Source organism: Onychomys torridus, chromosome 23 (genome assembly GCF_903995425.1).
Source record: "Onychomys torridus chromosome 23, mOncTor1.1, whole genome shotgun sequence".
Classification (NCBI taxonomy): Eukaryota; Metazoa; Chordata; class Mammalia; order Rodentia; family Cricetidae; genus Onychomys; species Onychomys torridus.
In genome coordinates, this window is record NC_050465.1 from 24329894 (window position 1) to 24391700 (window position 61807).

Genomic DNA, 61807 nt, shown 5'->3' on the forward strand with positions numbered 1-61807 from the left:
CTCAGTTTCATTTCTGAGTTTAGCCATTTGCATATCCTCTACTTTTTCCTTTATCTAGCCAAATTTTTTCAATCTTGATAATTTTTTCCCCTAGGAACAAACATTTTATTTCATTGCTTCTATTTTTTAATGTTTTATTTTACTTATCTCTTCCATGATGTTCTTTCCTTTTTATAGCACATATGTACTCCAACATTAATTGTTTTTCTAGCTACTTAACTATTAATTTGTACTCTTTTAACCTCATAGTCATACTTTAAAGCTCTAAACCCCAGTCTGACTCTGTTTGAAGAGAGGTTCATTAGGTAGATAATTAAGGTTGACTGAGGTCATAGGGTAGGGTCCTACATGTAGGGTTGGTGTCCTGATTAGGAGAGGAGATGCTACAGAGCTCTCTTTGTCTGTGGCTGTGCACAGAGGGAGGGGCAAGTGAGCACAGGGTGAGAAAGCCGCATGACAGGAAGACAAGCCACCACTTCAGACCCCAGCCCTAGTGGTCCTTGGTCTTGGACTCCAGGATTGCAGGAAATGACTTTCTGCTGTTTCTCACCCAGTCTGTGATGTTTTTGTCAGGGTAGCCTGTAACATGAATCTTAAAGCGTTCTTATTAATAAGAACAAAAACCCGAGGCCAGTTATTGGGGTGAATGCTGGATGATCAGAGAAGCAGAACAAGCCATAGCTATCTCACCTTGTTAGTTCCTCAGCTGATCCTGTTTCCTCAGGCTGGAAGCTTCTGAGTCCTCATCCCAATGGCTCTCAGCTGAACTGTGCTGCTCCAAAGCCTGAATACTTCTCCAGTTATGCTTAACTACATGCTTTACTCTTTAGTTCCTGGTCCTCACGCCTTATTTACATTTTTCTTTCTGACCCCACTCCCTGGGATTAAAGGCGTGGGTCACCATGCTTAGCTGTTTCTAAAGTGGCCTTGAACTCCAGATCCACCTGGCTCTGCCTCCCAAGTGCTGGGATTAAAGGTGTGTACCATCACCACCCAACTTCTGTTATGGCTTACTCTTCCCATTTTCTAGCCACCAATTTTGGCTTCGTTCTAGTGGCTGTCTGTTCTCTGACCCCAGGTATGTTTATTTCAGGGAACACACAATATTTCAGGGAACACAGTACCCACTACAGTAGCCTTAGTACACAAACACAATGTGTGGATTCAGGTATGGAGATTTTTTTTCTTTTGTAACATGGCCATTTTCTGTCCTACATTTTACTCCAAGCACCATTTCATTGCATCACACAAGGTTTAACATAGATACTGCCTTTGTTTAGAGTTGTTTCTGTGAAGAGGCAGAGGAAAGCATTTACAGAGGAAAGGGGACTTGCTTGGTGGCATGCAGGAATGCATGGTGCTGGAGAAGTTGCTGAGAGCTTCATCCTGATCTGCAGGTAGAGAGCAAGAGACTGGGCCTGGCATGGGCTTTTGAACCCTCAAAGCTCACTTCTAGTGACACACCTCCTTGAACAAGGCCACACCCACTCCAGCAAGGCCACACCTTCTTCCAAACAGTTCATCAAGTGAGGACTAAGCATGCAAATATATACGCCTATGGGGGCGTTCTCATTCTTTCATTCATTTTGAAAACAAGGAAGGAAAGACTATGTGCACTTAGGGCTTAATTTGAAGTTGGCAATGGGAGGAGAGGACCTTGCCATCAGAGGCCTTAGTTGCCAAAAGGGAGGTAAAAATACTGAGTGAGGAAGGTGTTGGGGCTTTAGGCATTTCTAGCAGTGAGAAAGCCACTAAGGAAATGCTGATGAGGTCACCTTTGAGGCTGGCCATCAGGACCATAACTAGACACTTCTTAAGTTACCTAGGAGGCTGGGTGGTAGTAGTGGTGCCTTTAATCCCAGTGCTACAGAATGAATTCCAGGATAGGCTCCAAAGCTACACAGAGAAACCCTGTCTCCAAAAGCAAAAACAAAAACAAAAAAAGTTACCTAGGAAAGAAAAGCCTTTCTATAATCCAATGAAGTCACTCACTGAGGGAAAAGCTTTAGAGGTATATAATAGTATGAACATAATTGGTTCCCATAGGTTCATAGGGAGTGGCACTATTAAGAGGTATGACTTTGTTGGAGTGGATATGGCATTGTTGAAGGAAGTATGTCACTGTAGGAGTAGGCTTTGAGGTTTCCTTTGCTCAACATACCCCCTAAGTGTCTGAGACCATTTTCTGTTGCCTTCTGATCAAGATGTAGCCAATACCATGTCTGCTTGCACACTGCCATGCTCCCTGCCATGATGATAATGAGTCCATTATCATCTGAACCTCTGAACTGTAAGCCACCACCTCAATTAAATGTTTTCCTTTATAAGAGTTGCTATAGTCATGGTGTCTCTTCACAGCAATAGAAACCATAACTAAGACAGAAATTGGTACCAGGGACTGGGGTATTGTTGTGATAGGTCTGGCCATGTTTTTGTTTGGAGGAATTTGGACTTTGGTACTTTGGGTTAATGGGCCATACTAATATGATAGGGAAGCTTAGAGTTATTTGAACTGAGGGGACTGGGTCAAGAGGTTACAGAGGAGAAGAATGTAAGTATGTGTTGGAATACCTGGTCACTCCTCCAGCTACATGACCGCACATGCACAGTTCAGTAGCCAAGGAAGGGGCCTTACATCCTACTTAATCCATGTGCTGCATGATTGCGTAATTTGCACGCAGCATGATCATGCAATTTATGTGCATGTATGGCATAGCTCTGTAAGCCCATATGTGCATTTGCAGGGGAATCCATAAGAAGCGAGACACAAATTCCTCCCCCCCACACACACACGTCTTCCACAGGCCTGATCACATTCTCTTCTGTCTCTCTCGTCTCCTAATAAAAATCTGATAGTGGGTTTTGTTGTGCCTCGTGGCTCTTCTTGCATGGTAACAGTGCTGTTTAATGAATAACATTGCGCTGACACATTAAAACCTACAGTAGGGGTTGGGGATTTAGCTCAGTGGTAGAGCACTTGCCTAGCAAGCACAAGTCCCTGGGTTCGGTCCTCAGCTCTAGAAAAGAAAAAAAGAAAAGAAAAGAAAACCTACAGTATGTTGCTTAGAGATTGTTCTTGCGATATTTTGGTGAAGAAAGTAGCTGTCTTTTGCCTTTGTTCAAAGAGTCTGTGAGGCTAAAGTGAAAAGTTTTGGATTAATTCAGTTGGCAGAGGAAATCTCAAAACAGCCTACTATAGACTGTCATGTGGTCATTAGTAGTAACTAATGAAGATTTATAATGAAAAGGAACAAGAAAATGTAAATTTTCAGAAGAAAAGTAATGGAGTTAAGTGCTGTGTTCAAGGAGATAAGCAGAGTAAGAAATGGAATAAAGGGAGTGGTGACCTCAGGGCAAGATCTCTCCAGCTAAATTTCCAACTTGTGAAAAGGAACTAAAGAAAAGCTTACAACCAGGTGTGGTAGTGCATGCCTTTAATCCCAGCACTCTCGAGGAAGAGGCAGGTGAATCTCTATGAGTTTGAGGAAAGCATAGTCTACAGAGCAAGTTTCAGGACAGCCAAGCTTAAGCCGTGAAAGATAGAAAGCTGGTGAAGATGTAATTGAATAAGGGGGTCATGTTCCAGCCTCAGCAAGCAGTAGAACTTGGCAGGTTTGACCACATGGTTCTGGCTTTAGAGCTAAGGATAGAAGAAAGAGGTTATGGAATCTGCCTCGATGACTAAGGAAAGCTGCTGAGTCCAGGAATGTGTCAGAAGTGTCCTAAAAATGGAGTTCCAGAGAGGCCATTGTGTAAAGCTGTGAAGGTGAAGCCTGGATTACCTTAGAGACCCCAAGATTTTGGAGATGCCAGAGCTGTGGGATACCTGCCAAGGAGAGCTGCTAATGGGGAGTGGAACCCGCCCAAGAGAAATGTGTTGCAGTCAGCAAAGCTGAAAGGATTTGGAGATCTGACGAGCACTTTGCTGTCAGACATGGAGATGCAGAGTTTGGAATTAGGGTCTTGTTTGGTCCAGTATTTCCTCACTATGCTCCCTTCTCTACATTTTGGAATGGTAATGTATATCCTGTGCCATTATATATTGGAAGTATTTGATCTGTTTTTTTATTTTATAGGGGATTACAGTTAAGATATTGCATGAATCTCAGGAAAGACTTTGAACTTTGGACTTTTAAACATTGTTGAGACTGTGATAGACTATGGGGACTTTTGAAGTTGAACTAAATGCATTTTGCATTATGATATTGTTAGAAACTTATGGGGGTATGGAGTATAATGTGGCAGTTTGAATGTAACTGGCCCTTATAAGCTCAGCGAGTAGCACTGTTAGGAGGTGTGGCTTTGTTGGAGTAGATGTGACGTTGGAGGAAGTGTGTCACTATAAGGGGTGGCTTTTGAGGTTTCCTATGCTCAACATACTCCCCAGTGTCTGAGACCCATTTCCTGTTTCCTTCTGATCAAGATGTAGCCAACACCATGTCTGCTTGCACACTCCCATGCTCCCTGCTGTGATAATCATCTGAACCTCTGAAACTGTAGGCTGCTACCTCAATTAAATATTTTCCTGACCTGAGCTAATAGGAACTCATGGACTCTAGACCAACAGCTAGGGATCCTGCATGAAACTGACCTAAGCCCTCTGCATGTGAATGGAAGTTGTGTGGCTTGGTCTGTTTGTGGGACCCCTAGCATTGGGATCCGGACCTGTCCCTGGGCACATGAGCCAGCTTTCTGGAGCCTATTCCCCATGGAGGGATGCCTCACTCAGCCTTGATGCAGGGGAAGGAGCTTGGTCCTGCCTCAACATGATAGGACATACTTTGTTGACTCCCATGAGAGGCCTGCCCCTTTCTGAATGGTGAAGGAGTGGATAGGGGGATAAATGGGGGAGGGGGAAGGGGAATAGAAGAGGGAGGGGAAACTGGTCAGTATGTAAAATAAATGAAAAAACTGATTAAAAAAAAAAGCTGCCATGGTCAACATGTCTTTTCACAGCAATAGAAACCACAAGACAAGGTGGTATCATTAGGTGAGCAAATATACACACACACATACACACTTATCATGATATATGTATATCATGAGTTAAGGTGTGTATGTAGAATGATGGGAGGGTTTGGGGAAAAGACTTCTGGAAGATAGTTGACTATTCCATTTTGTCTCCTCAGGAATAACCGAGGCAGAATGAATGTGAGGTTTTGTTGAGAACTACAATCCTCCATGGGTTGGGTGGGAGTCAAGAGACTCAACCTACAGTGCTTCTGCTACTGCCAGGTTCATGCTTGGATTTCAGTTTTCCCCTTAAATCGCTCTTGATACATGATCAAAATTTCCTCCCTTTTCTAAAACCTCCATCTTGGCTTCCACATTGTAGGCAGGCTTGCAAATGCTACATGTCTGAAATGTACTTTAGAATATTAGGTTCTGAAGGGACCCATGAACTTGGTTCTTGTTGCCCAGAACTTTGAGACAATTAGGAGATAAGGTGAAGGAGTCAGGCAGACATAATAGAACATTCCTGTTATTATGGTAAATCTATCAGAAAACATGGCTTCGAGCTGTGGATAAATTAGCTGTGACACTGAATTCCAGAATGAGACAGAATTACTCACCAGTTTCCAGAAGCACAGAAAATTGCTGGCCGCCTCTCATTGTCTCTGGGAACATTCCATAGAGGCCAGCAGAGTGGAGCACAGACTTTATTATGACAGCCTGCTCTCTACAGACAGTGAAGAGGGAATGGAACCGTTTATTATCATGTTATCTTTAAAATTTATTGATAAATAAGTTACTCCTTCTTAGGGGAAAATAAAGAAGAGGCAGAGGAAACCCAGTATAAATGACCCCAGTGGCTGCTGCTGGTTAGAATCCCTGGCTGGCTACTTAATGTTCTGATTTCTAAATATTGGAAAGCTTCAGACCTTTTGTCCCTTACTCTCCTTTGTTCTCCAGCCTCATGGCCCTCTGCTCCTCACTGTCCACCTCTACTTTTCTGTAGCAAACACCACTTTCTGTGAAAATAAACCCTTAGTAATTTTGTTTATTGTCCACAGGTCTTGTCTACACATGAACCAGCAATTAAGACAGCATGCACAAGTCCTGTGCACACTCAAGCCAGAGCAAATCCTGTCCTGAAGACAGGAAGAGGTCACGAAGCCCTCTCTATAGGCAAGGAGATATTGGCTGTTGAAAGCTTCAGGGAGAGGAAGTCAGTTTTCTTTAAGAGTTGCTCCTGTAGATGGAGAGACGGCTCAGCAGAGGACCCAGGTTCCATTCCCAGCACCCACTTGGCAGTTCACAACAATCTATAACTCCAGTTTAGGGGATCTGATGCTCTCTTCTGGCTTCCATGACACCAGGCGGGCCTATGGTACACAGACATATGTGCAGGCAAAACACTTACACACATAGCATTAAAAAAAAAAGTGTTACCCTGGTAGTGTTGTGATGGTAGGTTGACCACACTCCAGTGCAAGGCCATAGAGTGAAGAATATATGAGCAGCAGAAGTTGAACTTGATGGATAAAAAGGGAGGGCACCAAGTTGGGTGGGTAGGGAATGGGGTTGATCTTCAAGGAGTTGGGAGAGGGGTGAATATGATCAAAACATGTTGTATGAGATTCTCAAGTAATAATAAAAACAGTTCTGGGATGAAAGAGAATTGGTGAAACATGTCTTAATTCCCTGGAATCAAGAAAGATGTAGTGTGCAGAGATGTCATACATAGAGGTGTAGTGTGCAGAGATGTAGTATGCAGAGATGTAGTACATCACAGAGTCAACATGCATCTTCGTACCCAGTATGGAGCTGGAACCAGCCTCACATGCATCTCAGTGCTGGTTTCTAAGCTGGAGCGGATCTGAAGGCTTCTTGAAGATGAGTATTGTAGTGGTTTACATGTGAACTTCAGGCCATCACTGTTTCTAACTGACGTTACAGTAACAGTTTGGTCATAATACGGAAACTGCCATCTAATACATGTGTTATGTATGTGTTACATTCATAATTCAGCAACTCTTATTTTATTAAAACATAAATACATACCAGGTGGTGGCGGTTCACAGATTTAATCCCAGCACTCAGGAGGCAGAGGCAGGCGGATCTCTTGAGTTCAAGGCCAGCCTGGTCTACAGAGCTAGTTCTAGGACAGCCAGGGCTACACAGAGAAACCCTGTCTCAAAACACACACACACACCAAAAATAAAAAAAAACAAAACAATACAATAACAACAAAACCTTACAAAAACAAAAGCAACAACAAAAAACCCTCCAAAAATATAAGTACATGAGAACACTGACGATTTATTTATTTATTTATTTGTACATTCATTCATTCATTCATTTATTTAGTGTGTGTGTGTGTGTGTGTGTGTGTGTGTGTGTGTGTGTGTGTGTGTGTATGTATGTATGTATTGGGTTGTTGCACATCTAAACTCTCAACTCTTGGGACCAGTGTCAAATGTGTAATTTTCTATAGAGTGCAAGTATCTGAAGAGCTTTGTCTATGGAGCTGATTTCTGTATAGTTTTTACCTGCAATTCTCAAATTTTAACCTACATAAACATAAAAATCATTCCCGGGGTTGGGGATTTAGCTCAGTGGTAGAGTGCTTGCCTACCAAATGTAAGGCCCTGGTTCGATCCTCAGCTCCACAAAAAACAAACACACAAATAAATAAATAAAATAAAATAAATCATTCCCATAAAATTGCATTTTTTATACTGTTACATGTCATTTAATCTCATTTGCCTTGTAACTATTTGTGTGTCTTTTTTTGCTTTCTTTTCTTTTCCTTTTGTTTTTTGAGACAGTCTCACTGTGTATTCCTGGTTGGCCTGGAACAAATTATGTAGACCAGGTTGGCATTGAACTCGCAGAGATTGGACTGCCTGTGCCTCCCAAGTGCTGGGACTCAAGGTGTGTGCCACCATGCCCAGTTGTCTCTCTTCATTATCATAACTTACTTGAGGGTAGAGATCATATTATGGTATTTTTGTATCTCACATAGCAGCTAGCCTCTGCCATGCATATTAAAGTTATTAACCAAATGTTTCAAATGAACATTTAATGAACAATAGTCTTAAATTGTCATTTACATATACCATTTTAAGGTAATTTCCCATTTATTTTCAATCATTTCTGGAAGGTGCAGAGGGTGCAGCTGTGTTCAGAGGAAAACACTACATAGTAGTATTGTCTGCTTAAACCTAATCATTAAACTTGAATAACAACTAATAAATGATAATGATGAGGATGATGATGATGGAACAAAAAATAGTTGTTTATAGAAAAGAGCTGTGTTTTTTCATTTGTTATATTACTCTTTCCCCAAACCCAAGTGATGTTATTTTATTCCTTCATTCCTTCAAAAATGCAGGCTTATCTCTATCCCTGCATTCTCTCAGTGAGATGCTCAAAGCCAAACCTGCTTTACTCGAAACCTCCCAGTCTCCTATGTAGTCTTCCTTTAGTTTGCAATATAAATTCAAATTTCAGTTTTTCTATGCATGTCTACAGTGTAATAAATGGAAATAATGATATTATACTAAAGGTAAGTTAAAGTCCAGGTGACGGATAGTGCTTTTATTAAATATAAAATCTCATAAGGAGAGCAATGAAATAGAAATGTATTTATAAAGGTAGTATGAATTACTTAGGTTTGACATTTAAATGCTCGATGAAAACCTCATCTTTGGAATAAATTATGTTTATTTAAGAGTAAACATCCACAGTGACGAGAATGTTCTTGGATCCATAGCTTATGAGGGAGAAGAAATAAATTCCAATGCAAGAGAGTCTGGAATAAAAGCCACAGTGAATTGAGTGTGGACATGGGGAGCCTCTGGTCCTACCCACAGCCCACCTGCAACATTCCTCCTGGAGTGCAGGCTTGGAATGTCCTCAGTTGTCAAAATATGGTTATAAAAGCAAGCATTCACATCCAGACTCCACAATCTGAAACTGTTCAGGACACTGACATGGTGTTACAAATGAAAAACTCATCACCTCAAGTGATTGATCAATTCAGATAAGCTAACTGAAAATTGTATAAAATTACAATAAACTGTGTATAACTTATACATGAAACAATGAATTTTGTGCTTTGACTGGGGTTTGATCTAAAGATATCTTGTTAGGTGTATGGAGATACACCCAAATCTGGGAAAAAAAAAAAAAACAACCAAACAACAACCTTAAATATGAAACACCTCTGCTCCTAAGCATTTCTGATGAGGGATGCTGCCAACTTTATAGGAATGACTTTTATATTTATATAGTTTAAAATTCAAGAACTACAGGTTCACACATGCATGTGTGTGGGTATAAGACAAATATGTATGTATATTCACTGCTATGTATTCACTGATCTCTTTATATAGACTCACTATTTTTGTGAATTTGTTTAAACATTTTTGTTTTTGTTTTCTTGAGACAGGGTTTCACTGTGTAGCTTTGCGCCTTTCCTGGAACTCACTTGGTAGACCAGGCTGGCCTCGAACTCACAGAGATCCACCTGGCTCTGCCTCCTGAGTGCTGGGATTAAAGGCATGCACCACCACTGCCAGGCTTAAACATTTTTATTCAATAATTATCTAGACTTTTTCATATTAGCAAATGAGGCTTGCAAAAATGAGTAAGGCATAGCAAACAAAACCTTCTATGAGGGACTCAGGGTTCAGCAATGGAGAAAGCAGAAAGCAGTAATCTAGTGTAGGTCAAACATCAACAAACAATAATTCTTGCAAGACAGGGAAGGCCTACCTAATCTTATGTAGATCACAAAAGCTTCTGGAAGGAGGCTGGGTCAGGCCTGGAAGAATAGCAGGAATTAGCCAAGTGAAAAACTGTGCATGGAGTATACTAGGCAAGATGAAGACATGGATGTAAATGCCAGACTAGGAACATCAGGCTGTGTAGAAACATTAGCATTGTAGGTATGTGAAGTGCCAGGCATGGCATGGTGATATTTAAAGCCACCCAGTAGGCAAGGGATTGCAAAAACTTGTAGGATTTTTTAAAAGTAGATCTTTGTCAACCGACCCCAGCCAGCAAGGGTAAGTCTTTGCAGATTGAAGGAAATGCCAAAGATCTGCATGGGTTAACCAGGAGACTCCAGGCATTTGATCTCAAGAGTATTGCAAACAAAGGGCTTCTCATTTTTGTTATTAAAGCAAGTAAAACAGGAGGTGATGTTTACAGTTAGCTGTATGGCATTATCAGAAGTCTAACATTTCTCAAATGGTGACATTGTTACATGGTTTGTGTTGTATTGTCTACAGACAACTCTTGTCATCTGTGCTCAAGTGGGTTTAGTTGGACCCTTCACCTTTGTTGTAAATACATTTTTATTGGAACACCATCATGACTATTACTTTCCACATTGTCTCTGAGGGCTTCTGTGGCAAGGTCAAGTGAGAATACCACTAAATCAATGAGCCCTTAGTCGAGGAGGAAAGGTTAGAAAGGAATGAAGAAATTAAAAAGTCATTCTGTTAGCTATAATAAAAAACACTGAAGACAGCTCATGTTAGAGAGGATGTGGAGCAAGGGGGACACTCCTCCACTGTTGGTGGGAATGTAAGCTTGTACAGCCACTTTGGAAATCAGTATGCTTTCTCAGAAAATTGGGAATCAATCTACCTTAAGACCAAGCTATACCACTTTTGGTATACCCAAAGAATGCTCAATCATATCACAAGGGCATTTGCTCAACTATGTTCATAGCAGCATTATTTGTAATAGCCAGAACCTGGAAACAACCTAGATGCCCCTCAACTGAAGAATGTATAAATAAAATGTGGCACATATACACAATGGAGTACTACTCAGCAGTAAAAAAAAAAAAAAAAAAAAGATACCATGGAATTTGCAGGCAAATGGATAAAACCAGAAAATATCATCCTGAGTGAGGTAACCCAGACTCAGAAGGACAAACATGTTATGCACTCACTCATAAGTGGATTCTAGATGTAAAACAAAGGATAACCAGACTACAACACACAGCTCCAGAGAAGCTAGCTAAGAAGGAGAACCCTAAGAGGGATGCATAGATCACCCAGTGAAGGAGAAATAGATGAGATCTACCTGAGCAAACTGGAGGTGAGTGGGGTAGTGGAGGGTAAGGAATGGGGGATAAGAACATAAGGGAATGGGAGGTTTGAGCTGGAACAGGGACAGAGTGGGAGAGCAAGGAAAGAGATACCATGATAAATGAAGACATCATGGGAATAGGGAGAAACAGGGTTCTAGGGAAGTTCCCAGGAATCCACATGGATGACCCCACCTTAGACTACTAGCAATAGTCAAGAGGGTGCCGGAACTGGCCTACTTTGGTGATAGATGGATGAATATCCTAACTGTCATCATAGAGCCTTCATCCAGTAACTGATAGAAACAGATGCAGAGATCCATGGCTGGGTGCCAAGCCGAGCTCCAGGAGTCTGACTGATGAAAGAGAGGGGGGATTCTATGAGCATGGGACATGGAGATCATGATGGGAAAATGTACAGAGATGACCAGCCAAACTAGTGAAAACACATGAACCAATAGCGGTGGAGCTCCCACAGGACTGGACTAGGCCCTCTGGATAGGCAAGACAGTTGTTTATCTTGAATTGTTTAGGGGGCCCCCAGGTAGTGGGATCAGGATCTGTCCCTGGTGCATGAGCAGACTTTTTGCAGCCCAGTGCCTATAGTGGGACACCTTGAGCAGCCTTGGTGCAGGGGGGAGGGGCTTAGACCTGCCTTAACTGAATGTACCAGGCTCTGCTAACTCCCCATGGGAGACCTTGCCTTGGAGGAGGTGGGAAAGGGGTGGGGGTTGGGGGGTGGGGAGGCTGGGGGGCAGGAGGAGGGAGGAGAGGGGGAATCTGTGGTTGGTATGTAAAATGAATATTTCTGCACTGGATGTAACAAGGTCAAAACTTTAACTCCCCGAGGACAAAGAAGAAAGCTAACAGGGCTAGATGAGGGACTTGGTGTTCAAAGTTTGATATGTTTGGTTTCAGTTTGGATAACAAGATCTTGACAGTGGCCTGTGCATGACTGCTGAACAGGCAGAGACAAGAAAACTCATTAGAGTGAAGTGTTGAGCTGCTGAGTCATTGTGGATGACAAGTGGACGCAGAGGCAGAGGAAGGCAGCCTTTCCCATAGCACCTTCAGTACTTACCCAATCTCAGTTATACAGCAGTCAGTCAACCCACACTGAATGACTATGTCAAATTCTATGCTCATTTCTTGGCCTGGATTTACCTTATTTAACTCTCACAATTGTGTGGTGTGTCTGTTATTGTTTTTATTTGAAAGGCAAGCATACTGAGGCACAGAAAGACTAAATACTTTTGTAAAGGCTATATAGGCAGTCTGTGGTAAAGCCAGAATTTAAATACAAGTAAAAGTTGGGGGGTGGGGCACAAAGCTAAGTATGATTGATAAAACCACTTGCTCTCCTGTATCTTACATAGCATCTCCTGCACAAGTGCAAAGACAGTGGTGTGGACCTCTAGCCATCCATGTGACACATGGAACATCACATGACAGAGGAACATGGCTGAGGAAACCACCCTCTGGTGGACACTGTTATGTGGGAGAAAAACCATTTTCTCCAGCATTTCTGGAAACTTAACGCATTATGGGCTATTTGGACCCAATGATATAGAGAGTTTCCTTGATAACAAAATATTCTAATGTTGCCTTATGTACTGGTTAGTTTTTTTTGACACTTTGATACAAAATAAGGTCATCTGGGATAAGAAAACCTCAATTAAGAAAATGCATCCATCAGATTAGTCTGTCGGCAAGTCTGTGGGGAAATTTCTTTCTTTCTTTCTTTTTTTGTTTTTTAAGATTTATTTATTTATTATGTATACAGTGTTCTGCCTGCAGGCCAGAAGAGGGCACTGGATCTCATTACAGATGGTTGTGAGTCATCATGTGGGTGCTGACAATTGAACTCAGGACCTCTGGAAGAACAACCAGTACTCTTAACCTCTGAGCCATCTCTCCAGCCCCGGGGAAATTTTCTTGATCAGTGTTTGATATAAGAGGAACCAGCTCAGTGTTCTCTCCGCCTGCCCCCTCCACTCCCCCACCCCATTTCCTTGGCTACATAGTCAGTTCAAGGCCAGCCTGGAATACCTGTGATATTTAGTCTTGTCAAAGAAGCCAACACAAAACAAAATCTTGCCGGGCGGTGGTGGCGCATGCCTTTAATCCTAGCACTTGTGGGGCAGAGGCAGGCGGATCTCTGTGAGTTTGAAGCCAGCCTGGTCTACAGAGTAAGATCCAGGAAAGACTCCAAAATTACACCAAGAAACCCTGTCTTGAAACAACAACAACAACAACAACAACAACAACAAACCCCTTAAAAGCACTGGGTGCGATAGCACACTCCTTTAATCCCAACATACAGGAGACAGAGGTGGGTGGATCTCTGTGAGTTTGAAGCCAGTCTTGTCTACATAGTCAGCTCCAGGATATACCAGGCTACATAGTGAGAGCCTGTCTCAAGAAACAAACATAAAGTCCAAGAAAATAAAAAGATCATCATTTTACTTTGCCCCAATTTTCTCCTTTTGTTTAAAAACAGTGTTTCTTGCATTTGTTGTTTTCATCTTTTCTCTTCCTTGCCTTTCTATTCTTTTCTCTTTATCTCCCTCCATTTCCCTTTGATATCTTCTCTGCTGTCCTTTTAAAAATGGCTGATGGGAGAAGCTATTTATAAATAGATTCATATGCTCAGAATTTCTTGAAAAAAATGTGAGGCCAACTCAATTTTTGAAGAGTTGAATGTTGTAAGTTGGGAGCTTCATGCTGGTAATCAAGTGGCTTGGGATCTGAATATTGTTTTCCTTTCATTTTCCACTTATGCTGTCCATGCAATCTCATCTTCCGCCCATGCCATCCATGCTATCTAGTAGAATCACAGTTTTACTTGACAACTTGGGAGTACTTTACTACAGAAATGAATATGGACACATAGGTCACTGATAGGGGGAAAGGGTTTCCAATGGAGTTGATGTTCTTCGGGAAGTTATTCATTTTCCAAGAGCACTATGTAACATTTTAACTGTTCCAATATAATTTCTCCAATGTGGTTTTGCTGTTGTCCCCCTTCCAGAAAATATGGCTATTTCACATTTTAAAGTGTCCCACAGGACTCATACACTGCCTCAGAAATGTAAGCCTGCAAAGGCATTCATTGCCCTCATTCTTCAAGCCTGAAAAATGCCTTACTATTTCCTACTTTTCCATAGTAACATCATGTCAGTATTTTCCTTTATTCCATCTTCTATCCTCCCCTTTACTGTCCACTGACACTGTTTTTCTTCTTGTTGTGTGTTTTTATGTTAGTTTTCTTGTTTTTACAGACCAGAATGTACAATTAGTTCTCTGTGCTGTCTTCAGTTTTTAGTTCTGTGTCTCAGTATCACACACTCATTCCCTTTCATTACACCTTTCATCACTCCCTGTCCTTCCTTAGAGCCAGATCAACAGCTTCAAGTGGCTTTTAGAAGAGGAAGAATTTTCTTCATTTCCAGCATTTTATTTCTATAATCATTTCAAAATGCATATGCTCAGACATTTTGGAAAGAATTATGGTTTAATTTCTAATAATGAAAATGCCCCTTTTTTCAGTCTACTCTAACAGTTCCCACAGGTGAAAATTTATTTTAAAGTCTAGTTGATAGGATAATGTATTTAAAATGAGTATTGAGTGAGAAGAATCAGGGTTTGTCTGGGACCACATTGCTTCACATACATTGGGGGCCTGAGTGAGCTCCACAAAGGGCTTGCAGAATTGTCTACTTGCCATAGCTGTAATACAGAGTAGAAAAGCATGGTAAAGGAAGGCTTGGAGAAGCCCAAGAGGTACAGCTCTAAGTTGCCTGTACTGGATTTTGTTTTCAGAATATATTATTTAGCATTTGTGTGCTGCAAGAATTCTTCTTACCTTGTAATGTTTCCATGTGCATTATAAGCCAAAAATTCTCCCAAGTCCCCAACAGCTTTGGTGAGGTGATCATTTTCTACATGTGCTTTCTAACCCATTCAAAGCCTTGACAAGCACCCGTTGACAGCAGAGTGCCCCGTTTGACAGGCTCAGTTCTGGAATTGGAAGTTGGGCATCTATTATTGCTTGTTTACTGTCCTACTGTTTATTGCTGCTTCCATTACTGAGCAGAACTGACTGTGAAGTCAGAGTTTGGTAGACAGTAGCAATGGCTCCCTCACTGTAGAATGGCTGTCTGAATTTCAAGCTGTTTGAGTAGAGTGAGCTGTCATGCATGGAGGTGTTCCAAGATAGAAGAAAACATACCAAGAGCTGGGAGGTCATGGCACACGCCTTTAATCCCAGCACTCGGGAGGCAGAGGCAGGAGGATCTCTGTGAGTTTGAGACTAGCCTAGGCTACAGAGTGAGTTCCGGGAAAACCTCCAAAGCTACACAGAGAAACCCTGTCTCAAGCAAAACAAAACAAACAAACAAAGAAAAGAAAACACACCAAGAACTAAAACTGAGAATTTGTGTTTAGCATTGATCTGTTCCTGTTTCTGTTAGATCATATTCCATCTATTGCTGCTTTAGACTCATGAAAAAGTTGAAGAACCCATGGGTCCATCTTCGAGCATGTTTCTATTATTTATTGATTTATTACTTATTTATCTATTTTGATTTAAATTCTCCTACTATTTTGGTTACTGTCTATCCTAGCATTCTGTGGGACTTTGGGTTTCTTTTCTGTTTAATGCTTGGAAAGGTAAGTTATTTGTTTGGGGGAGGTGTAATTACTTTTTTAAAAAAATGCTGATATGTCTGCTATCTGGCTACTAAAGGACAGTACAAGGCCCTGCAAAATGAACATTACCTGGAGCTGGTTAGAAATGAAGTATCTCAGGATCTGCTGTAGCCTACTGACTCACAGCCTACAGTTTAACATGGTCCCTGTGGGGCTCATGGGCACAATAATATCCATGAGGCACTGATCTTCTAATTTGTTTTCCCATAGAGCATAACATTCTCCCAGGGTGTCAGTGATTTCAGGAATAACTTTAAATGGGTCATGCTTTATTCTTCTCTTCCTTCCTTCCTTCCTTCCTTCCTTCCTTCCTTCCTTCCTTCCTTTCTTTGATTTGGAATCACTATGTAGACCTGGCTGTCCTTGAACTCACAGAGATCTGCCTGACTCTGCCTCCAGAGTGCTTGGATTAAAGGTGTGCACCACCATAGCTGGCCCCTTACTCTTTCTAAACTCACTCACAATCCATATTTCAGAGAGTCCTCACAGCAAGGCTTCCAGATGCCTCAGTCCTTATAGCACAGATGAGATGAGACAAATCAGGTGATGTATCCAAGGTTATACAGTGAATAAATGGTGAAGGTGTCGTATCTAAGTTTGGATCTGATTGATCCTTAAACATTTTTAAGTGTTCTTACATTATATTTTTCTTGAATCGAGTTATGGATATTTATTTATGCTTTAGGAGAATACGAGGCATTAGAAATAAAGTTGATAAAAAATAAAGGTGGTAAAGGAGTGTTTAAAGACAGTTGGCCTGTCATTCAAGCATACCTCAAACAGTGCATCATGAATCCCATGGTGCTGAAACAAGAGAGGTCAAGAATCTTTGGTCCCAGAGGTTTGAGTGTAACTTTGGGATATGAGAGGACTCCCTCCCTTTGTGCATATCATTTATCTTGCCCATCAGCTGACTTGCATCTTGAGACAGTCCCCATCTGTTTCACCTTGTATGACACCAGGTGCTAAGAGCAGTTCTGATTGTATTACATTGAAGCTGCCCATATGCCTCCACGAAAACTGTAGTTCAAGAGCTGTGAAACTATTTGTATTTTCAACCTATTGTGACTTTGAACAAACCCAATGCCAGCCTGGCCGTTTGACTGCTTATATCTGCCAAAGCAGATCAGAGCTCATGGCCTCCAATCAAACTGTTAATATTGTGTTTTCAGAATACCTAGATTGTTTTGGGGAAAAGATGAAGAATGCCCAAAGAACTACGGAGAATGCTCTACTGTCTTTGTTCTTGGGCAACCTCATTTAGCTGCAGAAATGGAGGATAAAAGCCAAGGAAAGTGGCTCCTTATGTGGTTTTGACTCTGGCATCAGAACCCACGTGCACCTGTTGCAAGCTAGTGTCATCTAATGTGGGTTGCCCACTTTGCACAAACATTATTTGGAGACTAGATATATTCTAGTGAGCAATGGATTAGGAGCCTGCAGTGTTCATCCAGCAGGTCCTGGTGTCTTTAGGATAGAGTCAGGTGTGATGAAGGGGAGCAGATACCAGCTGAGCCAGGTTTGGGAAAGCTTAGGGGGTTTGTCATCAATCTCAGGAATATGTTGACTCTGCATAGGTTTGAGTTTGTTCCAGACCTGTCTCATCGGGACTTTCCTTTGCCCTGGCTAATGTGGTTTCCTCCGAGGCTATGACCTTGAGAACCTGCAATTATGGGAGTCGACCGAGCTGTCACGAGGGAGCAGGGCTCCTTAGCGGCGCCCTCCTCTTGCACTCCACAATTAAGCTGGTTTTCTCCTTTCGTTCTCTTGCTGACATTTGGAGAGGCCTGGGACAGGCAGAGAAATCGTCAAAGCCAAAGATGGGTTAACTTGGCGGTCCCTCCTTCTGTTTGTTCAGAGCCAGTTAGACTCCGAGAACTCAGACTTACTTAGCCTCTGGAGTAAACTCCAGTGAGTTGTGGGGAAAGGTACAAACTCATCCTAAATGTCAGCTCGGCATCCCTGGGGGTGAGTGACAGCAAGTAATTAGAAGCAATTAGTCGTGTCCCTGCCGGGAAACCGGGCAATTACCTTTCTCTCTGACTTCCCCTTCCGTTCTTCCTGCTCGGATGGAAGCGGTAGAAGCGTCCTGCTCCCTCAGCGGCAGAACGCGGAGCTGGCGCGGGGACCAAGGATGAGCTGAGCCGGCTTGGGTCTCCTCCTCCCGCCGGCGCAGCGGTGCATTGTGGAGGCAGCGCGCGCCCAGCGCTGAACTACAGCCCGGGACCGCGCGCGGGGAGCTGTCCGAGGTGCTGACCGTCCCGCCCGCAGCCCGCGCGCCCGCCTGCTCCGGTCCGCGCGCGATCCCCGGCTCCCGCCCTCTGGCTCGCCCACCTCGCTGAACCCCAGGAGCGTAGCGGCTGAAGGAAGTCATGGTATTCGCTCCAGGTACTCTTGCACCTTCTTTTCCCGCAGACGTCTAGGCGGGGAGCGGGGCGGGAGGGAGGTGAGCGCCCAGGGAGGAAAGGCCTTTCAGACGGCAAGGTCCATCTGAGCGCTTCGGAGTTGCGATGGCCAGGAGCTGGAGAGCTCCGGGTCGCTCTCTCCCCCCACTCGTCCCATCGGTTCCCGGTTAACCACCCCAGCCTTTCCTCCTCACCTGAATCCTCGCACTCCGAGTGAGCACCGGCACCTTGGCAAGTGGCCCCCTCGCCAGCAGCACCGGACCTGCGCGGGCGTGCGTGCGGGAAGCGGGGCGAAGGGTACTTGGCTTGGGGCTTCTTCGCTGGGAGTCTCTATCCCTGCTTCTCCACCCCATCCTCAGAAGTGGCAAAGTGACCAGCTTCCTCCCGGGCCTTCCAGGAAGGAGGTCAAAGCCAGGGGAGCCGGGCGAGGGGCAGAGGAGCACTAGCCTGAAGGATTTCGATCTGAAACTGTCCAGACTGCAGCAGGAGGCGGCTACTGCGGTGCCGCCGCGGACTCTTGCAGCGTCTTTGGGGGGCAGGTGACGAAGGACCTGGGTCCTTTCGCTGCTGTTAGAGAATACAAGTTGACGAAGCGTCAGATTTATCTGAGGTTGGTAGGTTTACCCGTGTGTGTGTGTGTGTGTGTGTGTGTGTGTGTGTGTGTGTGTGTGTGTGTGTCGTGGGGGCAGAATGAGGGATTGAAGTGAAAGCTGAAACCTGGACCGCGGTCACAGTTGACATTTCTAGACCCAAAGTTCGTCTGTCGGTCTCTATTTTTATCTTTCCCCTTTCTAACCGTCTCTTTCCTCTCCCCCTCCCCCGGCCCTCCTCTCTTCTATATTATTTGTTTATTTTATTTTTAAGGCTGTTCTTTTATTTAAGGGCAGTGGACAACAGGCAACAGGAAGCACACAGGAGTTAGCGCTCTGTAGCTTTGTTAGGTGTCTTTAACTTGAGAAACAGGTTTGCTATGTCCTGGCTAGGGAACCAGACACTGGAGAGGAAAAATAAAGCATTTCTAAAAGGAAAGGATTGAATCTAGCTTTAAAAAATAATCACTGAAATGAAGGAAGAGGAAGCTGTCCATCTGTCAGTGACCCTCCCCATATCCCCTAAAAGCTAGCTCAAGAGACAGGATCCAGCTTCTGTCAGCTCCAAGTTACCACAGGTAGTGATGCTTAGAGAGCGTCAGTTCTCAACCTGTGGGTCACAGCCCCACGTGGGTGGTGTCACATGACCCTTTCACAGGGGTCGCATATTAGATATCCTGCATATCATATATTTACATTACTATTCATAACAATAGCAACATTACAGTTATGAAGCAGAAATGAAAATAGTTTTATGGTTGGGGGTCACCACAACACAAACTGTACTAAAGTGTCACAGCGTTTTAGAAGGCTGAGAACCACTGCCTTAGAGGGATGCCCAAGAGTCCTTCTCCTTCCCAAAGCAAATAACTCAAGGGAAGCGCAGTGGAGGTCTGGTATGTGGTGGACAGACAGACAGTCCAGTGTCAGTGAATTGGAAAGCAGCATGTCTTTCGAATTCCAACCCCAGAAAACACTTAGCAGCTTCTTTGCTGGCGTCTCACCCCGACTTCTATCACCAGTGAGCAGTATCACCCCCACTTTACCACTTCCATGGAGGCTGATTCCAGATAGTCTTGCCAGACTGAGCTGCGGTTGTTTGGCTTTAGCCTCTGCCTATTTCACCAAGTCTTTGAAGTCCTCCTGGCACACCCCCTACCTACAAAGGTGGAGGTAGAGCTGTGTCTAGTGCTATGGTTGTAGGGGGATTTTTTTTTTTTTTGAGGTGAGGATCGAACCCAGGGCCTTGCACTTGCTAGGCAAGCACTCTACCATTGCGCTAAATCCCCAATCCTGTAGGGGGATTTTTATCTAGACATTTTCCCTATAAATGAAGGAGTAGAGGGCAGGGTAATCAATGATAGACTTTTCTGGAGGGGCGGTCTGGGTTCGAGCAACTCGTCATTTGAACAGGAGTTGCCTTCCCATTGAACTTTAAAGTTTGGAGCTCCTGTTTATCTCTGTGGAGGAAACAGCAATGATTCATATCTGCCAAGAAATTTTCAGAAACTGACCTGAGTAGGACAGGTACAGAAACCTGTGATATGTTTCTTTTGACTCCCCTTCCCCCAGTTTTGAGGTTTTCTTGAGAATGATAAGCATTCAGGGGCTAAAAATATTATGTTGACCCACCATCCTGTTTACTGCCCCTGTGTTTTCAAACCCTTGTGGTTACATTATTCCGAAAGAAATCCAGAAGAGTGATTTTTTTTTAACTCCATTAAAATTTCACTATTGTAATCTCATTTTTGGTCTATTAGCCTTCCAAATCACTATAAACTGGGACTCTACACTTTTTCTTCCCCTAAGTTAAGGGGAATGCTTTCCCATCGCATTCCTCCAAGCTAACCTAACACACAAAGGAGACTCATGGACTAAGATGACTCAAAAATTAACAACCAGCTAATCATAAAATTGGGCCAGTGTGTCGAGTGTTCTTCCTGGGTTTTCACAGAAGTAAATGGTGCCATGGGTTCTAGCTTGGGCCTTGTTTCTGCAGACTGACCTGTGTTTCCATGGCTCTCTGCTTACCTCAAAGGCAAAGGTGAAAAGCAGAACCACATGCAGACTAGGAATGTGGTGGAATGGGGAAGCACCAGAATGAAGCTTTATAGAACCTTAATTAGAAGTTATTCTTGCCATTTGCTATAAAACACACATGTGTTTATGTTCTTGGTGTCTATGCACTGGAAGAAATAGGCTTTGGTTGGGCAAGAGCCGTGAGTCGTTTTTCTTGGTTTGACTAGAACAGAAAAATAAATCCCACATAATTCCTTTCTCTTACACAATTTACAGGCATTGCAACTTACAAGGATTTCAATTTTGTGCAAACTAATTTAAAAATTCTCCAAGATAAGGGGTCATGGCTACTAACTTTTTTAAAGGATTTGCATCTGAAGCCAATTTACTCATTTCTTGCACCTTGTATGGCACTTTCACAAAGTTAGCAATTGAATGAGCAACAAGACCTATTGATTTCTCTGCTTGGACTGACAGTATACCCTCAACAGAGATTAAAGCTAAATTGGGTCACACAGGAAAAACAAAGCTTGTGATTCTTTCCCCCACTCATCCTGTTACTGTCTCTTCGAACTGAAGGTAAATTATTTTCAAAGCAATATGAAAAGCTTCACAGTGTGAATGACCAGCCCAAAGGAAGATGCTGATAAACCAACATGGAGACATACTTTGATTTCCATTTGTAATGTAATTGACCCACATCACCAGTCTGTGAGCTAGCAATAGCTACAGTTTAGGAGGTGAAAAAGTACTGTATGATATCTGGGAGTTTGGAATAGGGGTGCTCTGTAGGTGGATTTTTCTGTCCTGCCTGCCAGCTCTCAAATAACCACATGGAGACTTCATATTAATTATGAAAGCTTGGCTGATAGCTTAGTTTGTTTTTTAACTAGTTCTTGTAACTTAAATTAACCCATATTTTTTCATCTACATCTTTTACATGGCTCAGTTACCTTTACTTTGTGAAGCTCATTCTGTTTCCTCTCCATTTTGCTTGTGACTCTGCCCTTCTTCCCAGAGTTCTCTCTGTCTGGCTTTCCTGCCATCTAATGGCCATTTAGCTTTTTATTAAACCAATCAGATGGCGCCTTGGCAAAGACATATCTTTACAGTGTACAAAAAGGTTATTCCACAGCCTTTCCCCCTTTTTGTCTAAATATAAAGGAAAGGATTTAACTTTAAGACAGTAAAACTATATATATTAACAATTATCAGGTAAGAATTACATTCATAATGTCCAGTCCATTTGTATTTGGCATATTTGCAGAAAACACTCTATTATTTATTCTTTCTCAATGAGTTTAAACCTCTGTACCTAATTTACCTTCTATCATAACTGAGAAAAACTATAACTATGATTATCTAGTCTTCAATTCCATCAAAGACCCCAGAAGGATATAATATCAACTGAGTCAACAGGAAGTTCAGTGCAAGCCACTTTCAAACCTATAGAAATGACAGACATCTGGCTGCCTGAACAATCATCCAAGGCTCCTCTGCAATATTGGGATCCAGTCTTCAGCCTACAGGCCTATAATATCTGACAGACTTTTCTATGAAGTAGGAATTTTTGAAGGATTGTCCTACCCTGTCTTGGCAAAGTTCAGCAGTCACCTCGTTTTGTGTCCTGCTGGTCCAGTTTGGACAACATACTGTCAGCAGTCGAGGCAAGGGCAGTTTCTTACCCAATTGGCTAACTTTTACCACAAAGAAAGCAAACTCCATATGGAGGTTTTTCAATGTCCATCATCCTTTTTGAAGTAAATTGGTACTGCCAGGAGCAGATGTGTCTCATTGTCATGAAAAACCTTATGTTATTAAAACATTTTAAATGTCATATTCTTCAGGTCTTTGAGGTGTTTGAAAATCACATATCTATCTAAAATATATCTCTGTATGACCTTGAAAACATACCTAACATGACTATAAGTTTGATAGTTACAGATGACTACTAGCCTATATTATCCTAAATAGCTTTCAAAGATCAAAACTTTATATAACCTTTTAAAATGAGATGTATCTTAAACAAGAATAAAAACATATATACAATATAACAAAAATAACCTTAAATTTGTATCAATATACCAAAATCTTTATTAATGTAAAGTATTTGGGACTAGTAGTTGTTTAAAAGTAGGCTCAACAATTAACCCTTTTATCTCATCATTTCTATATTGTATTCCCCCTTTTTCCTTCAGAAAAAGATACTTGAATATAACTCCTTCATTTAGCTTTTTTCTGAACATGACTAATAACAACTTGTAACCCCCCCCAAAGGATGACAAATATCTATAACCCATCAAATGACCAAAAGCCATTTACCCCCACCTCTTGGGAATGTGAGCATCATGTTCTCTAGACTGCTTCCTGTTGTCTGGGGACATTGCAATCTTTAGGAGACCCTTGGAAAACTGGGATAATGGTCAAATGCTGGTAGAATTAGCTGTATTATTTGTTGTCCAGTCTCTGTGTGATAGGAAAGTGTAGAGCTCATTTGAAGTCCTGGCTGGAGGAGTCTGCGAGGCTGGATAATCTTAGCTAACACCCCTGAAGCTGTTCTGGATGCAGAACTCGGAGGAAACTGCAACAGAGGCACTCTGAAAGGCTGGATCACACAGGTCACCCATTTTCATTGGTATCTGGTTCCCTTGCTCTGAAAACTCATAGACTTTCAAAGGTAACATACATATCTGCATTAACACAAGTATGGATTGTATGTTGTACATAAGTCAGCATGATTTTCTGTTTCATGTTTGAGCAGGTAAAATATACATCACTTGTTTTGTAGTTTTTCTTGGTTTATTTCTTTATGTCTGTAGCCAGGATTCTTAGATCCTCTTTAGCCTGGGTGAATCCTCAGCCTTTTGTTTTCTGTGGAAACAAAAGCATAACCTTCTCTACAATGAAACGTATTATTTGACTTCCATTTTGAAGTTAAGACATTTTAAAAATATATAGGTTGGTTTAATTTAGCAGTTTCCATAATCCAGTGACTCTCAGTAGCTATTATTTGTTCATCAGCAATCAAAAAAATTAATAACAACACAATAACATACAGGACCCAGACTCCCTCTTTTTTTTCATCTCTATATGGCTTATTTTTTTTACTTTACTCTTTTTTATTTTCTTATTTTTAAAGTATTTTTCTATGACTGTCTATACCCTTTGTTTTTCTTTCTTAAGCCTATGCACATTTTGAAACACACTATAACCTGTTTAGAAGTGTTTTCCATCTGAACCTGCTTTACTGTGTATCTGCAACCTTCTCTGTCTGCATGAGCAAAACCTTGAACCCACTGTTTGACTTAGCCCATGGCACACTGGTGGCTCAAGCAGGCAGACAGCTGCCTGGACCCTGTCTCTGTACCATGGCCAGCATGAGAGACATGAGACTAGGAAGCTGCATTGACTCCATTTTTGTGTGTTTAGATTCCTTTTTTAAGCACATAGAGACTTCTTATTAATTATGAAAGCTTGGCTGATAGCTTAGGCTTGGTTTTCACTAGTTCTTATAACTTAAATTAACCCATATATATTTTTAAATCTATGTCATTTTATGTTGCTCAGTTACCTTTACTTTTTAAAGTCCATGCTGCTTCCTCTCTATTTGGCTGGTGACTCTTCTTCCCAGGGTTCTCTCTGTCTGGCTCTCCTGCCTATATTCCTTGCCTAGCTAATGACCATTTAGCTTTTCATTAAATCAACCAGAAGGTGCCTTGGCAAAGACACATCTTCACAGTCTACAAAAAAATTATTCCACAATAGGTATCACAGTGTTCTTGTCTATTTATAGACAAAGCCGGCATGGAAGAGGGAAGTGAGACCACTGGCCAATATTAAAGTTGGCAAAAGGGCAGCATAGTGTATTTCTTGGGTGAATTCCAGGATGGGAAAAGAACGTGTACTCACACACTCAAGTCTCTTCACTGCCATGTTGCCTTGACTTAAAAAAAAAAAAAAAACAAAGAAAAAAAAATCCCCAAGTCAGAGTAATCTAATGAGGAATGGAAAAGGGGATGGGAGTGATGACAGAAATTCCCTCATCTCTGGGCCACACTGCTTTGGCCAGTGAGTACCATATACTTCAAGAATTAACTCACCTTTCTGGTGGACAGGCCTAATATATGCTTGATTTGTTTGGAATTGCTTCAAGTTAGATCCTGTGCCAACAAAAAGGTCTTTTATCTTGTATACAAATGAGGTGAGGTATAATAATGAGGATTTCATAAGGACATAAAGAGGTGTAATTGTAAGCAATTAGGTAGACAGACCCTGACGTCTAAGCTTAGTTTGGAGAGCATTTAAAAAACACAAGTATTTCTAAAGACAGTGATCAAGTATATTTAAGAAAATATTTATTACAAGGTAGCTATAGCCTTTATACATTTATATAAATCTATCAATTCAAAGAAAGTGATGAATAAATTATATAGCACACTGTCTTAACTGTCAGGTTTATGATCTACCAGCTTTGCAAATTCTTTTCTGTTAGTGTTGTCTTTTAAAAATGTATTCATTTCTTTAAAATTAACATATACTACATTTGATTTTTTGCATATGGTTCAATGAGTTTAAAAACATGCATAGACTCATGTAATCACCACAGAATACCTTCAATACAGTAAAGTTTTCTTCTCTTGTTACCCTTTTCAGACAAAGCCTTTCTACCCTTACCCATGTTACTCACAGATCTGTTTTCTATCCCTAACCATTTGCTTTGTTCAGAATGTCATACAAATGGAATCACATTGGGTCTTAGCCATTGATGCCACACCAACAAAAGACCACAGACTGTATGGCTTATAAGCACTGGAGGTTCATTTCCCATAGATTCAGAGACTAGTAAGTCTAAGACCAAAGTGTGGCAGATTGAGTATGGCAGATCACCTGCAGACAGACATCTCAGTGTGGCTTCACATAGCAGAGCATGGAAAGTGTGCCTTCATGAAGGACACCAGTTCCATTACAAAAGATCTATGGGAGACTCCCACTGTTTGGATGTATCTAAAGTGGCTTATGCTTTCCCCTCTGAAAGACATTTGGGCTCTTTCCAGTTTAGAGTAATAATGAATAGGGGTTGTGTTAAATATTCGTATGTGTTTGTGTACAAGCCTAGATTTTAATTTGTTTGAGGCAAATGCTCCAGGCTTGTGACTGCTGGGGCTTCTGGGAAGTTACACCTCAGTTGTTCTCTAGAAAACCAGTTTGTTTTCAAGGCCACCATCAACCTGTTAGCAATCTCCATAATCCTCACTCTCGCCATTCTGATTGACATGTAATGGTGTACAGCATGATTCAATTTGCATTAATGATTGTGGCCCTTTAAAATAATTTTTTGCATTTATTTTTTTAGTGTATGTGTAAGTGTCTCTCTCTCTCTCTCTCTCTCTCTCTCTCTCTCTCTCTCTCTCTCTCTGTGTGTGTGTGTGTGTGTGCACATATGCACATCACAGCACACAAATGAAGGTCAGAAGATAACTTGCAGGACAGGGTTGTGTTGGTTTTCTCCCTTTACCATGTGGGGCCTGGGGACTGAACTCAGTTTGTCAGGCTCTGGGACCAGCATCTTTTTCTGCTGAACTATTTTTTTTCTGCCCATTCATGGATCATCTTTTCAAGAGCTTATTTGCTAACTCTCTACGTTCTTGATGCATCTATTAAAAATAGGAGAATGTTTGCATCTTTGATATTGGGTTTGGGAATTTCCTTATATCGTCTGCTGTCAGATAGGTGTTATTTGCGGCTGAGATTTTCATTTTTTCAACATTATTTTCAAACTTTAGTTTTTCTTTTTTTTTTTTTCCTTTTTTTTTGGTTTTTTGAGACAGGGTTTCTCTGTATCTTTGGAGGCTGCCCTGGACTAGCTCTGTAGATCAGGCTGGCCTCGAACTCACAGAGATCCACCTGCCTTTGCCTCCCGAGTGCTGGGATTACAGGTATGTGCCACCACCTCCCGGCTCAAACTTTAGTTTTTAATTTTAGTGGAGTTAATGGATTTTAATAGGCTATATTTCATGACATATATAAGAACTTTTGCCTAATTCAAAGTTTTCAAGATTTTTTTCTCCCAAGTTTCCTCCATGAGTTTCATAATTTTATGTCTATGATCTATTTTCAGGTTTTTTTTAAAGTTGTTTTTACCCAGCTGTGGTGATACACCTATGCTTTTTCACTCAGGAGGGTCTAGTGTTTGTCAGGCCAGCTAGCAAAGAAGGTCTAAGCATAAGGTCATGCATCACAGTATCAGACTTTTAAGCACATTATAAAACTATTGCCTTTAAAACAGTGTGATTGCTGGGTGGTGGCGGTGCACACCTGTAATCCCAGCACTCGGAAGGCAGAGGCAGGTGGATCTCTGTGAGTTCGAGGCCAGCCTAGTCTACAGAGTGAGTTCCAGGACAGCCTCCAAAGCTACAGAGAACCCCTGTCTCGAAAAGAACAACAAATAAAATAAAATAAAATAAAATAAAACAGTGTGATCACCAGGTGAAGCAAACACTCCCCTAATATGGCCCACAAAAATCCAAAACCCACAGAAGCAAAACCAGAAAGTTTCTGCCACAACACATGAAGTAATCAGCAAATCAGGCTACAGAGCTTGGGTTTTATGGCCCCATATATTGCAGAAGTGACTTTTGTAGCTAGGTAAAAATTGTCATTTGTGTTTTCAGAGGAAGCACATAGAATCTGTTTGCTACTTTAGGTCCTATGGGAACAACTGCTTAATGTCCATTTATTGCAGGAGTCTCTAATTTCTCCTTGCTTTTGATTTCTAGTTTAATTCTATTATTAAACTAGAAAAAAACTTTCTGTTTCAGTGGTGAAAGTTCACTGAAATGTTCATGACCCGCAATGTATTTTATTTCAGAGAATGTCTCACATGGACTTGACAGGAAGCATGCTTTGCTCTGTGGGGTGGGTTGTTGTATGGTGGTCATGTGATACAGTGATTGCTCATCAGGTCCATCTTGGTCTTATCTGACGCTGAGTCTGCTTGATCTCTTCATCACCAGGACAACAGCACCTATCACAAAAATTGTGGATTTTTCCACCTTAAAAGTTATATTTATTTTTTAAAAAGAGGTTTACTTACTTTTATTTTATGTGTATTAATACTTTGCCTGCTTGTGTGTACGTGCATCACTTACGTGTATGCCCATGGAGTTCAGGAGAGGGTATTGGATCCCCTGGAACTGTAGTTATAGAAAATTAGCTGCCACGTGGGTTCTGGGAATCAATTCCCCTGAACTCTGTCAAAGCTGTAAGTCCTCTTAACTGCAGAGCCACCTCTCTGGCCCATTTCTCTCTCCTTTTAAACTTGAATTTAATTAGCTTTTTTCCTATATTCATTGTGGGCATCTTGGGGACTGGGAATTATTGGTTTTGTTTTAATCAGATGTACTATCTTAAAGGTGAGTTAAATCAATTACTAACTGCCTAGATGCCTTTCTTCTATAATTACCACATTTTCTATTTCTCCATTATCACTTAAATTCTATTTAGTCATTTGAAAATTTGTGTTGCGATACTTTTAGCTAACCAAAACAAAGAAAATGAGAGTCACCATTGTATAAAATAGATATTGACATTTTATATGTAATTTCTAGTCTTCGTCTTCATGAACACTTTCTCCTCTTAAAACAAAACTATCCTGACATAATATTTTTTGTCATGTTTACCCAATGTACTGTTGTCAGCATTTAATGCCTCTCAGCTGTCTTCCACGTATTACTTACTTAAAAGATGGAACAGAAGATTGTATTATTCTCATTTACTTCAGATGACAAATGTGAGGCTCAGAAGCCTGAGCAATTTTAGATCACAGAACCAAGACCTGAATGTGGGTCTGTCTACTTTGCTTTCTCATGTAGCTTGGTTATAGAGTAGGTAGGAGATAGCAGTCACTTTGCACAATGTCTTCAATTTGTATCATTTATTTTCAGTGTGTGTGTGTGAATATGTGTGTGGCCTCACCCACACCAAGGTATTCAGTTCTCTCCCTCTACCACCACGTGGGCTCTGAGGATCAAATTCAGGTCATCAGCTTGGTAGCAAGTACTTTTACCTGCTGAGTCATTTCACTGGCCATTACTTGACACAATCGGTTTTCTTCAGAGAAGATCTTCCCTGTATTAAACACTCCTTCAAGTTTGAGTAGACAGGATATCCACTTTCAGATCTCATAGGAGACTGTCTTTGCTCACTTCCTGGATTCCTCATCTCCCCAGCTGCTGCTCTCAATAAGGGAGAGAAAATGGGTAGCCCAGACTGCCTAAACTGTCCAACAAAGTAAACAGATTCAAGCAATGAACACAGGGCATTCCCATGAACCAAGAGCCACTTGCAGCTTTCCAAGACTGAGGGCGAATGGCCTAGGGCCCAGTGTCATTGCCCTTACATTACAAATATGATGAAAACACTCCAGCTGCTCCAAGGGAATTGCAATAGGAAGCTCTGTTGCTTGTTGTATAAGTTTGAATTTGAGAATAGATGTATCTGGTTTTCAACAATACACTTCTGTCGTCTCTGTGCTTAATGTCATTGGGTAGACTAGTTAATCTTGTTTATTTTCTCATAAATAAATATCATAATATGTATTTTCCAGAGCAGTGATGAAAATAAAGTTAATGTGTCCACTATTCAAAATAGAGATGATATAGGATCAACCTAGGTGTCCATCAATGGAAGAATGGCTAAAGAAAAATGCAGTCTGTGCACACACAGTGGATATTATCCAGTACTAAATAATGAAATCTCGTTGCTGCAGGCCATCATTTAATGTGAAGTGAGCCAGACACAAAATAACAATATTGCATATTTCTGCTGTGTACAGCAGCTAAACAATGCTGATCTGAGTTAAAACAGTGACTACTAGAAAAGGGGACTGGTAGATAAGGGAGGCGAGATAATAGACACCAAAAGAAAGACTTCCACAGATCTGTAATACACAGTAACCGATTATACATTTTATGGACCTCTAGAGGAAAGGGTACAAAAGCTCCAAACACAAGGAGATGGAAATGCACACTGATGGAGTGGGTTGAGCCTGATTAATACACTACCAACAATGCATGCTAGGAAAACTGGGGGGGGGGCAATAGACTAAATAGTATCTAGTGCTGTTGTCTTGTTATTTCAGAGGGGAATGTCTAGGAGTTGTATTTTATCAATCTTGGGGAGCTACAGTCGACTCTTTCTGTGGAAGAAAACTCACTTACCTGGGTAGAGGTTATGAAACTTTAAAACAAAATGCTTCACCAAGCTGAACTGATGATAAAGCAGATGTCTGAGTGCATCTTGGGATGAATAAGTTATGAATCATGAAAAGCTGCTGTTTAAAGGCTAGCAGCTGCATGCTTGAAAGCAGATGGCCATCTTGCTGATCTGAATAATTCTGATCTTATCTAAATTTAAAAGCGGACTGTGTTTAGGTACAGGGACAAACTCTTAAGAATACTGAGCAGCAGAAGAGGGAGATGCTATTCTGATGAGAACACCATACCCCACGTTTCTGTTATTCATGTCAAGTTACGGCAAACTTGTATATCAAGGTACTGTTCCTCCTTCAGTATCCACTGATCTATTTGAGAACACATTTCCTATACCTTGTGTCCTAGCTGTTCACACTTAGGTAGTGTTCTTTGAACCTCATCTTTGGCACAATGTGAATGCTCTTGGAAAGAAAAATCTACAATATTTTTGGTGAGACAATCACACAGCTCTCTCTGGGAGTTTGAAGAGGATCAAAGTTTAGAAACATTGACTTGCCACATGGTTGAGTCTTCTCATATTTCTGGTCTAGATGACCACTGGCAGCATGCTTAGAGGCTTGGCACTCTCCTTCCCAGGAAAGAGGAAAAGAGCACAAAGCAGGGAACTTGAATTTATGGGAAAGCCTGTCATGTGCCAAACGTATTGCATGGATCTTTACAACAAGGATAACTTTAGATAAAGAACTGCCAAACCACAACTTCCTTTGACCTGTGGCTGCCAGAGTGTCTACATTCACAATGGCTGCAGCTGATTTATTTGCTGAAATAAGTAGCTGAAAGTAAAATGATTTGTCCAATCCTCTTTAAAATGTATTTTTCTCACAAACTTAGACAACTATTCCTTATGTTTCTTGAGAAATAAACTCAAATTTGAGTCAGTATTGCTTCCTGGGAGAACATGGTGGTCTGTTTGGTATTTGGATAGGATACCTCTGTGTAACCCACATCTTGGGTTGGATGAGAGAAGATGATATTTTTGTCTCCTTAGGATTTATTTATAATATTCTTCAGCAATCTCTGCGTTTCTCTCCTTCCTCTTCTTTTAGACTAAGTCTTACCATGTAGCCCCGGAACTTGCAATGTAGGTCAAGCTGACCTTGCACTCAGAGATCCACCGTCCTTCCTCCTAAGTCCCTCCAGATGCACTCATTAAAGATGTGAATCACCACACCAAGCCCTTTCTATTTTCAACGTACATTTTCATAAATAAAATCAAATACTCACTGCAGTGTCATTGGTGAGGTTTTAATCACCCTAACCTGGAGTTTAGACTGAAAATATAAAAAAATATATTATTTTACCAGATGATGGAGCCATGATATAAAAGTCAATAAAGAGCAGTTATTTTACTCTACAAAGAGCTTGTATCTAAGAGGTCAGACTTTAAAGCTTCATTTACCTTGCTATTTATTTTATTCGTGCCTGGAGCCCAATGCTATTTGCAGGCAACGGAATTGATCAAAAAGACTGGATTATAACCTCTGTTCCAACTGCCTTATTGTGGAGGCTGAAATTACTGAAGGAGAGAATCTGAGCTTGCTTTACCCAGCAGGACTGCATAAGTGGATGATTTGACCATGGGTGTGGTTACCTGGTGTTTGGAAGGGTCTGCACTTGGCTGTATCTAGCAAGGGGGAGGTCTTTTGCCTTACCCCTCAGCATTGCTATAAAACGCCCTTTTGCGTAAAGTTCTGGGCTGTCAGGTATTGATCCAGGTTCTCTTAAAGCTATCCTGTGTTTCTGTCTTTCCTCTCGGCAACTAGGCCTATCATTCTACCGCATATTTTCTTATTCCTCTCTCTTCAAGGATACCCTGGGAAAGGGGGGGAAAGGTCCTCCACATCTTATAAAGGGCCAGACCTGTCAGTGAGGGTCACATGCAGCTGTCCGGAAGGAAAGAAAATAGCTGCCATGGTGGGAATAGAGCTAGGCTCCCAGGGAGGCCCAAATTGGTGTGTGGATAGTGGAATGTTAGTATAAAGGACATTAACAATTACAATCCCGTGTCTGAAGGTAAAAAGGTAAAGGGGGGCCAAGGGGGCATGTCTTAATTTTGTTGAGTGACAGCTGGCTTGCCTTGGGCCCAGTTCCCTTTGAGAGGGTAGTTATGGAGGAATGGAAGAGATGTGAGATCCAGAAAATTCTCTTCTCTTCTGTGGCCTTTTATCACAGCTGGGCACCATTTCTGAATGCTAGAGTGGGGAGGAAAGATGAGAGACAATGGCAAAGAGTACTTTTCCATTATGTTTGTGTAGGTACATAGATGTGCCCTATGAAGAATTGTACTATGTTTGAATAAGGGAGATTAGAGATTGAATCTAGGGCTTTTTGCGTGCAAGAAAAGGGCACTTTACCAGTAAGATACAACCCAGCCCCAAGAAATGCCCACTGACACCTTTGAATGGCCATAAAGACATCCTCAAGAAGGAGATAAGTCTTGTAGAGCAGGAGAGGCTCTCTAATTGGAGCAGGCATGTTTGATCTGCCTCCTCATTTTGGCCCTGATAGAGGTCATTTTCCTTAAATGGCAATTGCTACTACCAGGGCAGGACAAAGGCACCCTATGCTCCCTTTAAAGAGGTACCTTTAAAGGCACACACAGCTTTCCCTTCATCTCTCTAAGCAAAGCTGAGGTGTGCTTTCACCAAAAAGTAGAAGAAAAAAACCAAGAAACATAGCATAAAAATATCTTAAGAGGATGGCTCAGTGAGTAAAGTGATTATGTTATACACACAAGGACCTGGGTTTGATCCCTAGAACTCAAGTCAAAAAGTCAGATATAGTGGCACATGTTTGTGATGCCAGTGCTGAGGAGGTAGAGACATTGGGCTCTTTGCCTCATCTAACCAGTAACCTCTAGGTCAGTGTGAAAACCTGTGTCTAACTAGAATCCTCCTCCTGAGGATGATTCTAGAGATTGTCGTCTATCTCCACACATGACATGTGACTCCACCTTCCCACAAACACAAACACCTGTTCTCTTTCTCTCTCTCTCTCTCTCTCTCTCTCTCTCTCTCTCTCTCTCTCTCTCTCTCCCTCTCCCTCTCCCTCTCCCTCTCCCTCTCTCTCTCTCTCTCTCTGTCTCTCTCTCTCTCTCTCTCTCTCTCTCTCTCTCTCTCTCACACACACACACACACACACACACACACACACCCCTGTATTCACACACTCACACACACTTGTACTCTCTCTCACACACAACACACACAGACACACACACCATAAACACACACACACACACACACACACACACACAGACACCACCTTTGAAAAGTCAGGAGTTTAATTAAATCACAGGTGACTTACCTCTTAGTCCATGTCCGGTTTACCCAGCCACTATCTGTGCTGTGGCTCAGGGTTTTCTGTGCGAACAACTCATTAAATTACCTGAGAATCTGATTCCAACACAGGTCTGTATAACAAAAACCCCAGGGTTGTGCCCTAAGTGAGCGTTTCTAATGGCTCTCTAGGTAACGGGCGGTGCAGTGGAGAAGTATCAAAGGGCAGCACAGTGGGCAGAGAGCTTCAGGACTCCTCACCATCCTGTTTCTTGTAAAGCTCCACCTGGCACCTATTGGATGCGTGCATGATGCTCATCTTTCTGTCTTATCATTCAAGTAAAAACTAAGAGATGGCTTGTACCAAGGCCCTGTCCCAGCTAGAGAAAAACTCTGTGTGGTTGCTCTAACGATCGTCACACTTTAGACACCAGGGATGGTCTTATCCCTCCTATTTATGATGAAATTTTCAACTTGTGATTATTAACATTCATACAACCAGAATCACACATCAAGGAGCAGGAGAGTGGGCATGTCCTTCTCTAGCTGCATCCTAGGCTTAAAGATAAACCTGTGTTGCAGTTAGGGTTTCTTTTGCTATGAAGAGACACCATGAGCATGGCAACTTTTACAAGAGAAAGCATTTAATTTAGACTTGTTTACAATTTCAGTGATTTAGTCCATTATCATCATGGTGGGAAGCATTACATCAGACAGTTAGACATGGCACTGGGGATATAGCTGAGAATTTTACATCTGGATCTGCAGAAAAAGAGAAAGACACTGAGTCTGGCTTGGACTTTTGAAACTCAAAGCCCACCCCCCAGTGACATATTTCCTCCAACAAGGATGACTAAACATTTTAATATATGAGCCTATGGGAGCCATTTTTATTCAAATAATCATGACCTGAGCTAGCACAATCCTTCATTGTAGTGGGGAAAGATACAGAATGCAGGAGCACAGAGCCACTTGTGGAGGAGATACTGATTTGTACTAAGGACCTTAGGACCAGTAGTCTCTTGGTTGGACCTTTGATCACAGAGTTGACTCTGAGACAGAATCGAAGTTGGTGAAGGTGCTACATGCATGACAGCTACACTCAGGGATAGCTGGTATGTTTTTTTCAGTCAGTAAACTGGAACAGATGGAGAAATAGGGATAGTTGCCTTGGTTTCATATTTCAGAATGGTGTTTTATTGCAAATTTCAAATACAGAAGGAAAGAACCGAGGATCAGTTTTCCTTCAGGTCCAAAGCTTAAATTTTTTTAAGGTTTATTTATTTATTATGTATACAGTGTTTTGACCGCAGGCCAGAAGAGAGCGCCAGATCTCATTACAGATGGCTGTGAATCACCATGTGGTTGCTGGGAATTGAACTCAGGACCTCTGGAAGAGCAGTCAGTGCTCTTAACCGCTGAGCCATCTCTCCAGCCCTGCCAAAGCTTAAATTTTTATTATATGACTTGACTTAGAAGCAATTTATATGCTAAAATTAAATCACCATGTTTATTATTTATAGAGTGTATAATGCATCACTTTGAAAATGAATATTAATGTTATCACATATGCTAGGTGTCTCACTTTGTTTTGAGAATCCAAGAATTGAATGGATCAAAGGCTTTTATAATGCTGTGAAGGGTGACACACACACACACACACACACACACACACACACACACACACACACACGATAGATCGATAGATGATAGATAGATAATAGATAGATAGATAGAGAATAAGCTACCTAAAATATAAGCTATAATATCTTATAATCTAAAATATTATACAGAATCTTCATACCTTTAAACAGACAACTCAGGGTTAGTATATGGAGTAAGGCTTTGATTGGGAATTTTGGTTTAACACAGTTTTTCTACTTACTTGTCTATTTGACTTGAGGGAAGTCACTTAGTCTTTCTGAACCTCAGATGGCCGAGTTATAGAATTGATAATAATCTTTCTTATTAATAGACTTTCAATCATGATTTAAAGAGAAACATTTAAGATAATGGATCATACATCACATAGAAAATTGAATTATAATTGCATATAGGTTATTAACCTCAATCAGAGACAGCTTGCATAATTGATCAAAAAATTCCTATACTATTCTCAGACATTGATGTCAGCTCCTATGGGTTTCACAGGCTGGCCTTGAACTCACAATCCCCTTGCCTCAGACTTCCAGGCAGTAAGAACACAGGCAAGGACCACCATCAGCCACTGGATGCTGCTTCTGTTAAAAACCAATTCCTATTTTTATGTTCTTGTTTTATTTTTGTGCAGATTTTATTACTCACTCACTTTTCATGATTACCTGTCTTTCTCTTCAAAGAACTATACAGTAAGCCCTCCTCCACCTACACACCATTTTGAAGGGAACCACCAAACTTTCAGGAATCCATCCCAAGTGACAGGCTTTGTGCAATTGAGACAATACCACCATTTTCTTCCGTGGTGACTCTTTCACTTCTTGGCAGGATCCCATGTTCAGTCTGAAGATCTTCCCCAGAGAGGGTCTTACAGATGTTTAGAAGAGAAGTGAGTCAGGCTTCCTAGAAATTGCTGCTCCCAGCAGTAAAGTTTTAATTTCTTGTATTCTTGGTAAGTATACACGGGAGAGTCTAAGCAACAAGTTCTTTTCCAATGGTGGGTTTCTGTTTCCTTTTTCTGATAATGTTGTCAGCCATCTTAGCCTTTGGTAGTATGATTTCTTGTGGGTAAAACACCTGTGACTACATTAAAAAACTATGTAAAAGACATCATTTGTATTAGTTGATTTAAATGGTTAGATGAAGTATGCTGAGAAACATCATAAGGACTCATCATTCTTTCAATAAGTGCTTGATAAGTGAAGACTTAAGAGTCTCTAACAATCCAGGGAGTAGATTCTTGACCTCAGGCTCATGTGCGAAATGGGGGTGAAATGCACGTAGCTTTGCACTAGTTACCTGCTTCTGCAGAACAAAGCACCACGGAGCTCAGGGGCTAAGGGCTCCATTCACCCTGGTCACAAGCCTTTGATTTGGAGGGTGGACTTTGCAGAGAGCTTAGCTCTGCCCAGATTGCCACTAGCTGGGAAGACTTTGATGTCAGAGGTTTGATCAAAGGCTCATTTACTTGATGACTCATGATTGACATTGCCTGTCAGGTTAAAACTTAGTTGATGGCAACCCCTTTATGGTCCTTGCCCTCTTGCATGTTGGCTGCAGCCAAGGGGGAAAGCCCATATGTCAGCTTTTTATAATATACCTTTGGAAGTCCTGTCCTACTATATTGTATTAATTGAGGCAAATTCGAGGAGACAGAATAGCAACTCCACACTGAGTGGTGGCAAAATTTGAAGGACTATGGGACAGAAAAGATGTGTTGCTCCAGTAACTTTTTGCAGAATAGAATCTCATATATACTTAATATAGCTTTAATGAATACCAAATGAGCCAGTATATACAAAGGGTATAGTTCATGCATTGTAATTGGTAACTATGAATGTGCTGTGGTTACTGATTATGTAAATGTGCTAGGCTACCGTGAGTCTCTCTGATTAGTGGAGGCTCAGACGGTAAAATTGGCAGTTCAGGCAGAGGAAATTCAAGCCCGAGGGTTAACTTGTTCAGTCACCCAGAAGAAACTGAGGCCAAAAGACCAAAGTATTGAGTGCTTATCACAGATCAGACTATGGAACGTGGAGCTGCCGAGTTGGCAGTCACAGAAGAGATCTCTGAATAGTGGATGAAAGTAAGTAAAGAACACCAAGTGTTCATGAGCTGTGGATCCTGACTTCATAATAGCCCTGAGCCTAAAGAAATAGGTCATCCCTTTATTTCAGAGTGTATTTGTGTTCAGCTGTAAAGGTTTTTTTGCACTTATTTTGTGAATTAATCTGATTAATGAGCTTCTACAAAGATCATGAATACTACATAGCATATAACAGGCAAATTTTTTTAAAAAAAATAAGAGTACTTTGAGTATTAAAAATATTCTAATTGATGATATAGAAGGCATGCACATGGTTATAGTTACTAAACCTTTAGGCCAGCACACATCTATTCGGTTATATCATTACAACAATAACCAGGTATGCAGAGCCTAGAATGGGGGTGGCTGACCCCAAAAGGTTTTGCTGCATTAGTACTCATTTCTTCCCTAGAATAATGAATGTGACTTATTATTAAACTTTGCCATTTTGCTCTGAAATATGCTAACTAAAAATGGACTAAAAATTAATTTATAAAGGCTTTCTAACATAACTGCTATATTGAGAGAGGCCTCTGAGGAGACTGGAGTGTCATATGAGTTGATGGTGGCCATGTGATGGTGATCCATGTGAAGGATCTGCACTATGGGATAACCTTCGGGTTACTGCAGGATATTCCTCAGTGAAAATGGCTTCCTGGAGCTGAGCTGTGGAGAGCTCCTTGGGGGAGAGGGTACTGGCTGATTAGGAATGTCTTATGGTCTCAGGTGGAGGAGTTGGCTATACATTTGTGTTGTGTCCTTGCTGTTTTGGTAAACTTTGCTCACACCTCTTGTGGTGGTACATGGTAACTTGTCTAGACCATGATATCAGTAATTTGGCTAAACACTGGTCTAGATGTTTCTGGGAAGGTAATTTTTAGATATGACTAACGTTTGAATCATCATATTTGGGTAAAGCAGCTTATTCTCCATGGTGTGGTTGGATCTCATACAATCAGTGGACAAACTTATGAGAAAAGACTAAGGTTTGCCAAAGGTAAAGTAATTCTCAAGACTGAAACATGGGAATTGCATCACTTTCCCCAGATGCTGCCCTAATGAACTTGTGTTCAAGATGGTGACATCAGCCCTTCCTGTGTCTCCAATCCACTGGATTTCCTCACATACTTTAGCTTCTCAGCTTTCAACATTACAGGAGCTAAGTCCATACAAGAAATCTCTCTTGTTTTGGTGAATTTTAATCAATCTACCTCCTGTAAGAGTGATGGAAAACTAACAGTGTACTAGGTGGTTTTGTGTGTCAACACAAGCTAGAGTCATCAGAGGAAGGAACCTCAGCTGAGGAAATGCCTCCTTGAGATCCAGCTGTAAGGCATTTTCTCATTGAGTGATCAATGGAGGAGGGTCCAACACATGGTGGGTGGTGCCATTCCTGGGCTGGTGGTCCTGGGTTCTATAAGAAAGCAGGTTGAGCAAGCCATGGGAAACAAGTCAGTAAGCAGCACCCCTCCATGGCCTCTGCATCATCTCCTGCCCTCAGCATCTTGCCCTTTTTGAGTTCCTGTCCTGACTTCCTTCAGTGATGAACAGCAATGCTGAACTGTAAACTAAGTAAACCCTTTTCTTCCAACTTACTTTTTTGGTCATGGTGTTTCTTCACAGTAATAGAAACCCTAAGACACATAGACTCCAGGATAAAGTCACATGTTAAGCAGTATACACTCCAGAGACAGCGGTGCTGGGCACCAATGGTGTTGGAGAAGAATGTGCATGAGCTCTGGATTTTGGTTACTTGAATTTGACCCAAATCGGAGACTTCTTAGTTGAGTAGTCTTTGACATGTTATCTAATTGTTATGAATTTTCTTTATCTGTAATGCAAGACTGCAGTTCTCATCTTCTGGCAAGTATATACTTATACACTTCTCAGTCAATGGTGGCTCCTTCAGAAAGACGGCATCAGGCACTGGTTAACCGTCTCCACACTCCTCCCTTCCCATGTTCCTTGTTTCTCTCCTTCCATTCCTGTGTAGGCTTGGGTGGCTTCAAACACACCATGTAGGCCAGGCATGCCTTGAGCTCTAGGTCTCCTTCAAGTGAGCCTTTTTTCTTTACCTCACTCTACCCTGCTTATGGGACTATTCATTCCTGATAAATAAAATTACACTCTTTCACATTTTAAATTAAAAATTTTTGGCAGAAGGCTTAGGAATAAGCCAGTGAAAAAATATGGATAGTAACCAGAACATAGGGAAAGTTGTGCTCATATGTAGCCTTGGAGACATAGTAGAAGATTGACAGTTTCTTCCTCAGTTGGTTCCTGCATGCACCATCTTTCTCCCTGCATGAAGGAAAGACAGCATTGATTCATACCATTTATAGGAACCCATGGGTCCATTCATGAAAAGTGCTTAGTGGTGCCTGGGTCATAGTAAGAGTTTAGCATAGGTTATCTAAGAGTAGCAGCCAGCAGCAACTACAGGAATTCTATTGCAAAGATTGGACCCAGATCCAAAGTGAGAGACAACAAAAACAGGCGAGATGGGCAAATAAACATGGCCTATTCTGCTATCAACTGCACTGAAGCAGTTTTCATTGGAGATCAGTAAAAATCAAAATACTTAAGGTCAGGTTAGGACAGTACCACAAGACTCCTATCTGGCTATATGGTTCTGATCATTCAAACTTCCATTTGGTGATAGTTGAGAATCTGTCCCACAAAACATTGCCTCTGTTATAAACTCAATTGTTTCAAGCTTCTGGCAGGGTGATACTGCCTGGTATTTCTGCACAGTTGGTAGCACCGGTGTGGCAGATGCAGATGCTTGTCGAGCCAACAGCATCCCCCCCCACCCCCATCACATTGAAGGGGAAAGGTTTTCATTCTGAGTTTTCCTCAGGCAGAGGCTCTGTAGTCGCTTATACTGATGGTTTCATTCCCATTTCCTGGGACTGGCTCAACTCTGGTCATATGACCTCAGAGATGTGAGAAGAAGCCTGCTAGTTGGAATGCACAGTGGGAAGCATGCCCACTTCATTGTCCCACCTAGAGCTATAGATTTAATGATTCGAAGATGTATCCACTTTGTTTGGTTCCTTTCCTTTGCTCATTTGAGCGTTCATCTTTCCCACATACAGAATGGCAGGCTTTTCAACCTGCTCCATTTGCCATCTGTACATTTTGGTGCTCTCAACTTACAGCTTTACTTACTCTACATTTAAAACATTTTACTACATGTAGCAAGAGATTCTGCATGACATCTGTGTATCAATCTCCTTTTGACATGATAAAAGGAGTTGCTCTTTGGTAATTTGCACGTCTATGCATGTTTGCATGGTGCATTGCTAGTCTTGGTCACCTAAGCCAAGGGTGGGCAGCATTTTGCAGATGGTGAAAACACTTAGGAGATGGGATTTCAGGAGCTGAATATGTTTAAAGTAGGGCCTTCACTGAGTCAGGAGGAAGCAGATGCTCATAGATTTCAGTGAATGCCAGCTTGCAGTGTCTGAAGACACTGAGCAACGTTTTGTGAACTTAAATTGTCATCTACCAACTTCTCTTTAATATGTGTGTGTGTGTGTGTATGTGTGTGTGTGTGTGTGTGTGTGTGTGTGTGTGTGTGTGTGTGTGAATTAAAAAGGAGTTGATACTAGGTACTTGGTACTTATCTACACAGCTGGCACACTCCCTCTCATACTGTGTTTATCTTTTCCTACTACTGTGGGAGCTTTGGAGTTGCTGCTACACAGAGTACACCATACTCCATCTATGAGTAGAGCATCAGCAGAGCTGCTGGACCATTTCTCCCATTGAGACTAGATCCCAATAAAAGTCTTGCATGGCATCTCCCCAGGATAAGCAAAGCACACAGGTAGAAACATTTTAATAGGATGTTTTCAATTCACCTTTGTTTCAACCAGCTTGTTTGTGCAAAAACAAACCCTCATCTCAACAGGACAGGATACGGTTTATTCTGAATCCAAATATGAGAGACCATGACTGGAGAACATTTATATGTGCTCAAGTCATGCCCAGTAAGACAGAGTACTCCCTGTTGCCTGCCTGTCAAGATGTAGGACTCTCAACTCCAGCACCATGTCTGCCTGCAGGTCACCATGTTGCATCATGAGGATAATGGACTAAACCACCCCAATTAAATGCTTTTCCTTTATAAGTGTTGCTGTGGTCATGGTGTCTTTTCATAGCAATACAAACCCTAACTAAGACAATATTTGTGAGGGAAAGTAGTCTGTAGTTTTATTTATTATGTCCTTATTCAGTTTTGGCACTGAGGTAATGCTGGCTCTGTAGAACGAGCTGGGTCGTGTTCTTTCCATTTCTATTGTGTGGAACAGTTTGAGAAGTGTCTGTGTTAGTGCCATTTGTAAAGGCTTAGTGTCCTGCCACCTGCTCTATTTTGGCTTGTGAGTGTCTGGCATGCCTGCTTTTCACAGCTGCCTCTCAGGGAGGTCTGTCACCCCAGGGTCGTGGCAGGTTAAATTCTGGCTTGCTGATTTGTGCTTATTTCCAATTATCAGGCTCCCAAGGAAGCTCCATTTGACAGAATACAACCCTTTTCAAGATGGTGCCCAGGAGTCACAAAATGGGATCTCTCTCCACTGCAGACCAGCCCTCTAGAGGAATCATACAGGCTTACCCAATCAATCCACAACTGTACAGGCTTGTGAGGGCTGGAGCTGTCCTGAGGGTCACTTTTCAGTAGCACTGTCTGGAATACCTTTGGAATAGGGCCTCTATGTCTCCATCCTCTCTTTGGCTTCTTTTTAGTGAGACGTCCATGTGTGTTTTTGTTTGTTTGTTTTGAGACAAGGTTTCTCTGTGTAGCTTTGCACCTTCCCTGGTACTCACGCTGTAGCCCAGGCTGGCCTCAAACTCACAAAGATCTGCCTGCCTCTGCTTCCCAAGTGCTGGGATTACAGGTGTGCACCACCACCGCCTGGCCCCAACGCCCATGTTTTTATCTGCACTTTTCTTCAGATGTCCTGTGATCGTCATTGTGAGTTTCTGAAGCTCCTATCCTTCCACTTTGTAACAGAGTCTATTGTTTCTTGTCCTGACACTTCTCCATCACTGGCCACATGGAGGCAGCTTCAGCTTTGCCTTCTTACCTGGAACTCCACTGGGATGGAGTTCTGCTTTGATTTATGTTTATGCTACATTTGGGTGGTATAACTATTATTAACTCTTCCTACCATGGATTGGTTATAAGGCAGGTGCCATAAATTCTTCAAATGTTTGCTAAGCTAAATCTCTTCAACCATGGGATCCCCATGACAATTGAGGTGCTATCTGTATCCCTGGAGAGGACTTGAACTTCTGATCCATTCTAATTATAAGCATCGCCCCACCCCACCCCACCCCTGCCTCGCCATCCTGAACCCAATAGAAAACAGCTGAGTTAATTGGGTTACATATAATGAATAAATTAACATACTTTTACTTGTTTTTCTTGAAGGTTATTTTGCATGAAAATCGTACTTTTAAATGCAAAATTACCATATATGTATAGCACAATCATATCTCTAAATTGTGTTAACCATACCTCAAATTCTGAGAAATAAAATACTCTTCTATTTGGTTGAATTCTGGCCTGTTAAAGGGAAAAGAACTTTGTAAAAAGCTCATGTCCTAGTGAGTATGCTTCTTATTTTTTATCATCTTGCTGCACATTAATTTACCTATAGCTGAGAGTGCTTTTACATAAATTCATTTCTATGTGCATTTTATGTTCAGATGAGTGTTTTTTCAACCATGGATTTGTTCATCTTACTCTAGATTTTCTGCACAGAGTTAGACTGTCCAGTCCACAATCAGCTTCATCGTTTGCTTGTCACATGTCCTCACACATGTACTGGTCTTTTTCCTTCATCTGATGTTAGCATTGTACCCTTTCCTTAGTCTTCTAAAAAGGCATAATTGTAGTACTAATGGATTTTAAAAATAAACTGTCCAGTACATTATGTGATTCAAATAACTATACCAGATGGATCCCAAAGACATTGAGTCACATTGTTCAGTCTCTGAACACTCGTATTGATCATGGTTTCTGCCAGCATTTCCTTTTCCTCACTTGAAAGTCTCTGTTGAATCACCTGCTCCTGCTTCACAGTGTTGGGAAGGGGGTCCTCTCATTTTCCTACTCTTCTAAAACTTAACTAACACTGATTTCTGCTTGTTTTATACAGGTTCACGCATATAGAATTGGTCTTTAAAGTGTTTATTTTCATTTTAATGTGTATATTGTATACTGAGCATATTCCTCTCATAACCCATCTTCCCTCTTCTCAATCTTCCTTCCCTTAGTGTCTTTTGATTCACTAATTAGTGGTTGAAGACTTTCTTTGCATATTTGCTCTGAATTCTCTGTAGGTTAAAAACATCGTCTTGTTGGCAGCTGTCTAACAACTTCTTGTAATACTTGATTAGAGACAATGACAGTGCATTAAAATGGCTTTTTAGGAGTAAGAAAATGGTTAAGCCAATTTCAGAAAGACAACTATAATATTTTCTCTCATCTGTGATTCCTAGATTTTAGAGTGTGTGTGTATGATGTATTATGTCCCCTGATGTACTGTGTCTCCCAATAAAATTTACCTGAGGATCAGAGGAAAAATCCAGCCACTATAGTAGACAAAAGTCATGCAATGTTAGCACACACCTTTAATCCTATCATTTGGCAGGCAGAGATCCACCTGGATCTCTGTGTGTTCAAGGCCACACTGGGAACAGAGCCAGGCATGGTGGCTCTCATCCTAAATTCCAACACTAGTTAACCATGGAGATCTGGAAGTCTGTACAGACAGACAGGAAGTGACAGAGCTGTGTAGGAAGAAGAAGTGATGTAGCTGGACAGAGAGAGCAAATCAGATGGCAGAACAGAAAGGCATATAGTTGTGGGTAGACGGGAAGTAGCTTGCTTTTGGAAGCTGTGGAGTTGGTGAGGTGATGTTAGCTGTGGCTTTCCCTATTCCCTGATCTCTCAGGTTTTCACCCCTATATCTGGCTCAGTGTTTTTTATTTAATAAGACTGTTTAGAAATTTATCTACACACACACACACACACACACACACACACACACACACACACACGCGCACACACACACAAACACATTTGTCTATAGATGAATGGATAGATAGATAACATGAAAGCCAAACTTCCTAGGGAGATAGAGGAGACTATCAGGGAAAGGAAGTTGAAAAAAGAGTACAGGGGTTCATAGGGGGAATGCATATTCCTTGTGGTATTTCTGGCCTTTGGTTTCATCATAAATACAATTTTAATATTTTCCATGCTCTGTCACTTATTAAAAAGCTATCATGGAAGTAGTTACAGTTCCTCTAAAAAAAATTGTCCACGAACTGAGTCTTCAACAAATTTAACTATAATTAAAGCAGGCAAACCTCAAAGTGATACCCTGGCTTGAGGCCTGCAGAGATGTAGATGAAGTAATCAGCATTTTGAAATGAATGGTTTCAACTTTTGCCAAGGTTAATTTTTGGTTCCTGCTTCTCAAAGCACAGTGCACATTTGGAAATTGGCTGCTGAGATGCAAAAGGCAATGCTTGCATTTTGGGTCTTGAATCTCCTGCTTGGTGGTCTCCATTAATTACATAAGTAATAATACTCTGAGAACATAAAGTTGACCATCAAATAAGAGGATATGGGACTGAGAGAGGACTCAGCACTTAAGAGCACTGCTGTTCTGGCAGAGGACCCTGGTTCAGTTCCCAACACTCACACACTAGCTCCCAACTGTCTGTAACTCCAATTCCAGGAGATCTGACACCCTCTTCTGGCCTCTATGGACCACTAGGTATGCCCATGGTGCACAAATACAGGGAGACAGAACACTCTACACATAAAATAAGAATAAACCAATTATAACAAAATAACAGTGCACACAACTCTACCGTCAAAACTTGTACTAGCCGTAGATCTGTTCTGTGAATCTCTTTGGTGATTGAGACAGCATATGCCAACAAAGATAATCAAACTGTGACAGTGAGCAACAGTGCGATTCTTTGGGACAATATTAAAGAAAAGCAAGGAGGTGATTGTGAGAAATCCAGGTGATTTCTTGTGTAGTCAGAAGAGAGGGCGTACCTGCACAGGGGCACTCCTGAAGCTTGTGATACTGGCTGGTTCTTGCACTGAACGTGGCTAAAGAACACATGATGGGAGACTTGAGGTCGGGGCATTCTGTTCTATGAAAAATTGAGATGAGAAGAAAATTGTGAACACCGTGGATTATTCCCCCCCCCCCCAACAAAACAAAAACTACAACTCTTATGGTGCTGATACCATAGGTGCTTACATCTTTACTGACTGTTGTGTCTCATGTAACTCACTTCCGTTTTCCAGTGTGTTTGCTAAGAAAATTCAGGGTACTACGTCCAATTACAACTAGATACGGAGAATGATTTTATTTGGGGGTAACAATTGTCATGCTCAGTGATATTACTTCTCTCCCCCTACCCCACTCAAAATATCAAGTTCTGAGACGAAAAGCTCAATGTGTTTAACTTGGAGTTTTTCTTTCTGGCAACTGAGAACTCATAGAAACACAGGGCATAAGGTTTGTGGTGCTCAACTCCAGTGAATGCTTACAAAGCCAGTTTATTTTTCTTCAGCTTCATTTCTGGAATGCCACGGAGGGGATAAAGACACAGAGCATCTGATCATGTTCTTTGATTCCCTCTGTATTCCCAGTCAGCTGTTCTCGTCTTCTAATTAACCCTGGCACAACAAAAAGAGCCAAGATTCCCATGCTTGGAGAAAAATAAAGGTACAAGAACAGCCACATATACTAGAGTTTCACTCACAGGAAATTCATGCACAGAGCAGAATTTTTGTATTTCTTTGTCCAACTTCTAGATGAAGCATTGGTGACCCACCTTCTCTCTCCTTTGTTTTAAAAATAGATAAAATGTTTTCACTTTGTTATGTGAATGAGTGAGAACGTCATTGTGTGCTCAGTCAAAGCTGAGAAGTCTCAGAAGTGAGATTTGAACTGATAGTGTCTTGGATGAGGATTTTCTCAGGCCAGGCTGATGGTTCCAGGGCCTCAGAAGTTGACAGAATTGGATCATCATTCACCTACGTGCTCAGAGTTCTGGGAGTTCATAGTCTTATGGAGCATGTTCTCACAGGAAATGGTTGGCCGATAGGAACAAAACCATCTGGTAATTTACCTAGAACCAACTGAAAAGGGCTGATGTGTTTTTATTCTGAAAAGCACCGGGCTCCAAATGAAGGGAACTGAAAACATGAACTCCCAACCCCTGCATGAGGCTTACTGGATGGATTCTGAAGCTGCTGCATCAGAGATGGGAACTTAGTGTGAAAATCTCCAAACTAGACACCAGCTCTGCGGCAGAAGGCCTGAGATCGAAGGTTTTCTAACAGCCCTACTCCTCCTTGTGTTCTTTAGCTTTCCTGCAGAGGGCTGGAGCTGGTGTTCATAGTACATCTCTCAGCTTGTTTCCTTATGTACTTTAGTATGCCATAGCCAAGTGACAGAAGGGTACGGGAAGGTAAGAACAGAAGATTAATGGGAGACAAGAGAGGGAAGTCAGAGCAGAAGTGGAAAGTTACTGGGACTGTCATCCACTGAGCAATGCTTTCTAATTGTCCACTGGAAACATAAGGTTTTGGAGAAGGAAGTGAGCAAGACGGGGCACAGGTGTTGCACTTGGGATCGGATGCACTGGAGAAGAGAGAGGAGCTGTATTCAATGTTAATTACAACCATACGAGGATGTATGTACTCTTTTCGTAGAGGAAGAAACTGGCTTGATCAAGGTCTCACAGTAGGTGGTCACATGCCAGTCACACATTATGAACCAGATCTCCTCCTGTACAATAGTTTGAAAACCACAAGGGTGTCCACATCAGCTGAGGTGGGAGTAAGGGCAAGGTGTCCTGCAGGCACTGAAAGCCAAAGACTCCATATCAGGATGCTGAGCACAAATTTCATATTGGTTGGGCATAAGGCAGGCCACACACTGTCTAGGGGACAGAATGCTGTGTGTCTTACTTTTCTATTGTTGTGAAGAGACACCATGATGAAGACAATGAAAAAAGAAAGCATTTAATTTGCAAGATCACAGTTCCAAGGGGTTTTAGTCTTTCAATATCATGGCAAGAAGCATCGTTGTAGGTAGGCAGGCAGGTATGGTGCTGGAGCAGCAGCTGAGAGTTTACATTCTGATTCACAAGCATGAGACAGAAAATGAGCTAACTGGGACCGGTATGAGCCTTTGAAACCTCAAAGCCCACCTACCTGCAGTGACACACCTCCTCCAACAAGGCCACACCTCCTACTTCATCCCAAGCAGTTCTGTGTACCAAGTATTCTAATATATCCTGTGTGTGTGTGTGTGTGTGTGTACATTCTCATTCAAACTACCACACCAAGTTTGTATTACGAATTTCCATAGGTGGAATGCAGTTTCTCCTGAATATTTTGCAAATGTATTTGGGTTATCATGATCCAAATCATCTATGCATGACCGAAATCATAGCTTCTTTTCATCAGTGTGTCAGGAGAATACATGAGATATTTTGACATTAAAAAAGGCTTATTTCCAAAGGTCTGGAGACCGTTTCCTCAAGGAAAGAAGGAAATATTTCAGTATACACCTTCCTCTGCTTATCTTTCTTCCTATATGATTCCTTCCTCCAGAGTCCACGAGTGACTTGTGAGAGCTGATTTGGTTAAAACTGCACCGATGGGTGCTGCTTCCAGGATTTCGAATCTTTCCTTAGCAGAAGATGGCGACTATAGAAATGACATGGTGCTTTCCAGGGAGGGGCATGCTTTCCAGGATACTTTTAAAAGTTCAGTCAAAACCATTCGTGTTATTTTTACTCACATTGATCCTTCGCACCGCCCCGGTGGGCGAGAAGGCCAGTATCTGGCTAATTTTGCCTAAGAGATCAAAATATTTTGTTAGCTATTTAAGACCTCTGGTTTTGTGGTCAAGTAATTTTTCTTTTTTTTTAATCTGAGGGCAAGAAGCCTCTGGATCGCCTTAGACCTCCAAACAGGACCTGTAAGTCCATTTTTACCCCCCCTTTTTTTGTTTGTTTTTTTTGTTTTTGTTTTTGTTTTTCGAGCCTTTCCTGGAACTCACTTGGTAGCCCAGGCTGGCCTCGAACTCACAGAAATCCGCCTGGCTCTGCCTCCGAGTGCTGGGATTAAAGGCGTGCGCCACCACCGCCCGGCCGTAAGTCCATTTTTAATAAGTGGACTAGCAAACACGGTCCTGGGGACAGTTTAAGTGGGTTTGGTAAAATAAGACCACAACACCCCTGTCTCCCTGGGGATCAGGACCCTCAACTCAGCCCTGTGACCTCTGGGTCTTCGTGGCTGCGGCAACGCTTGGAGTGGCCGGCAGGGGGCAGCAGAGGCTGTGCGAGTGGAGGCGCGGGGCGGTGCTGCGGACCGGCTTCCATGGTCCGCCCCGCTTTCTCTTCCGACTGGAGCGCGGCCACCCGGTCGGTGCTCAGCTTTTTCGGTCCCCTGGGGCTGGGCTCCACCGCGCACCCTTGGGGCCGGGTGACAGGGTCTCTTCCCCGTGGGCTGGCGGCTCTTCGAGGACCGGCACCTGGGGCGGGCGGTCCGCCTAGAAGTGTCGCCCGTCCTGGCAAATGCGGAGAAGGGAGGAAAGGTTTATTCCGCCCACGTCCTGCAAGCCCCGCTGCTGGACAGATTCTTGGTGTCCTATTCTGCTGGCTTGCCATTCCTCACCGCCCCCTTCTCTGGAATATTCTCCAACTCCCTGAGTTGGAAGTGATGGTGTGAAAAGGCGGAACCCCAAATCTCTGCTAGTTCCATTCTGCCTTGTACTCATCGGAACAGCTTTGGGGCTCTCTGGATTCAACCCACTTTAGGTTGAGTTTCTTGTTCTCCACTTGTTCAGAAAAAAAAAAAAAAAAAAGGCAACGTTTAAACATCTTCAACATTATGATTTTCATGAGCATTTGCTCTCTGCTCCAACTTCATCCACTGCAAAATTTGTTATCTCTCCCCATCCCTTCAAACCCCCACCTCCACCTGCTCCGAACTAGTTTTTCCCCTTTCTAAGAATTCGTTGGTGTTTAGAGCTAGGGAGATGGTTCAATGGTACATGCTCCACATTCTTAAAGACTGGAGTTCTGACCCCTAGATCTCACCTAAAAGCCAAACGTGATAAGTGCACAGTTGTAATACTGGAGTGCCCACTGGGAGATCAGAGACAGGAACAAGAGAACCCCTTCAAGGGAAGGGAGTTGGAGGGATGGCTTGCCTGGGGAATGCAGTGGAGGACAAAAAGATGCTTCCTCAAAATGGTGGAAGGGAAGGACAGATACCCAAGGTTGTCCTCTGACCTCCACCTACACTGGGGTTTGCACACACGAGACACCATCCCCTCCCCCTTCTCTGCCATCATACACACAACACATTAAGAAATAAAGAATTTATTATTTTTAGAGCAATTTCAGGTTCACAACAAAATTAAAAGGACACATATTTCCCATGTGCCCTCTGTCCCTGCACATCCCCACAGTGACCACCCTCCACTCCACATAGTGGCTCATGAACATCACACATCTACAGTTCATACCTATCTTAAGGCTCTTTCCTCGAGTTGTGGACCCCTATGGGTTTGGGTGAATGGACATGTGCCTATTATTACTATAGGAGCAATTTCACTGTCTAAAACATTCTCTGTTCACCAAATTTATATTTAACATAGATATCAAATCTACCAGGGAATAATTGTGAGGAGTGTGAATTAGTCAAAGTTCTGTGTGGCTCAGACCCATTGATGTGTTCCTCATCAATCAGATGCTTGTGTATTTGTTGCATTGTTCCTGGACGATGCTTTTCTAGATGTTTGTAAACTACGTTCCCGCACCTTCCCGCTTATGTGGCTTTATAACTGATGTTGGTAGCTGCTAACTCACGTCCTTCCATTCATTGTTTTTTCTCCAATTACCTTGGTTTTTCATGCCTGGAATAATCAAATCTGATTCCTAGATTAAAATCACTGCTTCCTTTTCAGGTTATATTGGAACTATACCGAACAGCTTCCCTAGGGCACTGCCACCCAGTAATATTGCAGAAATTAAATTATGTGCTAAAATCATTTAGCATCTCTAAAGCTAAAAGCTTTCCATGGCTCTATTAGTGAGTCCCACGCCTACCCTGTCTTCTGGGGCCAGAAAAGACTGTTTGTTTTCCCCCTTGGCAGGTCCAAATTCCATCTGTTTTCTCAGGCCTGCTCCCGATCCTACAGATTCCCAGTGTGTGACTCTGTCTCCTCAGATTTCCCTAGCGATGAGGTGTGGCATAGGTTTACAACCATGCTGCTTTGCCACAAAACCACTCCAAGGTGTCTTGATCCCCTCCCCAGCCTGAACCATCTGGGCCGCCCTCCTCTCCTGTGTGACCCCTTCTCTCCCCGTCATGACACCCAGACACGCAGGCTTCCTCACATCTCAGTGAGCTTCGATTTTACACATCTGGGACTTTCCACTCTGACCTGCTTGCCCGACCTGTTCCTGTGTTCTTGTTCCTAACACCTTACTTTCACAGATGAATGCCTTGTTACCACAGAGGCTTCTTGTCTGGGGAATCTATTGCTCACCCCAGACTAGATCAGTCACCTTTGTGGTTGATCCTTTATCACAGTGTGTGTCCCAGCTCAACTTGATAAACCTGTCCAATCACTCAATTAAAACATAACTCTCCCATTAGAAATGAGAAAAAAGGGGTGGGGCTTATGACTGTTCTGTTCAATATTTTGACCTCCAACTCCTAAGCTAGTGTGCATTCTACAGAAAATGCTCTGTAATTACTTTGTGGGTGAATGCACACACAAAACAGGAATGCTTCAGCCTGAAGGGCTCTGGGCCACTCAGTGGTGCCAGGCATAGAGGTATTCTGTAACTATCTCTGTGGGTCTCAGACTAAGCATCTAAATATTTAGTCATAGATGGGAGAGGGGCTCACAGGACCCTGCCCCACAAAGGGGAACTAATGGCAGACCAGGGCTACAGAGGAGAGAAACTAATTCATTGACTTCAGTTACCCATGCTCCCGAGGATAACTCCACACTCCTATCAGCACATGGGGCTCTGGTTACACTGGTTAAGCCTAGCTGATAACAAAGTCAAAAATAAATCCCGCAAAAAGACAGGAATGACGGGTGGAGACTTGGTGGGAGGAAAGGGCCTGGCATGGATTAGAGGAGGCCGGAAGAGGGTGTTGGGCCAATGTCAGCAGAATGTATTAAATACAGGTGTGAAATCATCAAAGAATACATTAATTAAAAAGTTTTTGTGGTTCTTCTCATTCTGTTCTGTAGGAAATTACAACAAAGAACACCATATAGTTTATGAGTGTGCCCATGCCCTGAAATGATATTCCTGGCCACTGAAGACAGTCACTGGGCCTTCTTGCTGCCCCATACCTGATTTGGCAGATGTGGGAGCTATAATAACAGGATACTGCTTAAATACAATCAAAGGTGTCCTTCACTTGCTGATAATATTATCTTATCAAAACTTTTTTTGGGGATTCTGAAATGTTCCTTCCGATTTGGCTATGGTGTGTGTGTGTGTGGGGGGGGAAGCATGGCTTGGTGAAGTTAGCATCAAGCTGGAAAATCAGAGTCTGGAACTTTATCATTTTCAGTTCCAAAGTGGGGCAGCCAGTGCTGCTTCATTAGCAATTGGCACAGATGGGTGAGACCTAACATCTGGTCCTTCATGGAAAATTCCTGTATGCACAGAGCTGAGAAAAGACTGTCATTACATTATTAAAGGGACCAGAATTAGTTCCCTTTCTCTGTGTCTCCTAGTCTGGCCATTGATAAATGACAACATTGTCCTTATAATGTCAAGTGATCAGAAGGGAAGATGAGAAATGCCTGGCTGGTTGCCACTGGCAACATGATGTATTAGAGAGCATGCAGGGTGGGAGGCAAGAAGTGGTGGGCCCCCTGCTGTCCTGATGAGAACATTTATCACTGGCAGATTTGGTGATCCAGCCTCTGCTACTCTCTTTGCGTGATGCAGGTAAAGTGACCACCCAGATTCTGTCTCTAAACTGAAGGGCAACATGACCCATATCAACCCCCACTGCAGTAATAGTTATAGGGTGAACTTAGGTAAACAGCATTTAGGTTCCTAGAGCTAAGGGCTGATGCAAATTTGTATCTTCCTATGGTTGTTAGATGCACAACTTTAACAGTTGTCTATAAACATTAGTACCAATTATTAGCTGAGAAGGATCAGCTGTATAAGGGTTCTTGATGGGGTTCTGGGGTCTGGAGGGCAGCAAGGGTAGATGATCCAGGCCAGCAAGTTTATTAACTGTACAGTTCTTTTTATAACTCGTGTGTGTGTGTGTGTGTGTGTGTGTGTGTGTGTGTGTGTGTGTGTGAAAGAGAGAGAGAGAGAGAGAGAGAGAGAGAGAGAGAGAGAGACAGAGAGAGAGACAGAGAGAGACAGAGAGAGAGAGACAGAGAGAGAGAGACAGAGAGAGACAGAGACAGAGAGAGACAGAGACAGAGAGAGACAGAGACAGAGAGAGATTAGTAAACAGCATCAGACAGCAGAATTATATGGGGCTCAAGCTATCTCAAGTTCACCTTCAGCAAGGTGAATTCTGGGATGGCAAACAGCATTTCACATCTCAGCAACTGGAACACTGGACCACATTCAATGGGAGAAATGTCAAGTGCAAATCCTGGACTACAGTACCGCAGCCCCTGGTGCCAGTCCATAGCTGAGAGGCAAAACTCCCACATCCAATCAGGCCTCTGGGAAGTCTCTATTCGAGTCTAAACATCAACCATTAGCCACATGTCAATTAAATTCTTTAGAGACCTTCCTCCCACCAGGGTGGGTGAGACAGGTACTGAGGAAGAAGTTCTGTCAAGGATAGCAGGGAGTAGCAAAGCTCCTGTTGGCTTCTAGAATGCTGGACATTTACACACTAAGTCTGATGATCCCTGGAAAGCAAGGCATTCTGGGTGCTCGGGCAGGGCGAGGGACTAACAAGTCTCCACAGGAAGACACTGAAGACAAATTTATCAGTATCACAGTCTTGACTTTGCATTGGGCATTTAGACTTTAAAACTAATTAAATCGATTTGTCATCTTTTGTGGAATAGGTAAATGGTATTGAAAATGCTAGTTAGCCTAGAGGACATTTGCGTCATGAAAAAACCAGGCAGTAGGCCACATAAAATGTGTAGGCGATTCATTACATTACAGCAAGTTAAATGCCTGTAAGTAAGTGGCGAGGCTCCAAGCATTTCTGTGACTGCCTCTGCCTTCTGCCGGATTGTAGTATACATCTTCACTCTATACTCATGGGAGAGATCATGTCTCCATCAGGATTTTCTCCAACACTTTGTTCCTGCAAATGAATACTTGGCTTAGTCATCAGTATACTATGTTGGGCAAAGAACACATGTTCTGCCCACATTTCAAGGGCCCGAGTGATTTCTTCTTTCAAGGAGCTATTTTCTTACCTGCAGATTTGGCCTCCCTCTCCACAGAGTAATGCACCAGAATGCATGACAGGTGGTCAGTAACAGTTGACCCAGGACTTGACTAGCATGAGTGGGCAACTTTCCAAGGTGATGGTGTGCTGGGTCTAACAGGCTCTCTCTAAAGAATTTCAGCTGAAGATGGGAAAGGGCCAGGTAGCTGGGATACCCATGAGAAGCCTGTAAAATCATGAAACAAGACAAGTCACAGACAAGCAGACACTTGAGCAGGTAAGCACCGTGGAATTGGGGAGAACATAGAAGAATGGGCAGGTTGTTGGCTAGTAGCAGCAGATGGTGAGCTGACTCTGTCTTGGCAAAGGGTAACTCAGATAATGCAATGACTGGCGCTCAGAGACTTATCTTAGAAGTTATCTATGACACTCATGTCCCTGCAGTCATTGCCCTGTCCCTTCCCTTAGAGCTCAGGGGAAGGGAGGGGGCTTACCCAACAAATGCCTGATGTACAGGTACGTGCCTGGATTTTGTACATGTGTTTCATTTTCTTCAGTTCTCTCAGGCGCTCTGGGGCTCTTCCCTCTCTTCCTTTGTCCCTTCTTTACAACTGACTTTGTTCCTCATGTCCTCTGCAAGGGAATGTTCACGACCCAGGACAAAGTGGTAATGAGGACAGTGAAAGGCTAGTGCACAGTGAGCATTGGTTAGACCAGCCTTCTGGCCATCGAGGGGGTCCTGTAGACTATGCCACACCAACTTTGACTGAAGAAATGATAATTTAGCTTAAATATTAGGTCACTGTTCAGCTTAGACTGCTCTCCCTCCCTCCTTCCCTTCTTCTCTGTCTCTCTCTCTCTGTCTGTCTCTCTGTCTGTCTGTCTGTCTGTCTCTCTCTCTCTCACACACCCCCTCTCTCACCACACTGCTGAGGATGACCTTGATTGAACTCCTGGTCCTCTTGCCTGTACCTCCCATGGGAAGGATTACAAGAGTGCACCATGCCTGGCTTCTTTCACACGTCTGCAAAAGGAAACTGAGTGCTCCCCATTCTGTCTTTGGTTTCCCTCCAGCCCCAGTGGGGATGTTGCTTATGCAGCTTCCCTCATGCACGTGAAGGTCATATGGTGGGGGACATCAGAATAATGACACAGGAGGAAGAAGAGTCCTCAGATAACCGGGAAGCACAGACCACAGGCACACGGGGTCTATCTGTAGTGACATGGGCAGAGCACAACTAGCATCAGCCATGGCACAGTCTTGTGTTCTGGTTTTTCTGTTCCCACAACAGGCTACCCTCTCACTAACACACCACGGCAGACATTCACTAGATGATTGCTGTACCAGAATCCATGCAGAGTTCTGAACAAATGTTATATCACTTTGTTCCATAGCAATCTTCTTGAGTAGGTGTTGTCGCCCATTTTACAGATGTGCAAGTGAGCTTCGAAAGATTAAGGGTCTTGCACAAGACTGCATGGCTGTATAGGGCAGGAGGATTTGAATGAAGCCCCAAGTGTCTTACAACACATTTTCCTAGGCTGACCATTTGATACTGGATAGCCAATTTGCATGCTCTTCCCTGGGAAGATGATTTTTCCTGCTCTTCGCATCCCTCAGTTGTCCAGAGTCCTTTGTGTAGGGTTGAGGCCTCCTGGGCTTTCCCTCATCCACCTTAGTGTGTCTAGTGTTGCCTTGTTCTGCCCATGTTTGGGAAGTCATGTGGGTGAGATTTCTGAGTGTCGTTTCTGACTTTATTATCAGACCAGAATCATATATAAAAGTAACATAATATAGACTGAGTAGGTTGTATTTAGGGATACATACATACATTCATATATGTATATAACAACAATGAATGCCTGAAGAGACTATGAATTTGAAACAGAGAAAGGAAGGATAGATGGGAGATTCTGGAGGGAGGAATGGGAAGGGGGAGAATGATGTATTTATATTAAACTCTCAAAAAAATAAAAGAACAACAATAATAATGTTTTTTTCAATAGCAGTCTCCTGATGTCTCTTTCTTCTTTTTTATTTTCTTGAAAATTTTCTATATAGAGCATTTACATTATTTCCATTCCCCCTTTCCCTTCCATCCTTCCCATGTCCCTCAATCCTCACTCTCAACTTTATTATAACATATAATAAAATAATATACATTATATATATGACTGAGTCCATTTAGGGTTGCTCTTATGTACACATACTTAGGGCTGAACACTTGGAGTGTGGCTACGTCCTTTCCTAACAGATTTTCCAGAGGACTTCAGTAGCCAGGGCTGTCTTGTGACCACTTCTAGCAGCTGGGGATTCTGGGGTGCTGAGAACATTAACTATGGCACATTACAGGGCAAAACCATGGAGGGAGGCAACAGCAGCTTGTGCTCAGATGGCTCCCCCACCCTCCAGAGCCATAGCTCCTGAAATTAATTTCTCTTCTCTCTCCCCTTTCGTGCTTTTGGCTAGGTGAGAAGCCTGGGAACGAGCTGGAGGAGGTGAAGCTACAGAATGCCAGCAAGCAGATTGTACAGAATGCCATCCTGCAAGCTGTGCAGCAAGTCTCCCAGGAGAGCCTGCGGAGGGACAGACCCAGTGACAGCCGGGCCCGGGGCCAGCTGGGAGGGCGAGAGCTGACCAAGAAGCACGAAAAGAAGTAATGGGTGCTGGGTCTGGCTCTTGTCACATGCTTGGTTTCTGCCTTTCCCGTTAGCATAGGACGTGTCACCAAAATGCTGCCAATAAGCAGACCAAAGTGTCACGGATGCCTACCAGTAGGATGAGTTCACACCGGTCTTTGCGACAAGCTATGGTTTGCAAACCTGCGTTAGAGACTCTTCATATCTACGGGAGACCCTGGAAGCAGCTGAGCCAGATATGGCACCCACACTGTAAAAGTCATTTTGTAACACAACCTATTTTTCAAGTTCTTTAAAAAAAAAAAAAAAAGAATTCTACATCTTGTTTATTTATGCATTCTCTATTAATTCTACCAGCAGTCTTTATTGCCCTTCTGAGTCACTGAGTGCAGTTCTGTGTTCTTCATAAATATTAAAGGGTGAACTAGAAAGATGAAGGGGTCGAGTTTTAGCCCTGTTCAAATGCAGACTTGGTGGCTTTTATGAGGAGAGTTGAGGTTCAAGGTCAAACTGAGCAGAGCAGATTCCAAGACCCAGCCCTGTACTAGAGCTTATGTTTATGTTATTCCAAGAAAGGGATGTGTTTATGCCTTGTGAGAACTCAGTCTTTTTATCTCCATGCTCTGAGTCGTTCACAGTTGGTGTTTACCTTCTGTGCAGAGATCCGGTGGGGACAGCACGGATATCTTTTCTTAACTCAAGATTAAAAGAGATGACTGAGTCTGCATACATGAGTTTCGGATGACTCAGTTCTTTGGCAGTCTAAAGGGAACAGCGCATACTCTGAGCCTCTAAGCTGTTCCCCATCCTGGAATTACCTACCCTCAAGCCTGGAGAGGGCAACCTCCTTGGCTGGGAGTCCGGGTCCTGTCACCGCCACGCTGTCACCCAGCTCTGCATCTTCTTCACGAGTCCCTTACTGATAGACTTTCCTTCTCCTGTGGAAAAAATCAGCATGACTTTATTTTTTTTTTAACATTATGAAAATCATAAGGTCAGGAATAAGTACTGTATATAGATGTGTGAAACTGTTTTGTTTTTACTTCTCTGAGGCATGTGAACAGAATGAGAAGGGGCAGTAGGCTGAGGGCATTTGGAGAGAGGTGTGTTTATGTGTGCCAACACAGCCATTTCCATCTAACTAATAACCTCCTGCTGCTCCTGCGTGGACAACAGATGTCTCTCTTGAGTCTTTTAGAGCCCTGCTTGCTGTGCTTCATGAAAACCACTGAGTTGGTGCTACTGGGGACAGAGGAAGAATTCAACCTTGCTTAAAACCTTTCAGGCTACAGAGTACCAGTGTCTACAGCGACATGCTTTCTAAAAGCAAAGTGTTGTTAGTGTTTAAACACCACCAAAATTCCACTATTCCATGCTGTGTGTAGCCAGGAATATTACAGATAACAATAAATGGGAAAACCATTCATTTTTTATCATATTAGATAATATTTGGTGATGCATAGATGGAACAAATTAATTCAGGGAGAAAATTCATGAGGGACCAAAGAGAGTGTTTAAATTTAGATATTGTTTATTCATTAATTTTTTTTTAAAAGCAGAACTCATGGTAACTAAACAATGAACTCAAGTCAACCTAAAAATCATATGGCTGAATTTATGGCAGTTTTGTAGCACAGGCAATGAGAATAAGTGTATTTGGGGAAATCACTCAGATATGCCCACAAATAAGAAACAAACCCAGTTCTTGTAGTTTGCAGGTGACCTGCCACTGTGTCTCTGCTAAGACATCTAACTATAACCAACCCTGTTTTTCTGTCAAATGGCAGAAAAGTAAATGTTTTACCTTTCTTCTCCAGTGTGTCTGTACTACTAAACTAGGGATCTGGGAAGTATTATTGATTTCTGTATCTAAATGCTATTTATGAATAAATTGTATCTCATTTTGAAATATGTATCCATGTTAAGCAGTTTTCTGCATGCTCTTCTTTGACTCATATTATGTGTGGCTCTTACCTGCATGAAAGGTTTTGCAGAGGAATGTGTCTTCAAACTCTTCCCTACCACAGGCAGAGTAGGTAGTTATTTAATGTTCTTTACCTTGACTAATGATAGCTTTGACTATGGAGAAGAAGTGTACTTATTCTTTTTTTTTCTTTAAGACAAGGTTTCTCTGTGTAGCCCTGACTGCCCTGGAACTCTGTAGAGTAGGCTGGCCTCGAACTCACAGAGATCCACCTGCCTCTGCCCCCACCCCCTAGTACTGGGATTAAAGGCATGCACCACACTGCCTGTCAAGAAATGCACTAAGAAGTGGATAGCAAAGGTAAAGAGATCTGGCTTGTCAAGTGTTCATTACAATTTTCCTGGGGGTGGACATTCCTAAGCACAGAATAGTGATGCTGATTTCTGAGAGGACAGAGGGAAGCGGAGTTACCAGAGCCTTCAAGGGTATGTGTGTTATGAAGCGATCTATGGCAATCCAGTCATAAAAATCAACGTGGCTGTTGTACTCTAACTTCACCATCCATACAATAATATGGCTATTGGGTTTCACAATGGGGCTAAGGGGCTTGATGTTGCACAGTCAAGCAATGATTTCCACTTGGTTACCATCATAAGCCAATACTCAGCTCTGTTTTCAGAATTGTGGGAACATTTATTTAATGTCTTTTATGACCTGGATTTACTCCACACAGGAGTTTTCCAGCTCTGTGTGTTCAGCTGTTCAACACCCCCATCCCCCAGCTTGCCTAGCTCTAGGACAGAGCTAAAGAAAGAAATCCTTTCATATGGCTTTGCTTTTCTGTAAGCATCTCTTCAGTACAAACATTTTTGCAAATAGACACAGAACAACTTACTAGTTTCCCGGGCTTCATTCTGCATGACCCCTGTCCCCACTTCTTTAAAACATTCAGTTGCTTCGGTTTTTTTTTTTTCATTATGGGATTTCAGGTTGCTAATACATGAAGGAGATATTTTAAAATCATTGAATTTGTGCGGTTCAATGAACAAGCACCTGGCTGGTTTTCAAGGTGGTTTTACGACATCTGTGATAAAATAATACAGAAGAAGGGAACTATGGATTTATCAATTGGAATAGTTATTACAGAAAATGAAATCCCTGACAAAGGTAACTCATTGAACACCTGTAGTGCCCACACAGATGGAAAGAACCGGTATTTGAGCAAATTCCTCCTATAAGAGAACTTGGCAATAGAAACGTCTTCTCTCTTGAGTTGGCAATGTTTTCAGAAATGTATGACCACCTGTTATCTAGTTTATCTACCTTCCACAACCTCACAATAAGATTCAGGAAGAGAAAGACTTTTACGAGGTCTGAGGGGGATTAATATAAGTGGGAGAAGTGAACATTACTGGTCTTGAGAAAGCAGAGACCACCGAGCTCAAACTGAATATTTGAATCAGTTAAAACCCACATTTTAGAAATATCTATGTTAAGATGGAAGAGTAAGAGAGTTTTACAGAATACTTTTCTGAATAAATAAATGAAAACCAAGATAACAAAGGGACAGCAAAACTATTTGCCAGTGGAAGAAGCCCAATGCCATTAACCTTGAACAATGGCAGCTGAAATCAGTCAGCTGTATGTTACTGTGATGAAATACTCAAGGCAATTAAGTTCTAAGGACAAAACGTTGATTTAACTTATTGTTTCAGAGATTCCATTTCAAGACTGGGTGTCACATGGCTTTGGGATCCTGCCAATGGTGGCATGCTGTGACAAGAGCTTGAGATCTAGTACACCAATGACTCTGATCCAGGGAGCAGAGGCACACTGGCAGACCAAGGTTTCATAGCCTCCTTTAAGGGATTGTTCCTGATGACCCAAATACTTCCCACAAGGTTCCACTTCCTAAAGACTCTACCATCTTCTGGTAACATCACCCTGAGGACCAAACCTTTACTGCATTGACTTTTTTAGACATTCATCAGAACCATACTGTTATAGAAACAGGAAACTGTAGAGAGCAAAGTAGAAGATCATACTAGAGGATAGGAAGTGCATCCATTTTCCTGTCTTTGTTAGAAAACATATCTGTTTGTATACAGTATCCCGAGTCTGATGTGAAGACATTAGGGTACTTTTGCCCTTTATTCTTGTTACAGTGTCATAGAAAAGATCACTGGGAAGAAATATGTGAAGCAGAATAGACTGCTTTCAGGCAAAAGTGGCAAACTCATCTAACAAAAAGGAAAAATGAAAAAAAAAGAGAAGGACATAGGTATATTTCTAGAATAGATGATATGCTAGAAAAATATACACAAGATGATCAATAGCAATACTACCAGAATATAAAAAAAAAATTCTTGAAACTTGTGGGCTGAGATGGTCAGAGACTAATTTCCAGACTGGAATCAGGTGTCTTTGGAATGATGTTCAATGCCCCAATACAAGAGTGAAAGTCAATCAAAGAACTGTAGGGGAAGGACAGGGTGAAGTTAGTCATTATTCACAGCTAGGATTTCACTTTATAATAAAAGCAAACATGAAAAGTCTTAGTGATCACTGTGCTCATGATTCTCTGTGCAAACAAATTTCTCACTATGAATATGAAGCTGACAAATGACAAATGGAAACCAATGTGTAAAGAATGGCATGGTGGTTTGAATAAGTTTGGCCTCCATAGACTCTTGTGTTTGAATGGTTCGTCCATAGAGAGTGGCACTATTAGGGGGTATGGTCTTACTGGAGTAATGCTTGTGGGAGGAAGTGTGTCACTGTTGGGGCAGGCTTTGAGGTCCCATATACTCAAGGTCTACCCAGTGTGGAACACAATCTCCTACTGCTGCCTGTGAATCAAGATGTAGAACTCACAGCTCCTTCTCCTGCACCATGTCTACCTGCTGCCATGCTTCTCACTGTGACCATAATGGACTAAACCTCTGAAACTGAAAGCCAGCCCCAATTAAAACCCCAATCTTTATAAAGGAATTTCCTTCCACTATAAAAGTTGCCGTGGTCATGATGTCTCTTCACAGCAATAGAAACCCTAACTCTGACAAACGGAGAGGTTGTATTGAAAGGATGAGTAAAATAGAGTAAAATATCAAAAGGATGAGCAAAGAACAGTGCTCTTACTTCAGTACAGAATGTAAAAAAGAGAGTTGTGACAATTACATCACAAAGGAAGAATATAAGTTGGTATGTCTCAATGGCATGGAAGGATTATTAACAGAACTCAGGACATGGGTAAGGGAAATGACATCATGCTAATGATTTCATCTGCTAAGGATTTATTTATATAGCTTCAACTAGAATGATCCAGTTCATAAATTCAAAAAGTTCCAATCATTTACTAGATTTTATAATTCCTTCTAAACCTTAGAGGAATGCATCAGAAAATAACAGAATAGAAAAGAGTTATGCAAATTGAAGTACTTCTTTTAGCTTCCACTTCTTTTTACCTTTCCAATAAATTCAGAAGAAATCGAGTTTAATATATGTCTTGTCTTTTGCTGGGGGAAGAATCCCTTGATGAACAGGGGGAATTTTGCTGGGTATGAAGGCCGAGGGTACCTTTGCAGAGGAAAATATTTCTTTTGAGCATCAGAATTAGGCTGAAGGCTTTCCACAGTTGAAGTAACAAGGGACAAGAGAATGTTCTATTCCTATCCTATTCTCCAGTGTTGAAAGC

At 42.1% G+C, this 61807-nt stretch overlaps 1 protein-coding gene across 1 annotated transcript; it reads left to right on the forward strand.

Moving 5' to 3' along the window:
• The first annotated feature begins 17436 nt into the window (after positions 1–17436).
• On the forward strand, positions 17437–58114 carry Akain1 (A-kinase anchor inhibitor 1). The gene is made up of 2 exons (XM_036172722.1): positions 17437–18148; positions 56020–58114. Exons 1-2 carry the CDS (start codon positions 18133–18135, stop codon positions 56208–56210), a joined length of 207 nt encoding a protein of 68 aa, XP_036028615.1. The 5' UTR covers positions 17437–18132; the 3' UTR covers positions 56211–58114.
• The last annotated feature ends 3693 nt before the right edge of the window (positions 58115–61807 follow it).